The 52,313-nt window shown below is 42.4% G+C and overlaps 1 protein-coding gene across 1 annotated transcript; it reads left to right on the top strand.

Moving 5' to 3' along the window:
- The first annotated feature begins 16,687 nt into the window (after positions 1 to 16,687).
- LOC120370793 (natural killer cells antigen CD94-like) lies at positions 16,688 to 33,077 on the top strand. Its single transcript, XM_039486026.1, is given in 8 exon segments — positions 16,688 to 16,762; positions 19,023 to 19,134; positions 27,140 to 27,235; positions 27,435 to 27,533; positions 28,551 to 28,664; positions 29,127 to 29,275; positions 30,340 to 30,443; positions 32,924 to 33,077. Coding segments are annotated over 8 exon segments (903 nt in total).
- Positions 33,078 to 52,313: the final 19,236 nt, after the last annotated feature.

Below are 52,313 nucleotides of genomic sequence, written 5' to 3'. Positions count from 1 at the left end.
CCTCTTGGTTGTGTTTCATCTGCTATCATTGCAAAAGTCATCCTTCCAATATGGCTCTCAGGTCTCTGTTGGATATGTCCATATCAACGAAGCGTAGCCTCTCTCAACTTTTCTTCAGTTGTGGTAACCCACATAAGACCCTTACAATCTCATTTTGTTTCCTATCATGGAAAGTCCAACCATTTAACCATCTCAACAGTTTTATTTCTGGAGAACATACTGATTTCCTTTCTTGTCGCTGGCCAAGTCTGTTTTCTGCACATTAGAATGGGTCTAATTACACTTTTATACACTCCACCTTTTAACTTTATTAGAATCATTTTGTTATGGAGAACTGAGGTCAGAGCTCACTATTTGCATCATGCAGCGTTGGTAAGATGTAAGGCATCACTCAGAAGAGCACCATTGTCAGCAACGATTGATCTCAGGTATTTAAATTCTTTCACTCTAAGCTTTTTGCCTGTGATATCCTTTATCACATACTTCTGCACAGTTTAATCCAGAATAACTTCAACTTCCTGCTGTTGCTGTCTCATTTCTCTAAACTACTCCATGAGGTTTCATAGAGGAAATATGGCATCAATTATACTCCTTTCTGGCATAAATCCATAGTGACCCATCCAAATTTCAGCTGTTCAACACAGACCCTTTTCAATAATCTCCCATACTTTTATAGCATGTGAAGTCATCTTAAATGGGTGATAATTAGCACATAAAGTAATATCATCTTTATGTTTAAAAATCATAGAATATCAGGGTTGGAAGGGATTTCAGGAGGTCATCTAGTCCAACCCCCTGCTCAAAGCAAGACCAATCCCCAGACAGATTTTTACCCCAGATGGCCCCCTCAAGGATTGAACTCATAACCTTAGGTTTAGCAAGCCAATGCTTAAACTACTGAGCTATCCCTCCCCCCATGCAAAGTTTTTACACTATTCATTTGGCATTTTCTTAAGAATATCACTGAACAGATGTGTAAAATACTTGACACCTTCCTTTCCCAATGACTTCAACACATCCACCAGTACCTCAACTGCCCAGGTTCTTCCTCTCATTTTTCACTTGCCTAAGTAACTCTACAACCTCTTCCTCCTGTATGCAATCTACCACATTCCAGTTAGCTTACATTTTCTTAATTCCTCCCTTGGGTTCTCCTCATTCATCACTCTTTCAAAATAATCACTCCAAAGTTTATTTATTGCTTCACCGTTTTTGTAATATAAGCAAACTCGTTCGTATCCTTTGTCATCTTCTTCATTGTCATAGTGAATTTGTAGGTGATCTTTTCTCCTTCACATTCTCCTCATCAATTACACTGGTCTACAATTTTTGAGAAGTCGTCTGCTTCAGAGATAAAATGTGCTATTCATTATGTATTTTGATGTGCTGAATTCAAATATGACAATTAAAACAACTGATTGGCTACTGTTTCTAAGTTATGTAAGTTTTTATATTTTATGTCTATGTATATTGTGTAGATAGTAGAGTTTTAATCATAAATTGTAAACCTAGGTCTTTTCATGTGTTTATGGTTGCTTTACATGATAATATTTCACCTGTCCTGTTTATGTAACACTTTAAAAATCAGCAAAAGGGTTATATAACTAAAATTTATTATGAAACAAAAGGTAAAAAACTATTATGTACATAGTTTAGTCCTATTCAGTGTCTACTCGGCGCTTCTTGGCTTGTCTCTTGTATTCATTAAATGGAGCATCTCTTGTCACTGTCCAGCAATAGTTTGCAAGCACTGATGGGCTCCATTTGCCCTGATAACCTTTCTCCATTGTTGCAATGTCCTGGTGAAATCGCTCGCCGTGCTCGTCGCTCACTGCTCCGCAGTTTAGTGGAAAAAAATCTAGATGAGAGTGCAAAAAATATATCTTTAGTGACATGTTGCAACCAAGGCTTTTGTATGCCTTGAGGAGGTTTTCCACCAACAACCTGTAGTTGTCTGCCTTGTTGTTTCCAAGAAAATTTATTGCCACTAACTGGAAGGCTTTCCATGCCATCTTTTCCTTGCCACGCAGTGCATGGTCAAATGCATCATCTCGAAGAAGTTCACGAATCTGAGGACCAAGAAAGACACCTTCCTTTATCTTAGCTTCACTTAACCTTGAAAATTTTCCATGCAGGTACTTGAAAGCTGCTTGTGTTTTGTCAATGGCCTTGACAAAGTTCTTCATCAGACCCAGCTTGATGTGTAAGGGTGGTAACAAAATCTTCCTTGATTCAACAAGGGGTGGATGCTGAACACTTTTCCTCCCAGGCTCCAATGACTGCCGGAGTGGCCAGTCTTTCTTGATGTAGTGGGAATCTCTTCCATGACTATCCCATTCGCAGAGAAAACAGCAGTACTTTGTGTATCCAGTCTGCAGACCAAGCAAGAGAGCAACAACCTTCAAATTGCCACAAAGCTGCCACCGATGTTGGTCATAGTTTATGCACCTCAAAAGTTGTTTCATGTTATCATAGGTTTCCTTCATATGGACTGCATGACCAACTGGAATTGATGGCAAAACATTGCCATTATGCAGTAAAACAGCTTTAAGACTCGTTTTCGATGAATCAATGAACAGTCTCTACTCATCTGGATCGTGAATGATGTTGAGGGCTGCCATCACACCATCGATGTTGTCGCAGGCTACAAGATCACCTTCCATGAAGAAGAATGGGACAAGATCCTTTGGACGGTCATGGAACATGGAAACCCTAACATCACCTGCCAGGAGATTCCACTGCTGTAGTCTGGAGCCCAACAGCTCTGTCTTACTCTTGGATAGTTCCAAATCCCTGACAAGGTCATTCAGTTCACCTTGTGTTATGAGGTGTGGTTCAGAGGAGGAGGATGGGAGAAAATGTGGGTCCTGTGACATTGATGGTTCAGGACCAGAAGTTTCATCCTCTTCCTCTTCCTCGTCTGACTCAAGTGAGAATGATTCTGGTGCATCAGGAACCGGCAGTCCTTCTCCGTGGGGTACTGGGCGTATAGCTGATGGAATGTTTGGATAATGCACAGTCCACTTTTTCTTCTTTGACACACCTTTCCCAACTGGAGGCACCATGCAGAAGTAACAATTGCTGGTAGATCTGTTGGCTCTCTCCAAATCATTGGCACTGCAAAAGGCATAGATTTCCTTTTCCTATTCAACCACTGGTGAAGATTTGTTGAACAAGTGTTGCAGCATATGTGTGGGGCCCACCTCTTGTCCTGATCTCCAATTTTGCAGCCAAAATAAAGGTGATAGGCTTTCTTAACCATAGTGGTTATACTGCGCTTTTGTGATGCAAAAGTCACTTCACCACAAACATAGCAGAAGTTATCTGCACTGTTCACACAAGTACGAGGCATCTCTGCTCACTTTGGCTAAACAGAAATGTGTCCCTTTGCAAAATCAAACACTGATAAATAAGAGAGCACGACACTGTATGATTTCTAGAGCTGATATAGGGCAATTTGTTCAGCAGAGTGATGTAAGCTTCGTTATGATTGCATCATCCATGACTTCTAGGAATAACATGATGCAATTCATATCATGTATGACGCAATACCAGCTTCAGATTGCATCATTCATTGTTTTGCCTAAAAAGCAAGTACTGTCCAAACCCAGTCATAGATTTATTCATAGATCCAGTCAAAGATGTATTTTAGTCATTTCTGGTTTAAATTGAGATCCCTTCCCTTTATAACTCACTTATCCTCCGCTAGTCCCAAGTCAAGGGTCATATATACTGACCCAATAGCGTAACTTGAAAACTAGAGCCAATCAACAATTTTAAGCATCATTTTCGTTCTCAGTGACCCAGAATTAGTAAAGTTTGACTACATTTATTTCAGAAGCATTTTGGCTGTAGAGCAGTGTTATATAGTGTCACAGGCCAAAGTTTTAACTATCACAACACTTCTTTTAGCCTCTTTATTTTTGCCTCTCTACATGCTGTCTTATCACTGCTCAAGCCACTGACCTGCCATTTCGTAAAGATTACCTTTTTCCTCTCAACTGATTCTTTAACTTGAGGATTGTACCATCACAATTCCCTTCTTATCCTTTTGGCACTGGTTTAATCACTCCTAGGACTTTGCGTACCATTTTCAGTAATATTAATTTGTAACAGTTATCCTCCACCCATTCCTCTGTGTAATCAGGAAGACTACATATTGCTTCTTGTTTAAAGATTTTTTTTCATTCCCATCTTTAAGTTTCCACCACTTAGGCCTTTCCATCACCCAGGAATTCAGATGTTTCCAAGGTCTCTGCATTCTGAATTCCATAAGAAGAAGTCTGTGCTGGTTCACAAATCTCTCACTGGGTATTATCTTAACCAATAATCAAGAATAAGATATCTATCATTTTATTGAAAATAAATCAATTTTGGACTTGTGTCCTCCACTGGCATTAGTTATGAGGTGGCATTCCGTCTTCTGAAAGTGCATGTTTTCAATCATTACATCCAGTGCCAGACAAGTCTGTAGGACCATTGCTCCCTTGGAGTTTATGGTTCCAATGCTTTGCCCTCCAGGGACTGTTTCATATACAGTCTTTGCAGTTCCAATATCTACATTTAGATCTGCTCTGATAATTCTCATTGGGTGGTATGTTTCCAGTAAGGCAGAACAACTAATCAGAAAACTACTCCTTTACCTTTTGATGCTCTCCCAACTGTGGTTCATATCCACTTACTATATGGGCAGTTATCTCTTCCCAGCACAGTTTAAAAAACATCAGTTGGTCCAACTTCTGGTAACCTTTATCACATACCTCTGCATGGTTTAATCCAGAATAACTTCAACACCATTTATATCAGTTCAATTTGTATTCTGGTATTTTTTTCCCCATAAACATTTATGTATTATACCCAAATAAATAATTAGCATCCTGACAAACCTGCTTTTTGGGATATTCAAGAGTTCATATAAAAAGAAAGATAAGTAGACTCTACTGACTCTTCCTTGTTTTCTCTCTTCATCAGTCTGGAGGCCAGGGAAGAGCAATACACTTTACACTCAAACCAACTCTTTATTTTAATAGAAAAGTAGTAACAGTCCTCACTATTTTGCATCAATTTGTCCTTTGAACAGATTATGAACTTCTTTCCATTGAAAGAAAATAAATACATGTATTGGTCAGATTTCTGTGTTCCTGCATGTGATGAAATTTAAGATTGGAGTCTTCTGATTAACAAATCATTCTGAAACCTACAGAGAACTTGCTTGCTGCTGATACGCCACTGTTTATCATTCTGTTAATTTTCACCCTGTATGTCTGTTGGCATTGAAGTTATCCAAATATCTTAGGGCTGAATGTTGAAAAGGAATTAGATGTTGTGGTGCTCAGTGTCACAACACCTAACTTTTAGGTGTCTGAAAACATCACTGTGATCCACCAGGCCTGTGTTAGGTACCTTGGCTCTCCATAGAATGAATGGGCGGGGGAGGAGAGAGGGTGCCTGACACTGTGATGCACAAAAGCCACCATGCTAGTCAGAGAACTGCCTAAGTTAGCAAATGGGAAATAGCACACAACCCTCTTGTCAGTATGTCCCACCCCCCTCAGAGCTTGGTTCCTTATGCTACTTTTGCACGAAGACACAGGGGATTGAAACTTCCCTTATAACCACTACAAGTCCCCTGTCCACTTGAGGGGGAGAACTGTCACTCAGAGGAGTACTCTAACCACTGGGCCATGGGATATTCTGATGTGAAGCTCCCTCAGTCTCTCAAGTTGAAGCTGTTGTACTCTGGATAAATAACTAAAAAGTCAGAACTGGGCCCTGCTCTCCTCGTGCTCTAACCTCTCTCTGAGTTGTTCTTCAGTTGTTCTTCTCTCCTCTTTTTCTCTCTTTTTTTCTCTTTTTCAGAGTGAGAAAGAGAGTGAGAAAGAATGACTGACTGTGAACTAGATATTTAATTAATTAATTTTTAAAATTATTCATTTGTGTCGTGCTGTTGTCCCATAGCCTGATGGTTAAGGAGCTGTGAGAGCTGGCAGATCTCTCTTTTCTTCTCTCTCACCACCTCAGTGTGAAGGGTGGGCTTTGACTTCAGTACATCCCCATCCCATATGCTATGCTAACCACATAAAAGAGAAGAGAAAGTAATCTCTCTCCTCCTCCTTCCTTTCCCCTCCCCCCAGCTATTTTGTGTGGTATTAGGCAGCTCCTGAGAACATTCCGTAACATTCTAATAAAAACCTAGCACTACAGAGTACCAATAAAGCACATGCTAAATTAATTAAGACCTAGCTAACTGACATTTCTAAAAAAAAATAGTTGTCAGGGGGAATCATCCTTGAACATAGGTGGTTCTAATGAGGTTCTGCAGGTTTTGGTTCTAGTTAGTTTGACTTTCTACAACATACAAACATTGAGAATTTTCTGCTTCCTTTATTAATTTAGTGCTCTCCTGGCTGTTCCACCTACTCTCCAACCAAGATCAGCTCCACTACTTCTGAAATGCAGCCATCTCATTCATTCAGTGTCCTCTCACACTGGAATGTGACCCAGTGTTCCACAAAACTAAATTCAGCTTCACACCAGTTGAGCAGCCAACAGTTTGCCTCCAGTGTTTTCTGTCTGCTGCTTTCTCTCATTCACTGGACCAGTAGTACCTCTGAAATCACGTGGACATTCCTCTTCTTTAACTCCCTTCCAAAATCCCTGAAATATTTTATAATTTGGGTAGTTCCACATGATGTCATATTGTTGTTTCCAATGTCCATCATCAGCAGTGGAGATTTGCCAGATGAATTCAGAATCCCATCCAATCTTGTAGATGAATCTTTTGTCTTTGCTCCAGGGAGACAGCACACCATCCTGCTGTCCCTTTGCTGAATTCTCTGTCAACTCTTCTTAATATGGAGTCGCTAGCAATTGTTGCCTTTCATCTGAATACAGCTGAAGAATCTGAGGTAGGATCAAGTACACCTAGACCATCCCTAACACATGTTTGTCTAAGCTGATCTTAAAAATCTCCTGTGACAGGGATTCCACAATCTCCTTTAGAAGCTTATTACAGCACATAATTATCCTTGTACTCGGAAAGTTTTCCCCAAAAACTAACCTAAATCTTCCTTACTGCAGATTAGGCCCATTATTTCTTGTCCTATCTTCAAAGGACATGGAGAAAAATTGATCAAAGTCCAACAGCCCTTAACCTATTTGAAGAATCTTATGAGGTCCCCCCTCAGTCTTCTTTTCTCAAGAGTAATGATACCCAGTTATTTTAACCTTTCCTCATAGCTCAGGTTTTCTAAACTATTTATCATTTTTGTCACATTCCTCTGAACTTTCTCCAATTTGTCCACATGTTCTTACAGGGTGGCACTCAAAACTCAACACATTACTCCACCTGAGGCCTCCTGAGTGCCAAGTATAGCGGGATGATTACTTCCCATGCCTTACATATAGCACCCCTGTTAATACACCCAGAATGATAGTAGGCTTTTTCTCAGCTGCATCACATTGCTGACTCATATTCAATTTGTGACTGATTACAACCCCAAGATCCTTTTCTCCAGTCCTAACACCTAGCCAGTTATTCGCCATTCAATAATTGTACATCTGATTTTTTTCTTCCTAAATTCAGTACTTTGTACCTGTCTTCACTGAATTTCATCTTGTTGATTCATACTAATTCTCCAACTTCTGAAGTTAATTTGAATTCTAAGCCTGTCCTCTAAGATGTTTGAAACCCCTTGATGTCATCCACAAACTAATAAGCATACTCTCCACTTCATCATCCAATTAATTAACGAAAATGCTGTTTCTGTGTCCTGTCTGGCATTCAAGGTCTATGAGACTAGAAATCATGCTCAGCACAAATGAAAGATCAGTGGAATCCCAGGAACATGTTGAATCATAGAATATCAGGGTTGGAAGGGACCTCAGGAGGTCATCTAGTCCAACCCCCTGCTCAAAGCAGGACCAATTCCCAACTAAGAGTTGAGAGTAGATGAAGGTCTTATTGCCTCCCCCACAAAGGGGAGGTTTAAGGCAAACTGGTATTCAGTTAAGTTGTTCACATGAAGAGAAGATTATATTAAGACAAACCTTCCCACACATAATGATGATGGGGTCCTTCCCTCTCAAATTGAGGCATTGAGAACTTTCCTCAGTATTAGAACTGTGAGCTCCCACTATCTTTCACTATCCAGGAGGGATGTGAATCCACTCCACAGTTAATGGGCCTGAGACCAATATGCATTTCCTGCATCTTAACAAAAGAGACAGCCTGAAGTTTTAAACAGAGAATGAATGTTTGCCTCCTCATGCTGCAACATTGTTACATTTGATCTAATTTTTGGGGAGAAAATTGAAAAAGGAAAGATGTCAAAATGAACATATGTTGTCTCTCTCTCAAGCAGCAAACAATTCTAGTTCTGCTCCACTACTCCTTCCTGGTATTTAAATACCCAGGGGAGAGAAACCACCTGTGATGTTCCCCTCTGGTGTTATCTGGACAGGTGATCTGCTAGGTCACTCCAATCCTTGACTCTGGGAGCCAGCCTTATCCTGCTCTGCTGTGAGAACCCTCACTCCTGGGCTGTTCACGCACAGCCTATGGCATGTTAGCTGTCTCTTGGATTGTGCAACTGACTGATACTAGCCAATATCTCAGACACAACCCTAGAAACCTCCATCTTGCAGTGTCCAATTATGCCTGCTGGGCGCTGCAAGCTTATATGAGTTCATCAACTGAACAAAGAAATTCATCCCAAGGGGAGTCTGTGACACACTTCAAACCAATCACACTGCTTTCAGGTAGAATAAACAACCAAATTTATTAACTATAAAGATAGATTTTAAGTGATTATAAATCAAAGCATAAAAAGTCATTTGGGCAAATGAAATAAAAGCAAAATGCATTCTAAGCTGATCTTTACACTTTCAATGCCCTTAAAAACTTAAATGCTTCTCAGCACAGGCTGGCTGGTTGCTCTTCAGGCAGGCTCTCCCCTTTGATCAGCACTTCAGTCACTTGGTGTGGTGTCTGTAGATGTAGCTGGAAGAGAGATCAAGAGCATGGCAAATGTCTCACCCTTTTATCATGTTCTTTCTTCCCTCTTTGCTTTGCCCACCCCCCCTTCAGAGTCAGGTGAGCATGACCTCATTGCAGTTCCAAACTGACCAAAGGAAGGGGAGTGACTTTTGTTGCTGCCTAGGCCAGTGTCCTTTGTTCCTGTGAGGCTGGGCTGGGTTTGTACCATACCTGCCCTGATGAGGTGTGAACTGCCTCTCTGTTCTTGGAGAGTTTTTGTCTGGGCTTATTTTGAGCCATGAGGATACATTTTCAGCATCATAACTACATACATGAAATTATAACACTGATATTATTGACATGAACTGTGACCATATAGATCATTGTTGCAACCAAGGTCCTATAGTTGCACCAAATTTTGTACAAATGTAAATGGAGGAATGGTCCTGCTATTGTGGGGAACTTTCCTGGCTTCTGCACTACCCTGGTGAGATGGGCTAGTGAAAGGATCTGAGTCCTCACTCCCACTTCCTTTACCCAGAGGCCTCCCTGCCCTTGAGGACTCCCCTTCCACTCTCCTGTCTGGCAGAATCCTTGTAACCCCAACAAGGCTGGGCCCAGGATTCCTGGGGGGGCTCAACCTCCAACCCTGCTGTGGTCCCCTAGGACAGGGGCTAGGGTGTCCCCACTCTGGGGTAATCTCTCTGCACTGGGCACTTCCCTGACCCACTGGTCATTACATATAATTTAAAGCAAATACAAGTTACTTAATCAACAATTAATTAAAAAAATAATAAGGAAAAATGAGAAAGGTTAAAAGAAAACATATCACCCAGTTTTCTAGCAGGGAACCTTACAAACAGGGTCTCTGGACCATCAGGGCAGTTTACAGTCTGTTCCTTGTAGGTCCCAAGCCTCCTTCTCAGGCCCTGGCTGTGCTGCAGGGATGCTCCGGGTTGGACACTTGCTCCGGTGGTGGCCACAAACCTGTGGGCTTTGGGTAGTGGGACCCTTCTTCCCAGCATCATCCCCCTGTCGGGTTGAGATCCCCCTCCAAGTCTGGCATGCAAGGACCCTTGGCTGGGGGTGTCTTTCTGCGCTGGGCCCTTTATCCACACCTGGCTCCAGCTCCAGCCCCAGTTCCACTCTGCCTCAGCACTGATGCTGCTGCTCTTCCTCCAGCCCCCTGGGCTGCTTCTCTGGCCCCTCTGGCTCTGTGGCTACAGCTCTGCTCCCAGCAGAAGATCTGCTCTCCCGGGGCCGTGTCTGGCTCTGTGGCTGCAGCTCTGCTTCCAGAACAGTATCTGCTCTCCCTGGGCTGTGTCTCTGGCTTTGGGGCTGCAGCTCTGCTCCCTAGCTCAGCTTGGGCCCCTGCTCTCTCCATAGCTCGGCCCCACTCTGTCTGACCCAGGCAATTCCAGCTCACACGGAGGATCATAGAATCATAGAATCTCAGGGTTGGAAGGGACCTCAGGAGGTCATCTAGTCCAACCCCCTGCTCAAAGCAGGACCAAACCCAACTAAATCATCCCAGCCAGGGCTTTGTCAAGCCTGACCTTAAAAACCTCTAAGGAAGGAGATTCCACTACCTCCCTAGGTAACCTGGGACCTCCCTGGCCTTCTGACTCCCTAATTAGCCTGCCTGCCCTGTCAATCAGGCTGACCTGGAGCATTGGACTCTCCCCATTGTTCCTGGGGACTGTCAGTCTCAGGGTGCTGATTTCCCATCGACTCTTCCCCTTTCTTTTGGTACTGGGAGCTAGCCAACCAAAACACCCCAACTGAGTTTTAGTAAGGGGACAAAAGACCACTTACACAAAGGAGGTCAAGTAAGGTTTTTATAGACAGGTTGAAATTTGCTGGTTATAATTATGCTGTCTGTATGTGTGTATCATTTTTGTATTTGAAGTTATGAATATTGGCTATGTACTTGTATCTCAATGTGTTTGATTCTAAGTAACCTCAGTAAAACATTTGGTCAGCTTCTTGAGAAAGGACTATTGTCAGTAAGTGCCTAATCAAGAAACACTTAACTGACAATGGACTTTGGGAGATCCCCATCTGAGCTTTCCTGGGAATGTTCAAACTAACATGTAAACAATGGCGTTGGCCTGCAAAAAGCTGAATCATTCATGGACATGTGACTTGCCCAGGTGGCTACAAACTCCATCTTGTTGCTGTGACTTTCCACAGAAGAACAAATGGGTTTCCGCCCATGAGAGAAAAAATATAAAAGGCAATTGAAGCCTCTTCATTTTGTCTTCAGCTGGCTCAAGAGATGGCCTCCCCACCCCAAAGAGATGCCTGCAATAAACTAGAAAAAAAGGACTGTAACTACAGGATGTGAGTGATTGCTGGACCCAGGCCATAAGCCACAACGTTGGTCTGAAAAGGATTGGGTCCAGACTTGGAAGGAGTCCAGTCTGTTAAAGAAGCTTATTGGGATGTCTCTGAGGGTGAAATTTATCTGTATTCAATTTCTTACGGTGTTAGACTTAGACTTGTGTGTTTTGTTTTATTTTGCTTGGTAACTTACTTTGTTCTGTCTGTTATTACTTGGAACCACTTAAATCCTACTTTTTATACTTAATAAAATCACTTTTTGCTTATTAATTAACCCAGAGGAACTAATTAATGCCTAGGGGAGCAAACAGCTGTGCATATCTCTCTATCGGTGTTATAGAGGGTGGACAATTTATATATATAAAGCTTATATACTCTGTATATAAATAATAAACAGAATAAATCTGTTTTACTCTGTATAAAGCTTATATACTCTGTATAAAGCTTATATATATAAAGTGCTGTGTGCTAAGCAGAGCAGTGATCTGAGGAGGAACTGGTGAGCTGGGGTGCACTGCTTCTTTGGAAGCTGCAAATCTGTGAACACTGTGAGTGTCCAGTGGACCATGTACTGGACACTCCAGAGAGATATTTGGACGGTTTGAGGGTTGGTGTGTACCTGTTACTAACCTGAAGAGTGAGAGTGGTGCCTGGGAAGCCTAGAGGGGAGTGTTTGTGTTGCCAATGGCTGTTGGAGTTGGGAACTGACCTATGGAAGGTAAATACAAGGCTTCCATATCTAGGCTTATTAACATAAGCATCTCAGGTGATCTCAGTTATGAGTATGTTGCATAGAGACCAGTTTGTTTGACTCAATTTAACTTTTTTAGATCCTGCCCATATTTCATAGTGTAACTATTTGTTTCCAGTATTAAAAAAATATAGAAATATAAAATTCTAATGCTGTCTTGCCTAAGATTATAAATCCTTTCTTAGTCCCTTAAAATAATAATGATAAAATAATACTATATTTCATAGTGTCACTCTTAAATTTTAATCAGAAGAAAAATATTGTACAGGATGCAGAAATAACTCTATTTCAGAAGAAGTAACTTCAAACATTTTTTTAATTATACAGAAGCAATCACCTATACCTCTTGTAACAAATATGTACCATACCAATTAAAGCTCCAGAAGAATGTGGAACTTATACCTTTGTAGCTTTTTGATAGGAGGCTGAAGGGCAGGAACTAGAACTTGAAGTGCTGTAGATTTTTTTGTCCTTCATGAAAATCCCTTGGGGATGGAGAGAAAGACAGTTTGGTATCACCCTGTCACTGCCTTGTAAGAAGATGGACAACAGGAGCTGAGAGCGGAAGAATTATTCCTATATATATTCACTATATATATACCTATATATAGTGAAATCAAATAGAAGTGTATTTAACAAAGCACAGAGATTCAAGATGTAGCAAGTAGAAAGAAATACTGGAAACAAATAGTTACATATAAAATAAAAATTATAATGCACTTCCAAATGCCTAGACTCAATTGAATATCAGGGTTGGAAGGGACCTCAGAAAATCATCTAGTCCAACCCCCAGACAGATTTTTGCCCCAGATCCCTAAATGGCCCCCTCAAGGATTGAACTCACAACCCTAGGTTTAGCAGGCCAATGCTCAAACCCCTGAACTATCCCTCCCCCTGGGACATGCTACTCTCCAGCCTTGTAGAATATTGCTCACCCAAAATCCTTGCAGCACTTTTCAGCCAGGCTGGCAGTGACCCTCCTTTCATGAGACAAGCACACTGTCAATTTGCCTCCTAGGTGAAGAATTCAGTGCAACCCTTTGCCCTCCAAGATTTACCAGAACAATCTTTTGGTTTTATTCATGAACAGGATACCTTACTACTGTTTGTCTTCCTGTAGATTTTCTCTTGTAGATTTCACAGTCTCTCAATAAGCAAATAGGCATCCATTGTGAGGCATGCAATACACAAATACCCAGACAGAGAGATAGGTGTCTATTACTTCCTTCCTGAAAGGAACATTTCTACGGTATGTCACCTCCTGCCTTAACTCTTAATTTTCAGTATAGCTACATAATTTCTTAACTATTACTTATATTTTGCAATGATCATGATGACCAGTGGGCTACTGGTTCTTGGTAGAAACCTCAAATGTCATCCTTCGGTTAATAAATATGAAGATGTCTAACCCAGGGAATCCCTGTAAAAGTGTATTCAACCCTGCACACTCTGCTGGTTGGGACCAAGTGCTCCCAGGGCCACACCCATAGCTTCACAGCTGTCTTGTGCCAACCCTGGCTCTAAGAAACATTTAAAGGAATTTTTAAAATTGTGCCTCTATATTGTAAACCATAGTTTAGTTTTGAAGGGCAATTCTGGTGTGGTAATATCGTGAATTAAATTTTTTTTTCATTTCTCGTTAAGCAAACAGATGCCAGGAAAAGTTCACACAGCATAAAGAAATTCTGGTTAATCTCACTCACCAGCAGGAAATTCAGAAAACCTCACCCAGAAGCTGCAAGAAATTCAGGATAAAATCTCTCAGGAAAAGGAAGTTCTCCAGGCCAACAATGCAGAGCTTTCAAAGTCTTTGCAGTCTTTACAGTCAAAACGCACCAGTCTATGGCCTTCTAATGGCAACTACTGTGTGTTCCTTGTATGTGACTTCAGACTGAAATAAATTGTGAGCAGATTCCCCTACATTGATTAAACACCTGGAGCCAGACCCTGAGTTGTAAGAAGATAAGAATGGCCATAGTGGGTCAGATCAATAGTCCATCTATCCCAGTAATCTGTCTTCTGACAGTCACAAATGTCAGGTGCTTCTGAGGCAATGAACAGTACAGACAATTATTGAGTGATCCATCCCTTGTTGTCCACTCCCAGCTTCTGGCAATCGGAGAGTAGGGACACCCAGAACATGGGATTGCATCCCTGACCATCTTAGCTAATAGCAATTGATGGACCTATCCTCCAGGAATGAATCTAATTATTTTCTGAACCCAGTTATCTTTTTGGCCTTATAACATCTCCTGACAAGGAGTTCCACAGTTCTGTGAAGAAGTACTTCCTTTTATTTGTTTGAAACTTGCTACCTATTAATTTCATTGGCTGACCCATGGTTCTTGTGTTATGTGACCTTGATCTTATCCAATGCATAACAGATTGTGGGGGGGAGGGATAGCTCAGTGGTTGAGCCTGCTAAACCCAGGGTAGTGAGTTCAATCCTTAAGGGGGATATAGGGCAAAAATCTATCAGGGGATTGGTCCTGCTTTAAGCAGGAGGTTGGACTAGATGACATCCTCAGGTCTCTTTTAACCCTGATATTCTATGATCTAGATTCCCCAATCCTGAATACATCCTCTAGGGATGCCCATATTGCAAGTAATAAAGCTGGAATGAAACAAATGCAAAGAAGAGATTCCAATTGCCTGAACTCAGTAATGTGTGTGACTATGGGTTGTGATCTTTTCTTAATAATGTCCTTGCATCCAAATCAGTGCCATAGGCAACAAAGTGGAGTAGGGTAGAGGGGAGTTGAGTCCCTTGTAATATAACCCAAAATCCAGAAAAAAGCAGATTTCTTAGGCTGTATTTTTCAAAGGAGTCTATAAGAGCTTTCCTCCCCCCACATACATGATTCTCACCAGATGTAGTACTCCCCACTTTCATAGCCATCGATTAACATAATCTTAAAACAATTATCCTGGCCACCAGAATGACCCAGTATTAATAGCTACTTAAGATTTTGCCATGTCATTGGTATGACTGACAGTAATGTGTGCCTTTCCTTCCCAGTTCTTTAGTACAGAAAAAATATAGTGAAGAATGTGCATTCTTTGTTTCTGAAACCCGCTCCACGGTTTGTACAATCACCCAAGAAGGAGGCAGTTGACCTGAAGTCCCTTGCACTGTTATGAGGAAAAACATAGCACATTTGAGATTCATATCTGGAAACATCCCAGACCAAAAGAGAAACTCAGAAATAATTGCTACTTCTTGGCTTTGCTGAGCTGTGTGTTGCTATTTTTATATCATACTGCAGTTATCAAATTCTTTGCTGTATCATTATATATAATGTGAAATGTCTATAATAGTATTTTTCTTACTTATGACTGTAAAAATGGAGATGCTGAATTTTCTACCGTTTTTCACATGTCTGCTGTCAACCACATTTTGGGCCAAATTTTGCCATTGAGTACATGTGTGTTTGGATATATGGAGGTTAGCTGGAAGGGACATGAAAAGGGGTAGGAGCTTCACATCTCTGCCAGCCAATTAGATCATTTGTTTACTCCTACTACTCTCTGTTTTCTCATTATTCAAAGTCAGATATTATTGCACTCTAGTTCTAAGACCCAACTATGTGTTGCTAATTTGAGAAGGGCTGCCCAGGGGGACTCAGAGCTCAGTGTTGACTAGTTGTTGTTTTTTTCCTATAAAATTTTCCAAGCTCGGTATGGGCAGAGATTGTGTTTTAAAAATACAAGCTATGCAGACCTCCTGAGTCTAGCGTAAGATCACTGGTTGATGTCTGCATCTACTCTGGAAAAGGGAGATTAAGTATAAATAGGGAATCTTTGTCAAAAGTAGGTGTTTCAAGTTCTGACCATTCTAGCTGGTGTCAGCCCTCCTCAAATTAGCAACTTGAGTATGAGAACTTCCTGTGTGTTTTCAGCCAGAACACTGTTAAGTGAATATTTCTTTCCCTCTCCAAACCCATTGTACCTATGTATATGTTTGACTATGATTCAAGCAAAGACTGGGGATTGTTCTTCTTGTACCCAAACCACTTCATTGCATCCCAGTTCCAAAGAGGTGAAGTGACTAGACTGTAGAGAGCAGATCAAGGGTTGAGCCAGGAAGTGCACTAAGCTCTTCATTGGGCTACGTTTGTCTTCCTAGTAAGGCAAGTCAGGAATGTGAACACAGAGACCATGGGGTAGACTCTGATCTTGTTTATATCACTATAAATAGGGAGTGAATGTATTAACTTCAATGGAGTTTCATTGGGTTTACACCAATGTACACCAGTTTACACCAATGTAACTGAAAGAAGAATCTCACCCTATGTTTTAAGAAGTGCAGAGACACTAGCTGATCAATAGTTTCTTAAGCAACCTTGTTTAATAAACTCAATATTTAACTGACCTCAAGAGGGTTAAATTTAACACCTTAGGCCTTGCGTAAACCTGCAAAGAGAGAAGATCCTGTGAGCGCTTTGTGCGGGCGCAGCGCACTTCAAACTAGCAGAGTGAGAACTTCCTGTGCGGTTTCAGATGGAGCATTGCAGAGTGAATAATTCTTCCGCTCTCAGCTCCTGTTGTCCATCTCCTTACAAGGCAGTGACAGGGTGATACCAAACTGTCTTTCTCTCCATCCCCAAGGGATTTTCATGAAGGACAAAAAAATCTACAGCACTTCAAGTTCTAGTTCCTGCTCTTCAGCCTCCTATCAAAAAGCTACAAAGGTATAAGTTCCACATTCTTCTGGAGCTTTAATTGGTATGGTACATATTTGTTACAAGAGGTATAGGTGATTGCTTCTGTATAATTAAAAAAATGTTTGAATTTACTTCTTCTGAAATAGAGTTATTTCTGCATCCTGTACAATATTTTTCTTCTGATTAAAATTTAAGAGTGACACTATGAAATATAGTATTATTTTATCATTATTATTTTTAAGGGACTAAGAAAGGATTTATAATCTTAGGCAAGACAGCATTAGAATTTTATATTTCTATATTTTTTTAATCTTTTGTGCAGTATGTACACTTGATAACTGTAGACATCAAATCTACAAGATTAGCATAGGCTGGAAAATACAGGAAATATAATATCCTGATTTTAGTGAGGAATTTGACAGAGTTTCTCAAGAAAGCTTATTTAGTTAATTAATTCAAAAAGTCTTGGATAAGAACATTATCACTGAACAAAAAACTGGTTGAAGTACGGTGAACTAAGGTTAATGATAAGTAGAAATGGGCTGAGTTTAGTGGCAGGATCTTTGTTATTTATCATCTTCATAAACAGACTGGAAACTGCAGTAACTAGACTGTTAATATACTGTATGTTTACATAATTCCATTCTCAGATTATGCTAAATGGAGGGGTATTACAAACACAAGACCCGATAGATAACCCAAAGCAGTTTGGAAAGTTTAGCAAAATGATCCGAAAATAAAATTAAAACTATTACATCTGTTGTAATAATCCAACACACAGCTATTCAGTGGTAGGGAGAAATGGAAAGCAATAATAAAGTAGGAAACTGAGGGCAGGTCTACACTACAGCCTAAGTCAATCTAATTTATGTCGCTCAGGGATGTGAAAAAGCCTCCTCCCGCCCTTGCCTGAGCACCGCATGTTTCCTGCTGTCCACACCAGCACTATGTTGGTGGGAGACATTCTCCTGCTGACATAGCTTACGTTTCTCGCTGAGGTGGAGTAATCGTACGTACGGGAAAGCGCTCTCCTGTTGGCATAGTGTGTCTTCACCAGACATGGTACAGCAGCTCAGCTGCATCAGTGCACCTGTGCAAATGTAGCGCTGTAGTGTAGACTTGCCATGAGAGTGGATAGCAGATTAGATATAGTCTTGCAATTCAGTATGTTAGCAAAAAAGCTAATAACATTTTGTGCATAGATAGGTGCATCTTAATACAGCACAGTCTCTCTCTCTCTATGGCGCCGATGAGAGCATGCCTAGAATTCAGTTCTGTGCATTTCCATTTTGATTAATTATTATTAGTATTTTATTATTTATTTGTTGAACATCTACTATGTAGCTAACTGTATAGCACAGAGAGGAGATGGGCCAAGACTTTCAAAAAAGGGTGCCTAAAGTTGGCCTCTTAAATCCATATCTATACACCTAAAAACTGATTTATGTTCAAAACATTGAGCTCCTCTGAAGTCTGTAATTGCTACTGGGTGCTCAGCACTTTTGAAAACCAGGCTGCATAAATAGGCACCCTCACATAGACTTAGAAGCCTAATTTTTATCACCCATTTTTGAACATTTTGGTCATGGTCCCTGACCTGACCTGATTTAGATAAACACATCATTACAAAAAAAAAAAAAAAAAAAAAAAGGAAGAAGAAGCAGGAAGTTGTGGGCAGTTTGGCAGGAATTCAGAAAAGAAGACATTTGCTTTATTAATGGGGCTGGAGGGATTGATTTATAAAGAAAGCCTGAAGAAATAAACATATGTAATGAATTTGCAAACCATGGCTAAAAGGGGATGAATGATGACTGTCAAGAAATATTGAAAGTGTATCATCATCAAAGAGGAAAATTGGTTGTGGTGTGAAATTGTGGAACTTGGTGTAAAGGAACAGAATTAAAACAGAAAGTTTCCCAAGACCAGTGGTGGAAATCCCTCTGCAAAAAAAACATTTAAAATTACACTAGATAAAGCACTCAAAATGGCATAAACATATGAATGGGAACAAACAAAGAAAAATAACTCAAATGAAAACAATGATTATAATCCTCTCTCCCTCAACCAGCTAGTGGGAAAGGGGACCTCCTGCCCCTTGTGACATTTCTGAACTCAGAACTATGTGCCATTTTCCAAGTGCAAAGAGAGAGAGGCTTTGTGCTTCCGAAACACCCAGTTATTCTGCTATTAGATCATGATTGCTGTTGTGGTTCCTTAGTACAAGTATCACTTTCTATCAGATCCTATTGTTCATCTCAGTATACTAATTCCAACTTTTTTATCCCAGAAAGTACCAGAAATGAGTGAACAGGCAGTGACATATGTAGACTTGAATTTTAACTCTTCTTCTGAGCAACAGAAGAAACAAAGACCAAAGAACACCAGGGCCAAAGTTATGGGTATGTTTATAAACATCTGAGATCATATCTGCTATTACTGATCTTTTATTGTCCATATTAAATCTCTTCTGTGAGCTGTACACATTTTACTTGACTTTTATTAGATTATTAGCTTTTTCTTCATTGTTAGGCACAGTCATTTTAGTAATTTATTAACATCTTTCAGCTACTGAAATGCCCCAAGAATGATACACAGTATCTTGGGAGTGGGGAGTAGAAACAATCAAATCTCCAGAACCCTGGAACACAGTTCTGTGATTATGTTTTTGTCCCTGCCAGCAGGTAGGGGATCTTGGGGGACAATTACTGCACTGGTGGGGTGCAAAATAAACTTTATTAAGAAAATGCAAAAACAGGGAAAATTTAATAGTGAGGGGTTTGTTAAGGTAGACAATTGGGGAGGGGTTTCTTTTGGTGAACAGTATAGGGGGTTTCAATAGTGGGGTACAATACAGTAGGATAACCAATTAACACAGAAATATATGATGTAACAGGTAGCTAACAATTTTCTATGTACAGGGTGTGTCACAGCAGCATATAACCAACTAACAGTTACGGATAAAGTATGTTAAATAGCAAACAATTTTAGGTAAAAATGTGTCACAGTGGTGTAAATGTAGCATGTGAGGTGTATCAGAGAGAAAAAGGGTAACCAACGGGGTTTTATGCTAGACTGAGATGGGGGAAGAGGAGCACGTGGTGGAGCAGCAAAGAAACTGTAACAAGTCAGAGAGACACAGAGAAAGCCCGGGGTGGCGGGTGGGGTGACAGTGAGAAGACAGACTTAATCACAATTATACAGAACACAGCAAAATCTTATCTATGATCTAACTTAACCAAGACTACACAAATTAGCAAGTAACAAAAACACAATGCAACAATTCTTTAAGCCTAACTTACAGAGTACAATGCTAAACCTAACTTAACCACAGCTATGCAAAATGAAATTACAATTTATCTAAACTAAAGGCTAAGCCTAACCTAATGGGTGCACCTTATGCTAAGGGTAGTTTCAGAGGGCAGAGTGGTGTGTGCCTAGTGGTGGCTGCAGCAGTGGGGCAGCTGCAAGCTAGAAGCAGATTACAGATACAGACCAAGGAATTAGCTTGGATCTGTCTGCTGGGGAAAGAAAGCCAGCAGCCAAGACAGGGGGAGTTTGCAAGAGGGAGTTGTTACCAATCCCCAGGACAGCAGCAAAGGCAGAGGCAGGCACAGCAGTTTCAGCATCAGAGGACTCAATTCGCTCACAATAATCAGGAGATCTCCAGGCAAAATTCGTTGTTCGTGGGAGGGGAGTTTAAAAATGGGGGTACGCTCAAAAATAAAATGAGAGCAGAGAAAGGACCCCCCAGAACCCCTGGCTGATCAGACCAGGCAGCAATGCAGGAATCTTTCTAAGGTCTGATCAGAAAATGTCTGGTTATAAAGGCAAACTTAGGCAGCTTCCCGCCAGTAACTCTGATTGGTTCCCCTTCTTACAGGGAGGCGAGAAGGCAGGGAAAAGACTGCAGGTAGGCATAGAACATGTCTGGGCAAGTTCTGAGCCCCCAGGTATGACTCATATGCTCAGCTATTTTGCCTTTAGGTCTTGAAGCTCTGGGCATTGCCTACCCTACACCAAGCCCAGGTTTAACAAGGTGATAACAGGACTAACCCTTTGAACAGGGCAGTGATCCCACTTAGCACGCAGCACAAGTGGCCATCCCTTTGAGAAGGGCAATGGCTCTTGTTAAACAACTTAAGGGGCCCTCCCTTTGAGAAGGGCAGTGGCCCTGGTAGACAACTTAACAGCCAGGGAGGGGCGGCCACAGGAGGAGAACAAAAACAAAATGGAGTAGGGGGACAGGTGTAAGAAACAAAATGGAATAGGGGGATAGCTGTAACAGACAGTTTTCACAAACCATTCCTTGTCAAAGAATGTTGTTTGAATTGCCCTGTGTACAAGGAGACATGCCTTATTGTGGGAGGATTAAAGGACGTGATGTCTGAATTCTGCTTTCCCTTCTGAAGCATACTCATACTCAAATAAAGTACCAGTTTCTCTCTGCTTTGCCTGATTGTCATAGTCAACATCATGAAGTCATGACTCATCCTTAACTGGCCATATATATTTACTATCCCAGAGCCATTAAACTCATTCCTGTCCAGCAGAGGATTTCTTGACCTGTGCAAGAATTCCAGTGAGCTTCAAAGACATTGTTCAGTTAGTTTTTGAGAAGATGACATTTAAAAATGCTCCTTTTTAAAAAGACAAAGAAGAAGGAAAACACTGACTCAATCAAGAAGAACATAATGCCAAGTGCCATGTTTCTCTGAAATCAGTTGTAAAACAGCCATTGACTTCAGTGACAGCAGGAGCAAGCTTTAAATTAAGGAAATAGCACTAAATGTGTTGAATGAGTTTATAAATGTGTATTGTAGATCAGAGTTAAATTTGTGTTAGAATCATAGAAATGTAGGGCTGGAAGGGATTTGAAAAGTCATCAAGTTCAGCCCTGTGTGCTGTGGCAGGACCAAGTAAACCTAGTCCATCCTTGACAGGCGTTTGTCCAACTTTTTTTTAAATGCTTCCAATGCTGGGGTTCCCATGACCTCCCTTGGAAGCCTCTCTCAGAGTGTAACTACCGTTAAAGTAAGAATTTTTTTCCCTAATATCCAACCTAAATCTCCCTTGCTGCAGATTAAGCCCTTTACTTCTTATCCTATCTTCCATGGACATGGAGAACAATTGATCACCCTTAAGATATTGGAAGACTTATCAGGTCCCCGCTCAGTCTTTTTTTCTCAAGACTAAACATGCCCAGTTTTGTCAGTCTTTCCCCATTGGTCAGGTTTTCTAAACATTTTATCATTTTTGTTGCTGTCCTCTGGACTCTTTCTAATTTGTCCACATCCTTCCTAAATTGTGATGTCCAGAACTGAACACAGTACTTCAGCTGGGGCCTCACCAATGCTGAGTAGAGGCTGACCATTACCTCCTGTGTCTTACATCCAACACTCCTGCTGATTCCTTCACAATCACATTAGCCTTTTTTCAGCTGCAACACTCTGATGACTCATATTCAGTATGTGGTCCACTGCAGCCCTCAGGTCCTTTTCATCAGCACTGCCACCTAAACCCCATTTTGTAGTTGTGCATTTGATTTTTCCTTCCTAAGTGAAGTACTTTGCACTTGTCTTCATTGAATTTCATCTTGTTGACTTCAGACCAATTCTCCAGTTGATCAAGGTTATTTTGAATTTTAAACATGTCCTCCAAACTACTTTCAACCCATACCAGCTTGGTGTCATCTGCAAATTTTATAAGCGTACTCTCTACTCCATTATCCAAGCCATTATTGAATAGAACCAGATCCAGGACTGACCCCTGAAAGATGCCACTAGATACACCCTCCCAATTTGACAGCAAACCATTGATAACTACTGTTTGAGTATTGTCTTTCAACCAGTTGTGCACCCACTTTACTGGAGTTCCATCTAGACTGTGTTTCCCTCCTTTTCTTATGAGAATGTCATGTAAAAGTGTGTTAAAAGCCTTATTAAAATCAAGGTATATCATGTCTACTTCTGCCCCCCATCCACTAGGTCTGTTACCCTATCAAAGAAGGAAATTAAGTTGGTGAGGCATGTTTTGTTCTTGACAACTCCATGCTGACTATTCCTTATAACCCTATTATCGTCCAGGTGCTTACAAATTAATTGACAATTTGCTCCAGTATCTTTCCAGTTATTGCAATTAGGCTGACTGGTCTATAATTTCCAGGTTCTTCCTTGTTCCCATTTTAAAGCTGGGTACTATGTTTGTCTTCCTCCAGTCTTCTGAAACCCCTCCTGTCCTCCAGGAGTTCTCAAAGATAATTGCTAATGGCTGCAAGATTGCTTCAGCTAGTTTCTTAAGTATCCTAAGAAGAATTTAATCAGGCCCTGAAAAACTTGCATACACTTAGTTTATCTAAATATTTTAGCCTGTTCTTTCCCTATTTTGACTTGCATTCCTTCTCCCTGGCTGTCAATATTAATTGTGTTGAGTATCTGGTCATCATGCACCTTTTTAGTGAAGACTTAAACAAAATAGGCATTCTCCCTCAGGGAACTGATGGGCAAGGTCCCCTGGGAGAATAACATGACGGGGAAAGGAGTCGAGGAAAGCTGGCTGTATTTTAAAGAAACCTTATTGAGGTTGCAGGAACAAACCATCCCGATGTGTAGGAAGAAAAGTAAATATGGCAGGCAACCAGCTTGGCTCAACAGTGAAATCCTTGCTCGTCTTAAACACAAAAAAACAGCTTATAAGAAGTGGAAGATTGGACAAATAACCAGGGAGGAGTATAAATGTATTGCTCAGGCATGCAGGAGTGAAATTAGGAAGGCCAAATCACACTTGGAGTTGCAGCTAGCCGGAGATGTTAGGAGTAACAAGAAGGGTTTCTTCAGGTATGTTAGCAACAAGAAGAAAGTCAAGGAAAGTGTGGGCCCCTTGCTGAATGAGGGAGGGAACCTAGTGACAGAGGATGTGGAGAAAGCTAGTGTACTCAATGCTTTTTTTGCCTCTGTCTTCACAGACAAGGTCAGCTCCCAGACAGCTGCACTCTGCAGCACGGTATGGGGAGGAGGTGACCAGCTCTCTGTGGGGAAAGAATTAGTTCGGGACTATTTAGAAAAGCTGGACGAGCACAAGTCCATGGGGCCGCATGCGCTGCATCCGAGGGTGCTAAAGGAGTTGGCCGATGAGATTGCAGAGCCATTGGCCATTATCTCTGAAAAATCATGGCGATCGGGGGAGGTCCCGGATGACTGGAAAAAGGCTAATGTAGTGCCCATCTTTAAAAAAGGGAAGAAGGAAGATCCAGGGAACTACAGGCCAGTCAGTCTCACCTCAGTCCCTGGAAAAATCATGGAACAGGTCCTCAAGGAATCAATTCTGAACCACTTAAAAGAGGGGAAAGTGATCAGGAACAGTCAGCATGGATTCACCAAGGGCAAGTCATGCCTGACTAATCTAATTGCCTTCTATGATGAGATAACCGGCTCTGTGGATGAGGGGAAAGCAGTGGATGTGCTATTTCTGGACTTTAGCAAAGCTTTTGATACAGTTTCCCACAGTATTCTTGCCAGCAAGTTAAAGAAGTATGGACTGGATGAATGGACGGTAAAGTGGATAGAAAACTGGCTAGATGGTCGGGCTCAACGGGTAGTGATCAATGGTTCCATGTCTAGTTGGCAGCCAGTATCAAGTGGAGTGCCCCAAGGGTCGGTGCTGGGGCTAGTTTTATTCAATATCTTCATTAACAATCTGGAGGATGGTGTGGACTGCACCCTTAGCAAATTTGCAGATGACACTAAACTGGGAGGAGCGGTTGATACGCTGGAGGGTAGGGATAGGATACAGAGGGACCTAGACAAATTAGAGGATTGGGCCAAAAGAAATATGATGAGGTTCAACAAGGACAAGTGCAGAGTCCTGCACTTAGGACGGAAGAATCCCATGCACTGCTACAGACTAGGGACCGAATGGCTGGGGAGCAGTTCTGCAGAAAAGGACCTAGGGGTTACGGTGAACGAAAAGCTGAATATGAGTCAACAGTGTGCTCTTGTTGCCAAGAAGGCTAATGGCATTTTGGGTTGTATAAGTAGGGGCATTTCCAGCAGAGCGAGGGATGTGATCATTCCCCTCTACTCAGCACTGGTAAGGCCTCATTTGGAATACTGTGTCCAGTTTTGGGCCCCACACTACAAGAAGGATGTGGATAAATTGGAGAGAGTCCAGCGGAGGGCAACAAAAATGATTAGGGGGCTAGAGCACATTACTTATGAGGAGAGGCTGAGGGAACTGGGATTGTTTAGTCTGTAGAAGAGAAGAATGAGGGGGGATTTGATAGCTGCTTTCAACTACCTGAAAGGGGGTTCCAAAGAGGATGGATCTAGACTGTTCTCAGTGGTAGAAGATGACAGAACAAGGAGTAATGGTCTCAAGTTGCAGAGGGGGAGGTTTAGGTTGGATATTAGGAAAAACTTTTTCACTAGTAGGGTGGTGAAGAACTGGAATGGGTTACCTAGGGAGGTGGTGGAATCTCCTTCCTTAGAGGTTTTTATGGTCAGGCTTGACAAAGCCCTGGCTGGGATGATTTAGTTGGGTTTGGTCCTGATTTGAGCAGGGGGTTGGACGAGATGACCTCCTGAGGTCCCTTCCAATCCTGAGATTCTATGATTCTATGATTCTAAGCACAATAGATTTCTTGATGTCATCAGTTATTAGCTCTCTTTCCCTGCTAAGTAAAGGTCCTACCCTTTCCTCTGTCTTTCTTTTGCTCCCAATGTATTTAAAGAACCACTTCTTATTGCCTTTTATGTCCCTTCCCAGCTTTAACTCATTTTGTGCCATAGCCTTTCTAAATTTTATCCCTACATATATTTGCTGTTGTTTTATACTCCTCCTCATCAATTTGAATGTTTCCACTTTTTGTAAGATTCCTCTTTCATTTTCAGGTCATTAAAGAGCTCCTGATGGAGGCATATTGGCCTCTTACTATTGTTCCTATCTTTCCTTTGCATCAGAATAGTTTGTAGCTGTGGCTTTAATATTGTCTCCTTGAGGAACTGCCAGCTCACCTGAATTCCTTTTTCCCTTAGATATTCTTCCTTGACGGTAGCTCTCAGAGAGACAGATGAGCATTTGCAAACTTTCCATTATGTTTTTGACAGAGGCACCAAGCAGGCAGCACGCCCCCCAGGACATCATGTCAGATTGGCAGATGGATGCCTTCATTCCAGAAGAGAGTCCCTGACCACCAGCACCTTATGTGTCCTCCACCCATGTGTGGTGGCAGTGAGGCTTCCAACCTGGGGGCAAATGCAAATGGCTCCTCCTCCTCAGCCACTGGGATCTGCTCCTCACCACCCATTGTCAGTATAGCATACCAGTTCTTGACATTGATTGACAGGGAACCAGGGTGGGGGGGTGGAGCACTCTCTACTGACTGAGGTGGCCAACTAGTCTGTCAGCTCCTTGCAGAGCTGCCTGTTCTCCCATTTCCTCTGCTGCTGCTGAAGTCATCTGTAGCTGGCTAGTGTCTGTAGTAGGAAGAGGGTCACAGCATCCTCCATCCCAGATGTCTCCACTCATGTCCAGTTGATGAAGTTCTTATGCTCCCAGATGCTAGGCAGACAAGCCACTTACAGCTCTCTTACCTTCTTCCCAAGGGACTCCTCCAGCAGACACCTCTTACACTTGGTTATTCCCCCTGCTTGGATTCATTCGCAGGGAAATTCTGGACACATTCCCAGCAAGTCAAGACCAGAACCTGCATGGAAACCTCTAGGGTCAGGTTGCCTGTTTTGTCAGGAACCCCACAGTGTAGACAGACAAAGAGAGAGGAGTGGTGATGGAAACATGCCCTGATGGGTTCTTCCTTGTACAGTTCCTGCAAGTTTAAGGAAATAGAATTTAAAACAGAAACACACACATACCTGTCTGCCTCTGCTGGCAAACTCAGCCAGCTAACTCCCTTGGTCTCCCAGCTTTTGGTCTACTACTCTTTTGAAGTATACGAAAAGAAATTTTACATTTCAGTATTTTGATAAGCCAAATGCATGAGTCGTAAGGATAATTGTGTAGATATGTTATCTTAATTGGTGATTTCTCTAGCTTTTAATGCTTATCTTTTTAATTGTGCTTTTCTGGTTATATAGTATATGCAAAGGGTTATATTAATCACTTGAGCAACTTTTAAATGAAAGTTAACATTTTTGGTTAAGACTCTAAATAGAAGACAGATATCAGAAAAAAGTAATTATCTGTATCTGCTGAATTCCCAGATGTTTGTTGATCCCAGTACACTGATAGGTTACTGAAGACGATTGTACTGTAGGAAAAAATCTTTTAATACAAAAGTTCTGCCTCACATACTGCAATGACAGTTTTATACCTCTATAGATTGTATACAGAGCTGTCTACTTTGTCAGTGCAATGAATGGAATTAACTATTTCTATGCTATAATCCACTAGAAGTAAACGAGGAGGAGGTGACCTACACAGAACTGAAATACCAGAATGCTTCTGAACAGCAGAGGAGACAAAGGACTAAGAACCCCCAGGGCAAAGGTACTGTGAGCTACAAGCTGTTGACTCTGCACATACTACTATTTAACTGTCCATAGTCTAACACCTTCCTTGAACTGTATGAGAACATTAAAAGCAAAACTCCTTGTAAAGATTTCAGAGAAACCAGTTAGGGCTTATGTCTACTGTAGGCTTAAAATGTTCTCCTGAATACTGCATTTCTCCCTTTTCTCTCTCCCAGGTTCTTCTGCTCCATCTTCTCAATGGAGGCTCATTGTAGCAATTCTTGGGATCTCCTGCCTGGCTTTGCTGATAGCAGTGGGTTTCTTGAGCGCCAAAGGTAAAGTATGAGCAAAGAAGACACTAAAAGGCCAAATAATTTGGAGCTGACATATGTCTTCTCTAACCTCTTAAATCAATGGAGCGTGAATTGCATTGTGTGTGCTGCACTTCTGAAAATCACTTCTTTAGTTATATAATTATGGATTTAGGGAACAGGACAGGGGAACCAGCTGGGCTCCTACACATTCTTCTTCACTCTTCAGGATTTTCTAGGGACAGCTGTAGCAAGAGAGTCCCTGGCATCACAACAACAATGTAGCTGTCTTGCCCAGGAACCAAAGATCCATACAGGTCCCCAGCCCTCAACGCAAAGCACAGACATTCTGGTGGAATCTGGGGACTGAACCCCCAGCATCTGCCACATGAAGCAATCTATAGCTAACAATAAAAGACTTCCTAGGACGCTTCAGGGCTTGAAACTTCTGGAATTTTCTCAGCCTCATGCAGTTATTCCTTGGCTTCCTTGAAATAGGGTGACCATACAACAAGTGTGAAAAATCGGGACGGGGGTGAGGGGTAATAGGCTCCTATATAAAACAAAACCCCAAATATCGGGACTGTCCCTATAAAATTGGGACATCTGGTCATCCTACCTTGCAAAGATTCCAGTTACCATTTTCTTCTTACATTTCTAATTTTCTCCTTGCGTGCCTAACTTTGAAAATGACATATTTGTGATTCAAACAATCACTGTTGTGACTAAAAGGTTAGAAACCAGGATATTTTCAATTTCATTTTTCTCAACATCTTCATAGAGTCAGGATTTTTAGCCACACACAATTTTTATTTTTAATTTCAAGATGTTTATTATTAAATTAATATTTACTTAAAAATTGCCTGATGTGTTAATAGTAACATGATAACATACTATTATAAATATATATTAGATATAAAGTAACTGATAGTGCAATCGGGCCCTTTGTGTACCTGAAAGGCACACACATTGATCTGTAACACTATGATTAAATTTAGTTTTAAGTGGTGCATCATATTGTTATGCTATTTTGGCTTTCAGTTTTTCAGGTCTCTGATCCACCATGTGGACAGCTGGAAAACTTCACAAAAGAAATGGAAATTTTCCAAGGTGAGAATGCAAACATACCATAGGTTTTGAACAGGAATGATATAGGTCAATTTCCTTTAAAAAAAAACCACAAGTGTTTCTTATATTTGCTCTACCTGTTGACTGAAATAATTTCAGATTGAATCCCTAACACCTGTAGCAGCACTGATCAATAATACATAGATCATGACATTTGGTGTTAATTAGAACACTGGTCTTTTTATTCCTATTTACTATAGAATCTCCCCATATCCTCACTAGGCAAAATTCAGAGGTGAGACTTAGGGAAGGGGACGGAAGTTAAACTGATCTGAGTGACATGCTGAAAGGCCATAGAGAGAAGTACAGCAAGAAAAGCAATCAGCTGGAGAGAATAAGAAACTGTAAAATAAACCCATCAAGCTCCCACTTTACCTTACACCGTGGGCTTCTCAGCATATTAGTTAAGCCATCTTACACTCCCTGACACTCGCATGCCTGTATGAGTGAAACAGTGATAGGAAACCTAAACTGTATTGTCTTTTTAAGGCTGGAAGTCTCTTTGCCAAGAACATTGGTTTCAACATGGAAAGAAATGCTACCGCTTTTCTACTGAATACAAATCTTGGCTGGAGAGTCGAAAAGCCTGCTCTTCTCATGGCTCCAGACTCCTTTTAATAGAAGGCAAAGAAGAGCTGGTAGAGTATCTTCCTCTTTTGGAGAGCTGCATAGTAGAAGATTTGTCAATGAAAACAGGATTGAGGAGAATGAGATTTGGCTTCATTTGGTATTTTGCTTTATTATATAGTTTTTCTTGAAGGCTAATTACCTTGAGCTTTCTCCACTCCTGCCAGTATTAGAATCATCACTAAATTCTAAATTCAAATCAAATACATCTCCTGCAAGACAGTAACCCAATGTCACCTGTACTTTTCACATTCATATTCAATGTACTGATGCCCCCTGACTTACGCAATTGTTCTGTTCTGGAAAGCCTTGCATAACTCAAATTTTGCATAAGTCAGAAACGTATACCCGTAAGTTATGCAAAAATTTCTGCAACTCAAAAATCCTATTTCTGGCTTATGGAACTTTTTCCTTAAGTGCGAACTTGCTTAAGTCGAATCTTGCATAACCTGGGGAGCGTCTGTACAGCTATTACTGTAGTATAAGATGGAGCTGAAAATTGCACTGTGCATTTTTCTCTGTCTCAGATAATGTCCTCCAGATAAGAGAGTGAATAGAGATTAATCAACACTGAAGAAATGAAGTAGTTGAAAGAGCTGACAGAGTTTAAGGAAAAGCAATAGCACCAGGGTTAGTGTCCTAGGAATTACTGCTCTGTACTATCAAGGTTGGAATCCCCTGTCCAGCCTTTCACTACCTGGGGCCAGCAAGTACAGGGAATTGCTCAGGGGGTGCACTCATCCTCTGGGACAGGGCAGTGCATCAATGGAGCAGGATTGGCAGTTTCCAGTGGAAACTTCTCCAGTCTCCTGAGGGTTTTGACGGAGACAAAGGTGTTAAAATATGGTTGGGAAGGGAAGAGAGGCTATTAACACAGTTTCTACAAGACTGAAACTTACATTCTTGGAGAAAATGAAGAACATGATCAGTTTGGCCAATAGAGTTGCTCCAACCTGAGGTTAACTGAGCATATCAGGATTTGTTAATCACATGACTGTACCCCTGGTATCTATTTGCCCATGAAAGAAGCAGGGAAACAAATGCAATTGTATGTATTGGTTTTGTTCTTGTTCAGGATTTCATAAACCCACTGGCAGCTTTTCACTGGATAGGATTATCACGTGACAAGACCTACAGACCCTGGATGTGGGGAAATGGCACAGCTCTCTCCACTGATTGGTGAGTCACAGACATTTCTACAAACTTCTCATTTCTATGATGATTATTTTGCAGCATTTCTATGGTGCTCAATATGAAGCAAAAGACAAAGGAGATCCCAAACCCTGAGCTAAAAAATATTGGCAATGATGTGAGTCAGAGCTCTGCTATGAAACAAATCACTCCTTTTTCCAACCAGTGTTTGGTGGAAGTAATGAAAGAAAACTACTGTTCAGTATATCATAGAATCATAGAAGCTTACGGTTGGAAGAGACTTCAGGAGGTCAGATAGTCCAACCCCCTGCTTAAAGCAGGACCAACACTAACTAAATCATCCCAGCCAGGGCTTTGTCAAGCTGGGCCTTAAAAACTGGATGGAGATTCCACCACCTCCCTAGGTAACCCATCCAGTGCTTCACCAACCTCCTAGTGAAATAGTGTTTCCTAATATCCAAACTAGACCTCCTCCACTGCAACTTGCAACCATTACTCCTTGTTCTGTCATCTGCCACCACGGAGAATAGCTGAGCTCCATCCTCACTGGAACCCCCTTCAGGTAGTTGAAGGCTTCTTTCAAATCCCTCCTCACTCTTCTCTTCTGCAGACTAAACAAGCCCAGTTCCCTCAGCCTCTCCTCGTAAGTCATGTTCCCCAGCACCCTGATAATTTTTTTGCCCTCCGCTGGATTCTCTCCAATTTGTCAACATCCTTTCTGTAGTGGGGGGCCCAAAACTGGACACAATACTCCAGATGTGGCCTCATCAGTGCCAAATAGAGGGGAATAATCACTTCCCTTGATCTGCTGGCAATGCTCCTATTGATGCAGCCCAATATGCCATTAGCCTTCTTGGCAACAGGGGCAAACTGTTGACTCATGTGCAGCTTCTCGTCCACTGTAATCCCCAGGTCCGTTTCTGCAGAATTGCGGCTTAGCCAGTCGGTCCCCAGCCTGTAGCACTGCATGGGATTCTTCTGCTCTATGTGCAAGATTCTGCACTTGTCCTTGTTGAACCTCATCAGATTTCTTTTGGCACAATCCTCAAATATGTCCCTCTGTATCCTATCCCTACCCTCCAGTGTATCTATCTCTCCCCTCAATTTATATAGATAAAATTGCACTGCTGTCTCATTTACGGATATAATCTAGATTTCCCTTCCCTTCATTCAATTTTACAATTGGCCATTTACATGAAAACTGGATCTTTGATTCCTCAGGATTCATCTGCTATTGAAGCTACAGTAACTCCTCACTTAAAGTCGTCCCTGTTAATGTTGTCTCGTTGTTATATTGCTGATCACTTAGAGAACATGCTCCTTTAAAGTTGTGCAATGCTCCCTTAGAACGTTGTTTGGAAGTCACCTGCTTTGTCCACTGCTTGAAGAAAGAGTAGCCTGTTGTAGCTACCTGGTGGGGGCTTGGAACCAGGGTGGACCCGAAGCCCCCCTATTAGCTCCCCATTCCCCTAAGTGAGACTCAGGACTGAAAAATGAAGACAGGAGCTTATGTGTCATGGCAGAGGTGCAATTCTAGAGTTATACAGAAAAGTTTAAACAGTATCTGGGGCACTACTCCTGCCTAGCCAATGTAGTTATTCCCTTATATTCATAACCACCAAATTTACTAATTAATCTTTTAATAATGTTCCCTCTGCTTCTCCACAATTGTTCTGTTATTTCAGTGGTCCCCAACGTAGTGCCCGTGGGTGTCATGGTGCCCACCAGGGCATTTATGTGTGCCCGCCTAGCACCCAGCAGGGGAGAGAAGCCGCGACCCCAAACCTGTTGGGGACATAGAACTCCAGGGCTGCAGGCTGCGGGCATCGGTGTTCTCAGTCCCTGGCAGGCGCGGGGCCATGGCTTAAACTAGAGAGAAGCCACGGCCCCACACCTGCTGGGGACAGAGAACTCCGGAGCTGCAGGCTGCAGGCGCTGGTGTTCTCTCTCCCTGGCAGGTGTGGGGTTGGGGCTTGTCTCCGGCTTCTCTGGGGCTGCAGGCTGCAGGCGCTGGTGTTCTCTGTCCCTGGCAGGCGCCAGGCCGCGGCTCTGCCCCTGCCGGGAACAGAGAACTCCAGGGCTGCGGGTGCTGGTCCTTGGCAGGCACAGGGCCGTGGCTTAAGCCGGAGAGAAGTCACGGCCCTGAGCCTACCGGGGACAGAGTAATTGCCAAATAATTTAATTAATACCTTTTACATGTAAAATTACCCTTTTTATCTTATGGATTCATATATTATGTAATATTAAATATGATGTTTTTCATATTATTTAATGTACAAATACAAAATAAGCCTTGAAAAATTGTTGGCGCCCGCCACACTCTTCTGAAAACATGAATGTGCTACTGGCCACAAAAAGGTTGGGGACCACTGTGTTATTTGGTAATGCCATATACTATGGCACTCAGATTCCAGAGTGATTTGGCACCTTAGAAAAAACTAAAATTGTGATGTACCTATAACTAGAATGGCTGAAATACCCCCCCCCCCGCGCTCCACCCATTTTAGGTTTCCAGTAAAGAAAGGATACATGGATGGGGACTGTGCAGTTGTCAGAGGTGGAGAGCTCTTCTCTGATGACTGCAAAGATAAAAAGCGCTATATCTGTGAGCAGCCAGCTCTCTTGATGAAACCTGACATATCATCACACAATGGAACTTGAAAACCATGAGAATTTTATCCTGGGCAATCACTTATCCTCTTATAAATGCATGGGAGAAATGTGTGCACTTTACTTTTTCTCTTCAGAGGCTGTGTTTATATTGTAAATAAGGCTGTCAATTAATCACAGTTATCTCAAGCAATTAAATCAAATTAACTTGATTAAAAAATTAATAGCAATTAACCACAGTTTTAACTGCACTGTTAAACAATAATAGAATACCATTTATTTAAATATTTTTAAATGTTTTCTACATTGTCAAATATATTGATATCAATTACAACACAGAATACAAAGTGTACAGTACTCACTCTATATTATATTTTTATTACAAATGTTTGTACTATAAAAAGATTTAAAAAAGAAATAGTATTTTTCAGTTCACCTCATACAAGAACTGAAGTGCAATCTCTTTATCATGAAAATGCAACATAAAAATGCAGATCTTTTGTTACATAACTGAACTCAAAAATAAAACAACAAAAGCTTTGGAGCCTACAAGTCCACTCACTCCTACTTCTTGTTTGGCCAGCTGCTAAGACAAACAAGTTTGTTTACATTTACAGGAAATAATGCTGCCTGCTTCTTATTTACAATGTCATCTGAAAGTGAGAGCAGATGTTCACATGGCAGAAATTTGTTTAATGTCTGGTGCAAATAATTTACAAATAATTCCTACCTGTGCTACTGATAATAATATGTCTCTAGAGATGAGAAGAACTGAAATATTTTTAAATGTCTAATTTAGTTATTTACTTTTTGCTTCCTTTGTTATACTTCATCCAAACACAGAAAAAGAGCACAGACAAATGCATTTGAATACAAAGATACCAGTAGTCTCACTAAAAACACATTTCTGGGGAAATCAGTTTAAAGTGTTGTTCAGAAGTTCAATAGAATGAACTGAAATGGATATCAAAGGGAATTAAGTTCCATGCCACAGGACCCATCAAAGCAAAATCATAATTATCTGTCGTATACACTTTCTCTGTCTCCTTTGGTGTCTATTGCCATGTTATTTAAGATCTAAGATATGATGGTGGTGGGATTCCTAAAGGTCTTGTTTAATTGGAGTACAAATACCCATCAGGGTGGACTGAAGGAGGAGCTCTGAAAAATAACCAGAGCTTCAAAACTCAGTAGGGCTAGTTTAATGACAGCCTCTTACAAAATAGGCAGCCAGTGTAAAAAATATAATGCAATATGTAATATGGCCCCAACCTCTCAAACCAATAAACAGAACAATAAGTTGAGAACTATGAAGAAGTCCTGCTTTGAGCTCTTGTACTGATAAGGATAGAGATTGTTGTTGTCATAATAGGATAATTAAGGGTGCACTTGTAAAAATTGCAAAACTGTGTGTAAGGGGAGGGAAACCCACTTTTGTACCATATTTAATGCAAAGATGTCCATGATCAAAAGTGATGCCAAAATTCTTAACCTCATCTCTGAATGAGCCCCTACAATACATAGTGTGACAGAAGAAGAAAAACCATAAGGAGTTCCAGTCCACCAGCAAGAATTCCATCTTTCCAAGGCTGAAGATAATGTATCTCTGACACATGCATCTGAGAAGGCCCCTAGCCCTAAGGCTGAGCTTTCAGGATGCACTTTGAGGAGTTTGTCTCATACTGTAACCCCAGCATCCTGTGCTTGGTACAAATATGTCCTTGCTACACAAGATGGTTCTACTGCTCTTGATCCAGTCACCTCACTCTTGTCTACACTGGAGAAATGTACCATGGTAGGAACCATGTACTATGGTCCCCCTAATATGTTAATTATCTTGTGTCCACTCACAAAAGCACTTCAAATGCATGACAAATACCAGTTGAAGTAGATTTGCTTTCTGCAGTGTTTAATGCTGTGTTATTCTCTTGGCCCATTTTAGTCTGAAACAAGTTTGTGTAACCTGAATGGTTCAACCAATCCTCAATGGTGACATTTCAAAAATCTCCAAAAATCCATATCTTTCAGGAGTTGTGTTGGGAATGTTGCAAAGTACCAAGAAACTTTTGTATTTGATAGGGTTTACCACAATGCTATTGTATATGGATGAATCAGTATGGCTAGAGTGGATGCACTTAAACCAATCCTAGCCTATTCAATAGCAAACAGTTCAGTTGTTTAGTGTGGAAACAGCCTGGTGCAAGTTAGAGCAACCTGTAGTCATGAGATGTTGTGCATGAATAACTGGGCTGTTACTCTGAGCTGTTGATATTTAACCACAGCCAGGTCCTGCAAGGTGAGGTTAACAGGTTAGCAGTATCAGTAACACTTGAAAGCTCTGCACCATGGAAGAAAATATAAATTACTCTAGTGGGGTGAGGGGTGGGGCACTCTAGACCGCCCTAGGTCTCACTACCCATTGTTTATCCTGTCTTCTCCCCTTTATTCAGTTGTAAGGGCTTAGTCTCCCCAAATGCCTCTTCCAGGGGTTTACCGTCTACCCCTCTTCTTGGAGTGTATTGCCTCACTGTCAGTCAGGGGGCTACAGGAGCAGTGTGTCTTGCAACTGTCTCCTCCTCAGCTGGACTACCTCTGTTACCAGCAGCCCTGGGTGGAGCAGCCTTCTTCCTATCCATCACCCCTTCCTGTGGTAAATTCCCCCTTGTAAGCTCCTCCTCCTCCAGGCTGAACAAGCCTTGCAGGTGTAACTTGTTTGCATGGAACAGGCCCCAAAGAGCTGGTTAGTTTCCTCCATACCACTGTAAGGCCATGTCCCTTTAGATGGGGCTTTCTAGTGTGCTTGTTTGCTGTGTATTTCTATATCAAATCTCAGAATCTAAGGAAGTAGAGAAAATACTACAGAAAGGCCCTAGAAACTAAGAAATTTTGATAAGAACATAAGAATAAAATATATTAACATGAGAACAACCATACTGTGTCTGACCAGTGGCCCATCTAGATCAATATCTTGTCTTCCAACAGTGGCCAATGCTAGGTGCTTCAAAGAGAATGAACAGAACAGCTTCTGGCATGCAGAGGCTGGGGACAACCAGAGCATGGGGTTACATCTTGACCACCGTGGCTAATAGCCATTGATGGACTTATCCTCCAAGACCAATTATATCTTCTTCAGCAACAAGTTCCACAGGTTGAGTGTGTGTTTTCTGAAGAACTACTTCCTTTTGTTTGTTTTAAACCTGCTACCTATTAATTTCATTGGGTGACCCCTGGTTCTTGTGTTATGTGAAGGAGTAAATAACACTTCCTTATTCACTTTCTCCACACCAATCATGATTTTAGATATCACTATTATATCCCATAAGACAGCCAATGAGCCCTGAGTCTGGGATGACGGCACAGCTCTCACCAGTGACTTGTAAGTGCCTCTCAGTGGCAGAAGCTGTTTCCTTCTGTTTGAGCTAGTTGTATGTGTTGTGCAAGCACAGGGTTGTAACATGGCTGTTATACCACAGCCCTGAGAAGCACTGGAGAGACGGTTCTTCAGGTGGGCACAATTTTTTATCTGGGGCTCCTACACACACACACACACACACACACACACACACACACACACACACACACACACACACACACACACACACACACACACACTGCTCCACTCCACCCCATCATAATTTGTTTAATTCATTAGGTTGGAGCACATTGCTCCCCTTGGCATGCCTACCCCCCTTCACTGCATATCTTTTAATATTTTTCCTCGTCTTATTATTCCTACAGGACAACCAGATGAAAATGAGATCTCTGTTATGCAAGAGAGTGGGATGAAGTGCATTCATAAAGTTGTTGGCCGGGGTAGCCCTGGGCTGGAGTATCAGGGTGTGTTACAGCTCCGGAGTCGGGGATATTGGCAGAGCTGTGATAGGAAGCTGTCTATGCCCAGCCCAATTTTTCCAAAACTTTTTCCTCTTGATTTTCATGAACATTAGATTTATTCACCAGTTGTTTTAGAAACTGTGCTCATTTCTCCCACCTGCTGCCCTACTAACTGAACAATAAGTACCACTGCTGGGGATTTGTACATGTCACTGGCAGGCAGTAAATTATGCCTTTCCTTCCTAGGTTTAGGGTCAACCAACATGGTACTCTTCAGGAGAGGAGCCAAGTCCAATTCTTGTACTGAGCCAAACCCCTGTATTTGTGAGAAGAAAGCTGTTCACCCAGTGCCCACTGCACTGGCAGAGGAAGGATGAAAAATCATGAAAATCATTTCCTAGTGTATCCTGATTCCTAAACACCAAGATAACTCTTGGATTACTCCCTGGCCCTGGCCTAATATATCACAGTTTACTGTTATTACTATAATTGCCATGTATAGTAATTTTCAAATATTTTGTTGCAATCACAGAAAATGTCGATTAGTGGCAAGAAGGACTTCGGTACTCAGAATGAGCAACAGCAACTTCATTTGATAAACCACTCACCTTTGTTCTGGTGAACAGCCAGTCAGAGCACTATCACTGTGTTCTCACTAGCCCAAACTGTGGTATATTTAGCCATGAACTTGTGATGCCATTTTTTCCTGGGTATTAAACCTTAAAATTTCTAAGAATTCTGCCTTTCTTCAGCAAGAGCAGCCATTTTGTTCTCAGAGTTACCTCAGTCTGTTATGGAAGAGACACACACACTGTTGTGGTGGGGGCATCCCAGGTTCATTACGCTGGTCCGAAGTCCCAAGCCATATGCCTAAGAGAACCCTACTTGTCTCACACAAGGCAATTTCCAGTTTCCTTCCTCAGCCTTTGAGGAGGCAGGAATTAATCCCAGAAACAAATGCTGCATTCAGATAAAGCCAACACTTGTATCTGGGCAGAGACAAAACCTGGTTTACAACAAAGAGGCCATTCAGGAGCCCTCATGGTGGGGGGGAGGCACACATACCTCCATCCACAGCAATGATCCAGCATACTGAATCCTCAATGCCCAGGTGTAGAGAGGGATGTTCTGTAACCCAATTAAGAGTGAAGCTGGGCAGGAAACCTTTTCCTGTCTTGTGAGAATTTTCAATATTTCCTACCCCAATCAGGATGAAAAGTCAAAATATCTAATATTATGCAAACCAAAAACCTAAAATATTGGGTTAATGGAAATCTTTCATTAAGACATTTCAAGATGTTTATTTTGTATTTTACTACAATTAACTTAAATTTCAAAACAAAAAGTCATTTTGACCCCAAAAGAGAAAGTATTACTGAAAGGGATCTTGATGGGTCACCTAGTCCAGTCCCCTGCACTGAGTCAGGACTAAGGTGTTTGTCTGACCTGTTCTTAAAAATTTCCAAAGATAAAGATTCCACAACCTCCCTAGGTAACATGTTCCAGAGCTTAACTACCCTTACAGTTAAGAAGATTTTCCTAATGTCTAACCAAAATCTTCCGTGTTGCAATTTAAGCCCATTGTTTCCTGAACTATCCTCAGTGGTTAAGGAGAACAATTTATCACCCTTCTCTTTATAAAATCTTTTATGTACTTCTGCAGACTAAACAACATCAATTTTTTTTCAATCTTTCCTCATAGGTCATATTTTCTAGATGTATAATTATTTTGTTGCCCTTCTCTAAACATTCTCCAATTTGTTCACATCTTTTCAGAAGTGTGGTGCCCAGAACTTGACACAGTATACCAGTTGAGGCCTTATCAGTGCTGAGTAAAGAATTATTTCCTCTGTCTTGCTTTCAACACTAATACATCCCAGATTGACGGCTTTTTTTGCAACAGTATTACATTGACCTTAGTTTGTGATCCACTATAACCCCTAGATCCTTTTCTTCAATACTTCTTCCTAGGAAGTCATTTTCCATTTTTGCATTTGTGCAACTGATTATTTCTTCCTAAGTGGATTACTTTCCATTTGTCCTTATTGAATTTCATCCTATTATTTCAGACCATTTCTCCAGTCAACGTCATTTTGAATTCTAATTCTGTCCTCCAAAGCACCTGCAACCCACCTTGGTATTGTCCACAAACTTTATAATTGTACTCTCTATGCCATTATCCAAATAATTTATGAAGATATAGAATAGAACTGGACCTGGGACAGCTCCCTGTGGTACCCCGCTTGATATGCCCTTCCAATTTGACTTTGAACCATTGATAACTACTGTCTGAGTATAGTTTTGCATTCAGTTGTGCACCAACCTTATAGTAGATTTGTGTAGTCTATATTTCCCTAGTTTGCTTATGAGAAGATCGTGTGGGACAGTATCAAACATGCTACTGAAGTCAAGAAATCTCATCTACTACTTCCCCCCATCCACAAGGTTTGTTATCTTGTCAAAGCAGGATATCAGGTTGGTATGACATGACTTTTTAATGACAAACCAATGTTGAATGTTACTTATCACCTTACTATCTTCTAGATGCTTACAAATTGATTGTTTGATTATTGCTTCATTACCTTTCTGGGTACAGAAGTTAAGCTGACTGGTCTATAATTTCCTGGGTTGTCCTTATTCCCCTTTTTATAGACAGGTACTATATTTGCCCTTTTCCAGTCTTCTGGGATCTCTCCCATCCTCCACTAGTTCTCAAAGATCACTAATGGCTCTGAGGTCTCTCATGATTAGGATGAAAAAGGGCCAGGATCAAAGAAGAAACTGGCAGTGGAAGCCATGATGGTGTAGCTTGCTCCAGTAGCCTCTGTCTGTTCTTCCTCATTTTACCCTAATATTTGACACACCAATTTTGGTTCATTAATTTCCAGGCCCACATTTTCTTATTTACCAGCCATGATCTGAACACACTCTTTGAATTATATCAGGAGTCATGTTTGTTTAGACTAATTCAGTTGTTATGTCTTCTTTTCATACCTTTTCCCATGCACATTTTTATTATAGGTTATTGTGTCATCTTATGAACTTTCATACACTTTTTACAGTTGAGCTCACAGTCAGAGTAAATTGGTAGGGTCAGTTCTCACAAGAGTTCTCTATGTGCGAGTGTGAATCACAATTCATTCATTAGGTCACTAGAGACTAGAGCAGGGGTCGGCAACTTTTCAGAAGTGCTGTGCCGAGTCTTCATTTATTCACTCTAATTTAAGGTTTCACGTGCCAGTAATACATGTTAACATTTTTAGAAGGTCACTTTCTATGTCTAAAATATATAACTAAACTATTGTTGTATGTAAAGTAAATAAGGTTTTTTAAATGTTTAAGAAGCTTCATTTAAAATTAAATTAAAATGCAGAGCCCTCCAGACCGGTGGCCAGGACCTGGGCATTGTGAGTGCCACTGAAAATCAGCTTGCATGCCGCCTTCGGCACGTGTGCCATAGGTTGCCTACCCCTGGACTAGAGTAACAACAAAACTTAGATGTGATGATACTGAGCACACTGTTCCTAATTCTTAGGTGCCTGGAGAATCACTGGGTTAGGTGCCCAGGCTCCCCGTACAGTGAATGGGGAGATATAGGATTCACAAATCAAGTGTACTAAGCAGCTCCTCACAAAAGCTAGCCATTGAGAGAGAGCAAGCCAAGAGGTATGTGCTAAGCCCTGCCCTTCTCTGAGATAGGTGCCTAAATTGGGGCTGGAGGGAGGCAACTTCTTGTGCTTGGGATTCTCAGCTGCAAACCCTCTCTCGAAGTTAGACAACTGCACTTCCCTCATAACTATTAGCTGAGTGATTAGGGTACTCACTGGGGGTGTGGGAGCCCCACAGTTCAAGTCCCCTCTCTGCCTGAGAGGGAGAAGTGATCTGAACAGGGGTCTGACACCTATCAGAGTATTCTAACCTCTGCGCTATTGTGAAGCTGGGCTCCCTCAGTGTCTCCAGTTGAAACTGTTCCTCTCCAGATACATAATTTTAAAAAAGTATTGGAGCAGGGAAATTGGATCCTTGGTGTCCCTCCCCCTAGGTGAGGGCTCAATCCACCAGCCTACATAATCATTCCCTGGCTCGCTTCCTCTCTCCAGGCCAATGACTTTCTCATTATTTATTCACAGTGAAACAGATTCAAGAAGTGAGATTAAGGAACCCCCACTTCTACCTGGGCTCTCCCACATCCAAGGTCAGGACCCTAATCACTGAGCTAAAAGTTGTGAGTGGGATCCTTCTCCTTGCCATTTTGTGTAACCATATGCCTAACAGGGAGACACTCTTTAAGAGATTTAGAAAGAACGAGGAAGAGGAATGAGTTATGTTTGGGTCAAAGATGGTCAGAGATTAGTTCATCCCTATGCAGAATACAGAAAGAATAGATACATTACTCCCTTTATGTGATTATATGATAAAGACCTGGCTCTATGTCTCTTCTTGACTGTAACTGGAGGGATGCATCAGATTCATTCCTGGACTGAGTTCCCATGCCAGTGTCTCTATATAGGTTTTGCAAACTAAGAAAACCCTATTTCAAAAGAAACATATGTTCTGATTTTCTTTCTGTACATTCTCAGTTCACCAGATTTGTGTAAAAACATCATTATTTACAGCTGAGAGGACCAACAGTTCTTCAATATAATATATTACAGTGGGTCCTTCTTCCCCCATAATCATTCCTCCCTATCTGCTGTGACAATTATCCCTGATCAGTTACCCAGGTTATATATATGCTTATATAAGCGTTATATATTTAAGGAAAAGGTTTCCTGGACTATCTGGAGTTCTATGGACATAGAGGCAACCAGGATTATTAAATACACTCTAACACATAGAATTCCTAAATAGGGTTACTTATAGGTCAAGGGTTAGTGTTCTGGGCTTTAGAATTCAATATACTATTGCTAATATATAAATAAATCAAATATACAGAAAGAAAAGGAATAGAGGCATTAATATTTATTAACAGATACTAAAAGGGTGGTGGCTGAGCTGTGAAGTGGACCTCAAGGGAGAAAAGGGGGTTAAATTGAGATGAAAATTATTTAAATTTCTACTGATTTTATAGGTAAATTTGCCCAGAGAAAAGAAGAAAATTAATTATTGAAGGAGGACTCTGGCAAGTGCAAGCCAGAACTCCCCACACAATTTCTCTTCCTTTCTGTTCATACATTGAGAAGGTGGCAGAATCATGTGCATGGTGGTTAAATGATTGAGTTTCCTGCCTATGCAGGATTTAATAAAATTACTGACACATTTTATCACAGGATCAGACTATCCCGCAAGGCTGTCAATGAACCCTGGGTTTTGGAAGATGGCCCAGCTGTTTACAGGACCCTGAAAGGACATTCCCAGTACAGAGTAGTCATTTAACCTATTTCACATTTTTACTCTTCAAATCACCTCCTGTAAGGGAGAAAATCTTTGGATTTGTAATTAGTGTAGCCCAAGAATTGTTGTCAATTTTTTAACAAAGGACTTTCTACTCAAATTTCCCACTGAACCTGTAATATGGTCCATGTGCCAGGGAGCATATCCTTTCATACAGGAAGGATGAGGAACAGGGGAATCCATTAATTTATCATCCCATTGAAAAAAATATTCTTGTATCCACAAATAAGGAAAGAAACAAACATAAAATCTTCATTTGCTGGGAATGTTTAAAATTTATGAAAACTGTCAGTATACACTGATAGCATATGCTATATACTATAACATAGTCTTTTGTTTCTGCATTCTGAGAGGAGAGACAAGACTTTGTCCAGAAAACCATGCCAAGATTTTGCAACCAAGGAAATTGTTGGAACATACCTTTGATTCGATATAATGTGGTCCATTCCAAAAACAGAAATATTTTCATTTCAAAGTATTTTTACATCCTACTGGATCAGGGAACTCAATTTCTCTCCCCCTTTTTTACTGTTTTCAAATAGAGAAAGGAAAGAAGTAGAAAAAATTAGGGAAATAATGAAATAAATGTTTCTTTTTCCTGCTTTCTCCCTGAGAAAAAGAAAGAAAGAAAGAAAGAAAGAAAGAAAGAAAGAAAGAAAGAAAGAAAGAAAGAAAGAAAGAAAGAAAGAAAGAAAAAGGAACTTTCTTTGCAATTTCAGTATGTAAAATTTTGACAATTTAAAAAAAATGTCTTTTGACTTTGTTTTAAATAATTTTGTAAAATGAAAAAAAAATTACAAAATATTTTTTCATGAAAAATGTCAGTAATCAAAACCCCATTTTTGGACAAGCATAAATATATTTTTTTTAAATTGACCACCTCATTTTTAGGAGCTTTCAGGAATATGGTAAATTGTCCCTGTCAGGGATGAATTAACATCATCCAGAGAGGAGATGAGGTCTACCAGAGGCAGGGAAAGCATCCCCATTTCCCCTTTAGTCTTGTGGCAGAATTTTAACAAGGGATTCCAGGGAATATATTAGACCCCCCAGCACACCACTGGCTCTAGATTAAAACATGTTGGCTTAGTAGATAGTCTGCTTTGAAGATAACACAAACACTAGAAAATGTGTGAGAGGCTGAGCTGCTGCTCTTTGGTGGGAGGCAATTTTCTGCAAGATGGGATGAAATGGTAAACTATTACACTGTGAAAGTTGTGCACCAGAGAAACTGCAACTGTAACCCTTCTGCCCCTCTGAGTTGGCAGCAACAAGGGCCGGGTTCAGTATCCAGGGGTTCCGTTTCAATAACACAATGCAAAACTGGCTCGAGCCCCCACCCAGTGACCTGGGACAATTACCTACCACCCCCCCGGGCGCCTCCAGGAGGCAATACTTCCCCACTCGCAAGCACGAAGTCTGAGTGTAGCAAAATCCTTTTAATAAAGGAGGAACAAACCAGAAGCAAAACCCCCCTCCAAGTACATTTGGCACTGTCCTTAGGGTCTTAAGTCCAATCACCCCAAAGTCCAACAACCCAAAAGTCTCAGTCTCTGGTCAGTGCCACCCCAGAGTTCAAAAGTTTATCTGCAGAGTTCCCCAGGTGGAAATGGGGAGGACACAGGGTGCTAAGGGACACACGTGGGCCAGGGCCGACTGCCCCGCTTCTCCGTGGAGTTCTGCTGCAGCCTTCACCACGACTGGCTCCACACCACCAGCTGTGCTGCTCCTCCAGCAGACCCGTGAACCACGTCAGCCGTCCCACAAACCGCTCCACACTGCTCACTGTTCCATGGGCTGCTCCAACGTGCTGCAGACTGCTCCGCTCTGCCAGCTGCTTGGTGATAGATCTTCAGGCTCTCCCACTACTTAACACAGCACTCAGTGATTTCCGCTCAGTAAGCTTAGTTCTTTTAGTGACTTCAGCTCTTAGTGATTTCAACTTGTAGTAGGAGAGCCCCAGTGCCACATGGCCCAATGTGAATTCAGGTCAGCAACCTCTAGATAGACTCCTAAAGGATTCAAAATTAGCTCTGCTCTTAACAGTGGAGAGAGGAGGAAGTGCAATTGGTGTTCCAGGCCCTCAAAAGGGGCCCATACCATCAGGTACACACACCAGTCCCCACCCTCTCTCTTCACTGGGTTTTGGAACCCATGTCCCTTGGCTAGCAAGTACTATTTAATGTAGGTTGAGTCATTTCTGTCATAAAGCAGTCTCATAGTTCCTCATTCACATAATTAAGGTAACAGCCCCTTTTTTTCCTTCCTGCCCCAATAACAAAGAAATTGGGGATTCCACAGTGTGAAAATAACCATCCCATGCTGCTGTGTGTTATGCTAAGTGGAGTGGGTTTTCCAATGCAAATGCACATTCCTAAAATTCCTTTGCCCACTCCTCATAATGTACCACCAGATGTCAGGGTAGATCTCATCCTGACTCTGCTTACATCCTCCCCCCAGCCGAGAATTTGTCGTCCCGACAAATCACATTCCCTACTATACCAACTTACTGGTCCCTCCAAAGGGCCTCAGATAGCCCACTTTAGCTTTCACAAACCTGTGTGCTAAATGTATTGGCTCTCACTAATCACCCCAGGTGCATCGTAGTTAGCCGTTTCACTGGTCTTATTACTCTGTCTCGCCTATGGAGAATCTCTGTTGCTGTGGTGGGGACATCCTCTTGAGTGACGGATGGGGAGGTTTCCTGTGAGTTCCTCGGATACTGGCATAGGCCCCTGCATTTCTAGTTCTAACCGTGGAGGATCGAAGGTGCTTGGGACATCTTCCATCTGTATGTCGCCACTGTCCAATAATCTGTGTAAGTCATTACACGGGGGTTCCACCAGTGGCTCAGGAGTGTCAGGAATGGGCCTAAATACTTCTGCCATGGGGTTTAGGGCGGAAGAGGAGGTAGTCTCTTTTGATTCAGCTGATCGAGACTGCAATCTTGTCTTCATCCTAGGATACACCATGGTTGTGTCTTCCTCCTCAGACTCACTCTCAGATGTGCTGAGTAGGGGTAGGTTAGCTGCAGGAGGCCGGCTGTCCACGTTGGGAGGTGGCTTTGGTACAGCACCTTCGTTCTGCCCAATTGCCCTGTTATGGTCCATCTCATAAGGGCTGCCTACCACCCCCACCGAGCAAAAGGTTTCTATGCACGGTCTTTGTCTGCCCTGGACCCTCTTCAGGTTTGATCTTGTAGACCGGCAGGTCTCCTAGCTTTTCCATCACCAAGTAAGGTATTGCTTTCCATCTGTCAGCTATCTTGTGTTTGCCAGCAATACCCAAATTTCGCAGCAGGACTCTGTCCCCTGGCTGGAGCTCTAGAATCATATCGATGTTTGTTGCGGTCTGCATTCTTCCGAGCTGCAGATGTAGCTAAGGTAAGCATCCCGCAGCTTTTCTCGTAGTCGGGATACATATTGCTGATGGGTTTCATAGCTATCGCCATCCTCTGATACACCAAAGCACAAGTCTATGGGTAATCTTGGTTCTCGCCCAAACATCAAGAGATATGGGGTGACTCACCAGAAATGCAACATGTTGGCTCCAGGTTGCCTTCTGCTCTGGCCGCAAAGTCCCTAACATATCTAACAGGGTTCGTTGAACCTCTCTGGCTGAGGGTCACCCTGCGGGTGATAAGGCGTTGTCCTCGACTTTTAATTCCTGCTATCCTCAGCACCTCCTTCAGAAGGTGACTCTCAAAGTCTCGTCCCTGATCCGAGTGTATCCGGGCTGGGAATCCATAAACTGAGAAATATTTTTCCCATAGTACTACAGTGGTGGCCTTCTGATCACGTGTGGGATATGCCTGCGCATATCACGTGTAATGGTCGGTCACTACTAGAATGTTCCCAATATTCCTCTTGTCCACTTCTAAAGACAAGAAATCAATGCATACCAGCTCCAGAGGTTTATTGCTGGTGATGTTCTTCAGATATGCAGCCCTCGTGGGCAGAGTTTTCCTTTGAACACATCGAGCGCAGGTCTCACATTTTCAACATCTTCAGCCATCCGGGGCCAATAGAACCTACTGCGGGTAAGTTCCAGGGTCCTCTCCATCCCTAAATGTCCAAAGTCATCATGCAGGGCCCTCATGGCCAGGCCTCTGTACTCTTCGGCAGCACTAGTTGGTTCCGTTGCCTTTGTAGAGGATCTGTGATCACGCGTGTAGCACTCCTGAATCAGTTTTAGCTTGGTCCATTCTCTCAATAGTAGTTTGCCCTCTGGGGTAGGTGGGACAACCGTAGCTGGGCCTCGCCTCCCTTTTGGCAAGTAGTGTATCACGAATGTCAATATCTTGCAGCTGGGCTTCCTGCCAGTCAGCCGCATTGAGCACGGGCAAGGAGATTGGTCCAAAGCAATATAGTTCACGAAGCAGAAGGCACGCATTCAGGGGCAGGCCCAGAGCTTCAGCAACGCATCCATGAAGGCTCTCATGGGCCTCCGGCTCTGCGACTCACGCTGCAAATAGCTCTCACTCCATCCGTGGGTATCACAGCAACTCCTGGTGCTTGTGGACGCCTGGACAATGCATCTGCATCTACATTGCTTCTCCCTGATCGGTATTGAATGCTGAAGTCATAGCTAGCCAAAGCGGCCACCCATCTTTGCCCTGTAGCATCCAGTTTAGCACTTGTTAATACATAAGTCAGTGGGTTGTTGTCTGTCCACACCTGGAACTGAGCACCATACAAGTAGTCTCGAAATTTCTCAGTGATGGCCCATTTCAAGGCCAAGAACTCCAGCTTGTGAGTGGGATAGCGTGTTTCACTATCAGACAGTCCTCGGCTGGCAAAGGCTACAGGTTTTGCCTTCCACCTCCTGGTACAGTACTGCTCCCAGACCCTCCAAACTGGCATCAGTATGCAGGATGAATGGCTTGCTTGGGTCAGCAAAGACTAGGACAGGGGCAAGAGTTAGGCAAGTAATGATTTCTCGAAAAGCCCTTTCACATCTCTCATTCCACCGTGGCCCAAAGGGTTTGAAGGGGCCATAGCGTCTGTGCACAGAAGGCCCTTTATTCTTGGTCTTAGATTTGTTCTTGCTGGACTGATATCCCCTGGTAAGATCATTGAGGGGTTTTACAATTGTAGCATAGTTTTTCACAAATCTACGGTAGTAGCCACTAAACCCAAGGAAAGTCTTGAGTTCTCTGTAGTTGCTGGGACGTGGCCATGTAGTGAGTGCTTCTATTTTATCAGGATCAGTACTCACACCCTCTTGGGACACGATGTGGCCCACATACTTCACCGAGGTCCTGCAGAACTGGCATTTGTCAATTGAAAGCTTCAAACCATAATCCTCCAACCTATCAAGCACTTTAAGAAGTCTTTCTTCATGCTCTTCCAAAGTTCTTCCAAACACAATCAAGTCATCCAAATAAACTAACACTTGCAGTAAATTCATGTCTCCCACAACTTTCTCCATAAGACGCTGAAATGTGGCAGGTGCTCCAGAAATCCCCTGGGGCATGGAACTGATAAAACCCTAATGGGCAGATGAAGGCTGTCTTTTCCTTATCTTCTTCACCCAGAGGGATCTGGTAGTATCCACTCCGAAGATCCAACACAGAGAACCACTGGCTTCCCAGCAAACAGTCTAAAGCATCTTGGACTCGAGGCATTGTGTACTGGTCAACCACAGAGTCAATACACATCCGGATTTTCCCATTCTTTTACGGACCACCACAATGGGTGAGGCGTATGAGCTGCGGGACTCTGTAATGATGCCATTTGCAGCCAGCTCTTGAAGATGTTGTCGCACATCTTCCATCTCGGAGAGAGCAAGCCTCCTAGATCTCTCTCTGAAAGGTCGGGAGTCATGTAGTCTGATGTTGTGCTCTACTCCTTTTGCACATCCCACATCCCACTCATGCAGTGAGAACACCTTGGGCCTTTCACAAAGTTTCCTCCTCAGGCGATCTTTCCACTCCTCCGACAATGGTGAATCTCCAAAGTCAAACTTTGCTGGGTCTCTTGTTGGAACTTGAGTCTCGCACTGGGGTTTCACAATTGATTCAGGCTCGAAGAGGTCTGCTATCTTTTGTCCTTGCTTCACAACAACATCTCGACTTGTTTCTTTAGCAATCAGTATAGTCACCTTTTCCTGGGCTTCAGCAGGTAGGGTTATGACTCCACTGGGGACCAGCACTCCTTCCGGGAGCTCTCCTTCAACTGGCTGCTCTATCATTGCTAATGCCCCTTTACTGCCTTTCAGCCTGGTACTCATGACAAGCACCTCTTGCTCTGTCCTTGCAGGTACTACTAAGGGGGTTGTGCCCATGTACTTCAGTGCCCCAATTGGTAGCTTAGATGTCTCCTTTTTAGCACTCTCAATCTTCCTATAGGCTTCAGCACAAAGCGTATGGATCATCAGGGTACTCAGGTACTGGTCCCCAGCCCGTCGTCTGCAGTAATCCGCAAGCACCTTGAAGAGACTGGAGTTGGTCCCTATCAGCACAGACACATCAGAGGTCCCTTTAGGGTCAGGGCATATTAAGGCAGCTGTGTCTACCTCTTCCCTTACCCCAGCAACCTCCTCTGGGAATTCAAGGTGCACTATGACATACCCTTGATAGGGTATTCATCCATGCTGAGGCCACACAGACCAATGCCAGTCAGTGGCTGTATAGGCAGGTGCCTAAGCATCTGTTGGTAGAATGACTGAAATATAATAGTCACTTGAGATCCAGTGTCAAGCACGGCTTTACACTCCGCCCCTTCAATCCTCACCATGACCTCTGCTCGAGGCCCTATCAGTCCTGCAGGGATCCCAGCTGGACGGTCTCTTCTGGGGGAATCTTCAAATCCTGTAGGCCTAGGTGGTCTCCGTTCCCAGACCTTCTGACAGCTACTGGGTCTCTCCCAACTGATCCTCAGCTTTTCATATACTAAGGAGGGGTTCTCTTCCTTATGGCAGTTAGCAGCACTGTGCCCATCCTGTCCACACCGGTAGCAAAAGAATTGTCCTTTCCTCGCCAGGTGCGATAGTGGCTCTAGATATTGACTTCTCCATTGTCACAGTCTGAGGCTCCTTATTCCTGGAAATCTTAGCTCGGTCAATGGTGCTTTGCAGCTCAGCTATCCGTTCCGTCAGGACCTGCATTTGTTGGGCAAGTTCCTCTGTGGTGCTCACCATCAGTACACTGGCCATTTGCAGTGGCGTTGTGCTGGCTGGTTCCAATGTTTGGGCTTCCCAACACTCGCTGGCAGCCTGCCTTTCTTCCTCTTCCCTGACCTCCTTTATCAGCTGGGAGTAACTTGGGGGATGATCCTGCCGTTCTCTTAGTCGGAGATGAAGTAGAATCGGGTTCTGATACTGAGTCCCTCTTACAACTTGAGCCAGTCTGGTCTGATCCATCTGCTCAGCAGTCACTGCTCCCCTCATAACAGCTCTCTGAAGTAGTCTCTCCAGCCTCTGTATATAGGCTGAAATTTTCTCACCCCTTTCCTGTCGGGAATCAAGGAATTTACAGTAACTGTCTTCAGGGCTCTCTACGCTCCCAAAGGTATTATCAAGGGCCTCCAGGCAGTCCTTCACACTGACCTCAGGGTCAATGAGCTTCAGGGTGAAGTACATCTAATGCTGGGCCACTAAGGCTCTCTATTAGACACCTTCGCTTTTCTACATCAGGTCCCACTCCCGCAGCATTTCAGTGGTATGCTCCAACCAGGGTTCAAACTCCTCTTCCCAGCAAATAACCTTAACTTACGACAAGAGTTTGACGTAGCATAGGCCAACACAATCTTTTCCAATATATGCCCCAGTGCTTGTGCCCAATCATTGGCTGAAGCTGCCGTCCCTGAGCTAGAAGCTGCAGGACTGGGGCCCAACAAACCCGACATATTTGCCATTATACAAACAGTAATTCTCAAAATATAAAGACAATTGTTTCAATACAGTGGAACACTCAACAGGTGCTTAGGGTACTGACCCAGGGATCCCGGACGAGCCCCAAAATGTAACCCTTCTGCCCCTCTGAGTTGGCAGCAACAAGGGCCGGGTTCAGTATCCAGGGTTCCGTTTCAATAACGCAATGCAAAACCGGCTCGAGCCCCACCCAGTGACCTGGGACAATTACCTACCACCCCCGGGCGCCTCCAGGAGGCAGAAGTCTGAGTGTAGCAAAATCCTTTTAATAAAGGAGGAACAAACCAGAAGCAAAACCCCCCTCCAAGTACATTTGGCACTGTCCTTAGGGTCTTAAGTCCAATCACCCCAAAGTCCAACAACCCAAAAGTCTCAGTCTCTGGTCAGTGCCACCCCAGAGTTCAAAAGTTTATCTGCAGAGTTCCCCCCCCCCAGGTGGAAATGGGTGGAGGGGTCGCTCACACAGGGTGCTAAGGGACACCTTACGTGGGCCAGGGCCGACTGCCCCGCTTCTCCGTGGAGTTCTGCTGCAGCCTTCACCACGACTGGCTCCACACCACCAGCTGTGCTGCTCCTCCAGCAGACCCGTGAACCACGTCAGCCGTCCCACAAACCGCTCCACACTGCTCACTGTTCCATGGGCTGCTCCAACGTGCTGCAGACTGCTCCGCTCTGCCAGCTGCTTGGTGATAGATCTTCAGGCTCTCCACTACTTAACACAGCACTCAGTGATTTCCGCTCAGAAAGCTAAGTTCTTATATTGACTTCAGCTCTTAGTGATTTCAACTTGTAGTAGGAGAGCCCCAGTGCCACATGGCCCAATGTGAATTCAGGTCAGCAACCTCTAGATAGACTCCTAAAGGATTCAAAATTAGCTCTGCTCTTTAACAGTGGAGAGAGGAGGAAGTGCAATTGGTGTTCCAGGCCCTCAAAAGGGGCCCATACCATCAGGTACACACACCAGTCCCCACCCTCTCTCTCTTCACTGGGTTTTGGAACCCATGTCCCTTGGCTAGCAAGTACTATTTAATGTAGGTTGAGTCATTTCTGTCATAAAGCAGTCTCATAGTTCCTCATTCACATAATTAAGGTAACAGCCCCTTTTTTTCCTTCCTGTCCCAATAACAAAGAAATTGGGGATTCCACAGTGTGAAAATAACCATCCCATGCTGCTGTGTGTTATGCTAAGTGGAGTGGGTTTTCCAATGCAAATGCACATTCCTAAAATTCCTTTGCCCACTCCTCATAATGTACCACCAGATGTCAGGGTAGATCTCATCCTGACTCTGCTTACACAACAAATGACTGATTATTAGAGATGGAAACAGAGAATCCATACAGCTGGGAGAAAACTGCTGAAAGACATTTAAATACAAGGATGTCATTATCTTTTCCCACCTATAATTGTTTAGTTCCAGTAATATTTTAAGCACACATAGAAAGTGCATGGATTTTGGAAGAAGATACATGAGCATAAAAAAAGGCATGATAATTGTATCTCAGTCACTTTAACTCTTAGAATCAAAACTCTTTTTGTTTTGAGTGCATTGTATAAAGGCAGGGCATCTCAAAATAGCAGCAGAAGTCTGGCACTTCTTTTGTGGTTTTAACCAAAATCTTCAAACAAAATTAATATTTCCCCTATAGGCTGCTGATGTATGTCTTGTAACAGACAGTCAGACTCTCTGGACAGTCACACAACAGGAAAGGGCATCAAAAGGGACTGACATGTATGATGAGGACAGAACCATCATTTTAATGTTGTCTGAGTGGCATCCTCTGCTTTCAGACATCTTGGGATATTGTGCTGCCTCCCATCACCGTAATATCTGAGCACCTTCCCCATAAAATCAATAGCAAGAGTAATAGCAAAGTCTTTACTGGAAATTATGGAGTCTGTGTCACTTCTTATTTTTAGGGGACAAAATTCTGATTGGCGCAGGTTTTTGGTTTTGGGGAGGGTTTGTGGGAGGAGGGGAGCTGGTAGGGATTTGAGAATAAGAGGAGTGTTTGAATTGTGAGCACCAATTATGGTGAAAGAGGAAGGCCTTGCAATGTTTCCTAAAGATGGTCAGGCTCTGGATTTGCTTGATCTCCTCTGGAGGATTGTTCCAAAGACCATTCCCTTCTACTGACAATGCCTTGTCCCCAAGCTTTCACAAGTTTCATCCCGAACTTTGTGATCTG

This window comes from Mauremys reevesii, linkage group 1 (assembly GCF_016161935.1).
Source record: "Mauremys reevesii isolate NIE-2019 linkage group 1, ASM1616193v1, whole genome shotgun sequence".
Classification (NCBI taxonomy): domain Eukaryota; kingdom Metazoa; phylum Chordata; order Testudines; family Geoemydidae; genus Mauremys; species Mauremys reevesii.
This window is presented reverse-complemented; position numbering and strand designations above follow the sequence as displayed.